Below are 72,089 nucleotides of genomic sequence, written 5' to 3'. Positions count from 1 at the left end.
CCATGATAATTAGATGCATTGGTGATGGGATAACCAAAGTATGCTCCCCATGTGTTTTATTAAATGCCTATGTGAAGGAAAAGTTCCATTATAGTATGATAGTATGAAAACCCCATTTATGTACAAGTTAATGCATACAATGTGTTTGATAAAATACCTAAGAAAACATGAATCATGCTTTAGGACTCATGAAATTCCCCAATTATTGTTGTGCATTGAAATTATTTGATGGATTGTTCATAAGATTAGCCTATGAAATTTTGACATATTTACATGCATTCCTATTCATGTACCAAACCATGATAACAAAGTGCCTCATGAAATTCCCCAATGATTGTTTTATGGATTATTGATTATGGTAGTGAGTCCAGGAAGTGTCATGACTTGTTAGTTTCATGCTATCGAGTCTTGGGGGAACTTGTACCTAATAATTTAGCTATGTGCCTAAAGCCAGCGTCAGTTTTCAAGACACTCTCAGTCAAGCCATGTTTAGTAGAATTCAGTTGGTCTCATGACTCAGGAAAACTCAGTAATCTTAGTAATCTCAGTCAGTTATTAGATCTGAGTAATATTCCATCAGTCAATGGAACTCAGTGAACTCAGTCTAGTCAGTTTAGTTAATCATGTTCAATGTCTATTTAGATAGGAGTAGGATTCAGCACTGAGTGGGCCCAAGGATGGGAACTCACCTGTTATTAGAGGGTGTGATTCTTAGAAGCAATCTTTGCACTCTGGAACTATGTAGCCAGCGTAGGTTGAGACATCAAAACTGCTAGTTGAGGGTAGATGAGGTGGCTTAACCTGTTATATAAGGGTCCCACCATTCTCCTTAGAGTACCTATTAGGTGAGGGATTACTTACAGTTTGTCCTCACCAATGGTATAGTATTGACACCCTTCCAATTGGGGTTACGGATTAGACCCCAACTTATTTATATTATCTCATTTGAGGCATATCGGTTAGATAACTACTTCCAACAATTACAGTCTCAGTCTCAGTAATAGAGCTCACATAGTTCTATAGAATTCAGGACTGTCAGATGCAGTCACCCATTTTAGTACAGAACTCAGCTAGTTTAATCAGAACTAGGACTGTCAGACACAGTCATTCAGATAATAGTATATCAAATATACAAAAATTATGTTATCAATATTCAGATTCAGTGATGTCATAATCTCAGTCACAGTTCACGTATTCATGCATGTATTCTTATATTAATGTTATTCAGTCAGTTAGTATTGTTCATGCATATAAACCCCTTGCATTTAGCCTACCTCACTTACATACCAGTATATTCAATCGTACTAACTCATTTATGCTATGGTGTTTTATATAATAGATTTAGAAGCACGAGTTCCAGAGCACTCTTAGTAGATCAGCCGTTTAGCAGACAGACTAGCAGTGAGTCCTCATCATTCGAGGATGTTATTATTTAACTATTTCATTATTTCAGTACTTAGTTTATTTTAGCAGTTGGAGTTAATTGGGGACATGTCCCATCAACTCCTTATTCAAACAGTTTAGAGGCTTTCAACCTAGCATGTTCAGACAGTTATTTTAGTTTTGGTATGGTGACACCGTATTATTCAGATGTTATGTTTTATCAGATTTTTGAACCTTATGGCCTTTCAACCTTTTATTCTACATTTACACAGTATGTTATACAGTGCTCAGTTATAGATATCAGTCATGGGTTAGCTTGTTGTCCTTCGGGGTCATGAGCACTGTGTGGCATTTTGGGTACCATATTCGGGGCGTTACAGGAAAAAACTCAAGAGAAAAACTCTCTGTACTAAAATCACAAATATTAGTAAGATAAGACTCGTAACATCTCGATATAAGTCTCCAAGACAAAACATAAAAAATAATCCCCTTCGGTGCGCGGTTAATAGATTTTTGCCAGATAATCGAGGGCATGCCGGACATAGATAAGGTAACAGTCTTAGCAAAAAAATCTAAGATCGCTTGATAGGAGGATAACTAGTCCATTCCCAAAATCACATCAAAGTCTACCATATCTAACACAATAAGATCAGTTAGAGTATCAAACTCTCAATCGGTTACAACACATGATTTATAAATCCAATCTACTACTACAAAAATCTCACCCATGAGAGTAGATACACATAATGACACAGGTTAAGAATCCCAAGACAACTCTAACTGCAACGCATAATAAGAAGAAACATATGAATAAATGGATCCTGGATCAAATAAAACAAAAATTGATTGATAGCACAGTTAGTTCGTACTTGTAATAATAGCATCCGAATACCTTACCTCTAGCCTACCAGATAAAGAATATAAATGACCTTAAACATCATCTTGTTAGGCCCTGACCGATCACCTATCCTACTTGCCTGAAGACCTTAAAGCCCAAAAGAGCACCCCAATGACCCTATATACTACATCTAGTTGAGGGTAGAACTACTCTAATCGATGGAACACTCTGTGTTGCAGATATAATTGTCCTATGCTGAGGACACTCTCTAGAATAATAGCCAAAGGCCCTATAATAATAACAAGCCCCTGGAGCTAAACTCCACTAGTAGATTTAGCTAATACAAAATAGCTACCTCGGCTAAGAAAACCCAGAATATATCCCTCCTAAATACTAACTGCTGCTCTAGCCAGTATGACCATCATCACTGGGCTGACCCATATTAGTAATCTGGAGTCCGACATAAACAGGCCTACAAGATAGGCCCTGATACTGATAATACTGATGTAGAGGGTACCTACCTTATGAACCTCTACCTCTAAATCGTGAGTAACTCTGGCTCCTACTAAAACTACCCTGGTAATGTGGTCCCTTGCTACTACCCCTTAGTCCTCATGATCTATCTCCTCCATGGTATGAGCATAATTAGAAACCTCAATAAAAGACTTTCCAATGGAAACCAAACTTTGAGTAGCCATGCAAAGAGGAAGTTTTAGTACTTAAATAAAAATACCAAATCCACTCACACTCAGTTGGTAAAATAGTTGTAGCATACCTGGATAGCTTATGGAACCGAGACTCATACTCTAGGAATGCCATAGAACCTTGCTCCAGTATCAAGAATTAATCTCTTAAATGCACTTTAAGGTTACGAGGTATATGAAAAGTTTGAAAATTGAGTTTCTGTAAAATAAGGAGATCTAGATATCCTGGAATCAAGATAACCTCTCCACTAATGCCTAGCTAACAATTCAAACATAAAAGTGGTGTAGTCAATGTTGCGAGTCTAAATTAGCCCTAAACTACAGATCCTATCCTCAAAAGTAGTCAAGAACTCAAATGCATCTTCTTTTGGTACCCCAAAACACCTGCATAGAGTCAATCTCAGAAATCTTCCCAATACCTTTTTCTCCTCAATAGGCATAGCAAACTACACGACTATGGTTGAGAAACTACTGGTGCTGGAGCGATGGTTGAGAAACTACTGGTGCTGGAGCGATCTCAACTCTTGGGACTACAGCTACAGGATATACCCCTGTTTCTATACCACTCTGATCCGTAGACTGATCACCCTCTAATAGTGCACCACCAACCTAACCCAATAATTGGACTAAATCATCTTTGACAAGCGATGAAGGAATAAACCCCGCTAGAGCTTGGGCTTCCCCCTGACCAACCGCTGGCTGGAATAAAGGAATCTTTAGTGCAGGAGACGGAATAGGATTTTCCAAAGATTTCCCATTTGGACATCTAGATAGGGCTGCAACTCTCTCCTACCCTTGACCTCTAGGTCAGCCCAAACTTCTGACAGGATCCCTAGTAGCGGACTCAAGGTCCTTATCTCTAGTAGCATTAGCTTGTATCCTATCCATCTACGAAAAAGTGAAATGAAATAAGCCTTAGAAACCAACACGGACTCATAACCTAAAATAATTTAAGGAAGTGAAGTTCTTCTAAGCCTATCCTATATCCTCCCAAAGAGAAGAAACAAACGTCATTGTTTTGATATGCAGGACTCTACTAAACACTTGCCCTTGTACAAACCATACCAGTGAACTTAGGCTCTAATACCAATTTGTCATGATGATTCATAATAACACCTACTTTATCCCACTAATAGGTAAACCAAATCATAGCCCAGATGACAAGTAATGGACTAGTAAGTGGAAAGTAAGGTAAACACTGAAATTATACAGGTAATTATATTACAAGCCATAAAATATAGGGATGGTAGCAAAGGTGAAGATAAATAAGGGAAAGTGTAAAATATCCCATGACCTAGTAAGGTCGGTAGAAGATCCTCTAGAAAATGATTGTAGAAAAATATTGAAGAGTACTATAAGTGTCAAATATACAATAGTCTCAAATATAAAGACCATCGAAAATAGAAGAAGGAGAAAAAGTCAGCTCCGGCTCTAAAAGATCACTTTATCTTTGAACTCCAACCAACACTAGTAAAGACGTCAACGATGGAAGCTTGTACTTAGATTTGTATCAAAAAAAAAGATACAGAATTATAGTATGAGTACTAAAACAACAGGTACTCAGTAGTCATCATTGGTCGACTAAGCTAAAATATAATAATGTATAATAAGATGCAATATAGTAAATTAATGTCAAGGAAAGTTGCAAACCTAGAATAATGCTCCAAATACTGAGAATAAGTAACCAAGTACACAATATCAAACCTAAAGCAACTAACTATAGCATAACTAGTCTCGAATAACCCTAGAAGACACAAACAAAAGTAAATAATCCACCCGAGCCAACATAAGTCTGGTGAACGCAATAAAAAAAGTAGCACTAATAGTAATAATCCCAAGTAACCAAACCTCAAAATTGTAATCATGGATTCTCTCATGGCCTAAACACGAGAATCAAACTGGTTCCTTAATCATCAAAAGTAAACTCTCAATGTCGGACTCCTACCAAAATAGTATCTCATATACCAAACTTGAACTAGAATTAGCATCATAATTATCAAACTCAAAACGGTCTTCATATCATAATTGTTAGACTCAAACAGGTCTTAATACCCAAATTACTAAACTCAAAACAATCTTAAAATCATAATTGTCGGACTCAATCTAGTCTTACTATAAATTTATGGAACAAGTCTAATTATAAGCCCGAAATGTCTCAGTACTTACCAATACTTAGAAGTATAAATGAGATAACCAAAAAGGGCCTCTTAGGTTTATGAGGAGTTGATTATGATGTTAACCTAATGGGTCGAAGGATCCCACTTCTAACCCCAAAAGTTTATTCTAAGGTAATTTCTAACCCAAACTAGACAAAGGTTGCAAAGTCTTGGTACAAGGTGATAAATAAGTCTCAATAACTCCTAAGGTAGCCATTCAATTCAAGGAATGAATGGATAGGTCAAATTCACCTAAATACAGCTCACTAATCAGCTACATAACCTAATTCACTAAATATACAATTGAGTCATAATTTTTGAACCCAAAACTAGCAAAATATTACACCAATACGATAATGAAGCGCACTCCATTAGAAGAGTAAACCTATCATACCTGGACACTAAAGAATGCCCATAAAAGTCCTCTAGATTTGAAACTTTCCTTTTCGAGAAGCCTTCACACAGTGCCACGCCATCAAAATAGTAATATACACATTAATACAAAAACAACAATACTCATATTACATTTTAATGCTTTGGGTCAAAAATTGAGTCAAAATCCCAATGGGGCCTGCTTGCGAAAGAACAAATTTAAAACTACCAACACCTCCTTCTATGCTCAAGGATCATTTACCCTCAAGAATGAGCAAATTACGAGCTCAAATGATACTAAAATGAAAACATAAAAAGATAGGGATTTATGACTAAATTGAAGAATTAAATAAGGAAATAGACATAAACTTATAAGTTTTATGATAAAGAAATGACTTTCCCGAGCTCACCAACACCTCACGATCACCCAAGGACAAATATCCTAATTTTCTAAGTTTTCTAAGGTTTTATGGCTCTTTGGACTTGGAGAAAATAGAAGAGAATTAGTTGAAAAGGAGAATTCAATGCCCCTACAATTACTGCTTAAGCGACTGCCACTAAAGTGACACATGGTCGCTTAAGCGACCCTTGCACCTGGCTAACCTCCGCTAAAGCGGACAACACACTGCTTAACTAATGTCTGCTAAAGTGGTCAAGCCACCTCTTAGTAAATAGGAAGAGGACTAGATTCGTTGCTAAAGTGCTTTCTTTGGTCACTTAAGTGATCAAAGGTCCGGTTAAGTGGTTGCACCAGCTAAGTCCATGCACCGGCTGAAACTTGGTTTTTTCTCAAGTTTTTGTCAACCCCTCAAATTCGTGTAGGATCCCTTTAATGCAAATAAACTATTCTACCCTATCAAAATTTTCACTTAGGACTCAACAGAATGATCAAAATTTTTATCCAAAGTCATTTCGATGAAATATGGGCCCCATACCCAAGGGCCATTTTTACCAAAATCCATCTCATAGCTCAAAATTAGTCCAAAAGCCATAAGGACACGAATCAAAGGCCTCCTAGCCTAAAATTGATATTTCAAATATGATAGAACTGTTAGAATTATCATATGAGGTTGTTAACTTGAAGTTAATGTCTGATAGACAATCCTTACCAATGAGGCCTTCAAAATGGGGAATTATCTCTAAAGCCAAATGAACTGCCTATCGAACTATCAGCTCCAATAAGTCAAAGATGACTTGGGTCAGTTATAGAAAAGCTCTTAATGATAAAAAGTTATGTAAATATAGAAAATAACTTAGAGAGTCATTATGAGGGGATAAGTTGAACATGAAATTAGGGAATGTAATCAATACAATGAACAAGTACATAAATGTGTACAAAATAATAATGTGTTATGTAAACTAACTACAAGGTCATGCAATATTTAAGTCTATACTGTCAGAGCTACTATTAACTGACATACCTTAATTTAAGTTAACAAGGGTACAACCTATAACCCCAGCTGGAAAGATGTTATGCACCTTTCCAAGAGTACGAACACTGACAGATGTGGATCATTAAATTAATGTCCAAAAGTAATAAGGTGTAAAGCCTGGCCTAACAGGTGACCCCTTTAGAACCTATGATGGTATCTTAGCTCTGGGACTTAGAGACTTCTACTAAAGGTTTCAAACTAATATTTGGGCGAGATTTCATCCCTACATCCTCTTGGTGCTAAGAACTACTCCCAATAGAATTTATACTGATAAACTAGTAAGCTCATTAATACTAAAGTTTAAGACTAAATGATGTACACTTTATCTATAAGCACACAAATAACATGTGAAACTGAAGGACTGAACATTTAATTAACAATGCATGAAAAATTAAGTCATTGGATGCTAATAACCCACTATCTCTAAAGAATACAACTAGTCATGATAATTTCTATTATCTGAATGAAATATGAAATCACATAATACAAGTCCAAATGCATTGAATATAATCATCCTTAGGGTTCTTGAATATGATACTATTAAGGTACTGAATTTCATAGAGAAATATTTATTTATATTCAACTAGTTATAGGGAACTAAAATACAAGAAGAATCATAACTGTAATGAAAACCCCATTTTCAAAGTTATGAATTAATTGTGAAATTGAATGTATTTTGTGACTCAATGGGTAAAAGTATATCCAATGATGAAATTCCACATACCAAAGAGTGTAAACCTTGCCAAAATCTATGAATTTTATCTTGAAGATGATGACATTATTTCTCGCCTTTGAGAGAAAATAATTGTATGTTTTGCTCTAAATTTTCTAAGTGTCGCTTGATCTTTAAGTGAAAGAGGGATTGGAGTAATTTAGGCTTATTATTCAACCTTATGATAGATTAAACGACATATTTTAGAAGGTTATAATGGATTAGATAACAAATCAATCAATGATCGTTGGTTATGTTCGTTGGTAGTCCTATCTCATTATTTGACAAAGTTTTGGGGTAGTTTTTCGTTAGATGAGGGCAAGGGATGATCATTCTTTTCACCCATAAATCTTTCTTTGGGTAGTCCTATCTCATTATTTGACAATGTTTGATTAAAATAACAAAAACTCTTAGCTCTAAAACTAGATTAATATGAAATTAGATATATTAGAAAGAAAATGCAAAGATCTTTCATTTGATGGGTATTGAGACTCAAAACTCCTCATAATCTAAGAGTTATGCTCATTTGAAGTTGACCCTATAAAGATTCTACACAAGAATTCAATCGGTAAGGAAGGTTTAAACTTCACTATGAGTGAGAATTTACACATGGCCTTAATTCATATATGACATACTTCTCATGCTACCAAATCATTAAGTTTGGTTCTATATGTACTTGAAGTATGGTTCTAATCATAGCTCAAACTTTGGAGTGGTATAATTTACCTACATATTTAGTATAGTTTATATTTGCATATCTCACATATTCAGTGCATTCAAAAAATTAATCTCATACTTTTTTGTATTGTATCATCTTATGATATAGGTCCTAACATACTACATCAGTCCCATGATTAGTGCATTTTAATACGTTTCAAATAATAGTTAATGGTGATTCTTCGGCATCTGAGGATGAGATTTCATTATTACATGTTTTAATATTTCATTTCAGTTTCTGACATTTGGAGTTTGTTGGGGGACAATCCCCAGCAACTCATCAGTGTTTAGAGGATCTTAGACATAGATTCAAACATTTAATTTATTCAACTTTAGTCTTTCCTTGTTGACCGGGATTATGATTAGCAGTATTTGATTATTATATTTTACATTCATGTTTGTTATGTCAGTTTAGCTTCTGCTCAGTTTATATTCATAGAATGCCTAGTTCTATGCCAGACTATGGGTTAGCTTGAGGTCACTTATGCCTCTAAACACTAAATTACATTTAGGGTATAGTCTCGGATTGTGATAGACCTCTTGTTAAAGGATGATCTTCTACCTCCTCATTGATATCCTCTATTACGAACTCTCGTGGCCCTCTTACTCTTTCTCTTTTCATTTTATTTCTAATATTTTAGCTTAAATTTCTTGGTTTGCTAAGCAAATGCCATCAATCATGAGATATCCTTGTATTTTTTCAATAATGTTGTAGAACAATCACCCACCATAATGGGTTCCAATTAAGGCATAAATCTTCATATCTGGCTAACATGGTATCAACTAACTCTAGAGTCAGGCAAATTAAGCATACTTCATGCTGTATTTCTAACATCGTCCTTGATCTCTAAAAATTCTAAGGGCAAAAGGTGATCGACAAATGCTCCTGGAAAATCATCCCAAGTCACAAATAGTATCTTCCCACCATGATAATCATTCCAAGATTCATACCACACAATAACACTATCCTTTATCTGATAGAAAGCATACTTAATGAGACTGAGGTAATTTATTTTTTGCAACACACTACTTGACAGTCATGCCACAATACATAACTTCAGCAACACACAAAAAATACAGTCTAAGTAAATTAGATTAAGTATACAGCAATGTAAAGGACTCACTAATGTACAGGAAACAAGTTCCTAACCTTTATTATTCTCTCAAAATTACAAAAGAAAACATCACAAAAATTTCCTAAGGCATACACAACAGTCAATGCCTTATCCAAATTCTAGCAACACATCTATAAAAACGGCGCATGGAAGTTACAAACAGTTACAATTGCCTCACTTGGAAGCATGTCATTGGACATGGCCTGCATGCCTATCACATGACTTCAACAGAATTTATCTAAAACATTATAATTACATAGCTAAAATTCCCATATGTAAAACATTCAAATTTCAAATTTACAATGTCCCCATGTAACAAGAACATGGGAAGCCTTTACCCCTTAGCTGAATTTGTCATGCTTCACAATTAGAACATTTTTATTTTCCAACACTTAGAATATTTCAGCCTATTCTTGTCATGGCTTTTAGCCACAACATCGTATTACCAGAACTATGCCTTGCTTATGTCATTTCACTGACTATGCCTGTGCCATGCCACTATCTGTACCATGATGCTACCTCAATTGTATCACTACCTAGGCCACACCATTATCTAAACCATCCTAATGTCTTGACCATGCCATTATCTTGGTTATGTCATAGCCTAGAACACGCCAAGGTCTAGACCATGTCATTGCTTATGCCAAGCCTATGTCACTGCCTGCATGCATTCCTGCATGTGTGCCATGCAGTTATCGCTGCACAATGTGACTAAGGCTGCCCTTCTGACACTCCAACCCTTTAGTCATCACCAGTTGCATAATATATCATAGCCAGTATAGTATTATATTTCTTGTCTTAGCCTATGTTAAGTCCAATGTGCTCCTTAGCATGGATTCCCAATCATCACGCCTTAGATTGGGGGTCTAACAATGCACCCCCCACCAAATAAACTCGAACCCCTTATTGAGGTTATTTTAAGGTAGTCCACAATCTGCTTGTTGAATTACCATAAGTTTTGAGCCTTCTCCCAAACTGCATCTTTTCACTTTTTCCTTTCCATTGTATAAGAAATTCTGTCTTCATATTCCCTTTTTTGTTTCCCATAACCCGATGATCAAGTATTTCACCATTTTGGTTTTATACTACTTCGAATTCAAATGAGGAGCCCTTTTTGACTTGTTTGTACCCAGGTTTTCAACATCTTCATGATAACACATCAAAAACTTACATGGAATATGGGATGAATCTTCAACCTTTTCGGCAAATTCAACTAATAAGTGACTTTCCCAATCTTTTCAACAACTTTAAATAGGCCATCATATCTTGGAATTAATCCCCTATGCCTTCTTTTGCACACAATCTATGTCCAAATGTGTGGAGTGAGCTTTCAAAATACTTTGTCCAATGTTTAAATCTACCACATGTCTATGTTTATTAGCATACTTCTTCATGTGTTTTTGGGCCTTTTTCAAGTTGTCTTGTGCCTTAACAATCATTCCATGCTTGTCTTTTGCATACATGTAAGTAGCAGGGAAATTGTTATGACTTTTCAGTATCACAATTTCAAGTGGTTCCATAGGTTGCATGCCTAAGACAAGTTCAAATGGGCTCTTCTCTATAGCCAACGACCTGTGTAGATTACAACATAATTATGTTATATCTAAAATATCTACCCAATTATGTTAGCTTGCTGTCACAAAATGCCTCAAGTATTCTTCTAGAAAGTGATTAATTCTTTTAGTTTGGCTATCAGTTTGAGGATGATTTTTTGTGAAAAATTTCAAGTTAATCCCCATCATGCTGAACAAAGTTTGCCAAAATCGACATGTGAACCACAAATCTCGATCACTCATGATGTCACTTGGCAAATCGATTCACCACATTCGTTTAGAATAAACCTACAGCAACTTCAAACGAGCATATAACTGGTGTAGCAACAAAGATAGCATACTTATAAAACCTGTCCACTACCATTATTATTGAAGTATTCCCATCAAATTTGGGAAATCTAGAAATAAAGTCCATTGAGATAGACAACCATGGCCTTTTAGGAATAGGTAGAGGCTACAACAAACCTGCATCTTTCATACGTTTAGTCTTGTCTCTTTAACAAACTTGACAAGTCTTTAAGTAAGATTAGTGTCTTCTTCCATCTTTGACCAGAATACATACGGGAAAAAAGAGCTAGCAGCTATTCAACACCCGAATGTCTAGCCCAAGGAGCATCAAATGCCTCTTTATTTAAGTCTTTATGCAGTCCACTACTTTGAGGTACTATGATCCCCCCCCCCCCCCCCTCCTTTTAAAATAAAGGAGATTGTCCTCGATATAATACCTTCGGATTGTCCCATATTTCACTTGATCCATCTATTTGACATAGAGTGGATCATTTACAACATAAAATCTGATTCTATCAAAAAAGACAATGTCAAGTCGAGATATAGAGTATACAACAACAAATACCTCTTTTGGACTGAGTGCATCAGCAACTTGGTTATGGTTTCCTACTTTATGCTCCTAAATGAAGCCATGTTTAGCCAAGAATTACTTCTATTATGCCTGCTTTGGACATAGCTTTTTCTACATCTTAAAGAAAGTATTAGTAGCATTGTCAGTCCACACAATAAAATGAGTTCCCCAATAAGTACGCCCTCTAAGTTTGCAAGCAATGCACTACTACCACTATGTCTTTTTTCATGGGTTGAATACCATTGGTCCACATCACTCAGTTTCTAACTCTCAAAGGCCATAGGATGACCTTTTTGTACCAACACCCCCAATAACTTTGTCTAATGCTTCAGTATGCACTTTAAAAGGAAATTCAAAATTAGGCAGCTTCAAAATGGGTTCTAAAGTATTGGCTTCCTTCAAAGTTTGAAATATTGCATCACATTTTTCAGACCACTCGAATTTGACAACTTTCTTCAACAATCTATCAATGCACCCTCTTTCTTTGAGTAACCTACAAAAAACTTGTCGTAATAGTTAGTCAAACCCAAAAACAACCTCAAGTCTTTTACCCGACTAGGCGACTGCCACTCCACAATTGCTTGCACCTTCTTTGGATCCATTCTTATTTGGTTTTGACTAACCAAATGCCCAAGGAATTTCACTTCCTTTTTGACAAATTTGCAATTTTCCATCTTCAAATAATGTTTGTACTCCCTTAAATAAGACAATACAAACTTTAAGTGTTCAAAGTGTTCATCAAGAAAGAAAGTATAAATGACTATGTTATCCAAACATACCAACACAAAATCATCTAGGTAATCAAACAACACATCATTCATCAAGTTGAGGAAAGTTGTCGGGGCTCTTGTTAACCTAAACAACATAATAATAAACTCATATAAACCATACTGATAACACATTTATTTTTGGGTTCATCTTCTTCCACTACTCGAACCTTCCAATAACCCAATCAAAGATCAAGTTTAGTGAACCACCATACCTTGCTTAGCCTATCCATAAGATCTTGCACCAATGGATCAAGATATTTATTCTTGATCATTAATTTGTTCAAGGCCTAATAATTCACACACATCCTCACTGAACCATTCTATATAATTTGAAATAAAATAGAAGTGCCAAAATGATAATTAGAAGGATAAATCAAACCATAATCTAGCAATTCATTCAATTGATTTTGCAGTTCATCCAACTCTTTAGGAGGCATTCTATAAGGATCTTGTGAAGGGGCGACAGAACCTAGATGCAATTTTGTCTTGTTATAAATATCCCTTCTTGGCAATAATTCTTTAGGCAACTTGGGAGGCATCACATTAGCAAATTGTTTCAACACATTTGCAACATAATCTAGCACCTTCACCTTTACATCCAGATTCATTTCTATCATGACAGCAAGGAAAGTTTCATTACTTTTCTTTAATTCTTTCTCAATTGAAAAAGCGGAAATGATAGAGGTCTTGTTCTTTACTTTCTTTACTTTTCCATAAGGATGAACAACCTTAATGAAACTTGGATTAATTTCATTCATGATCATCTCTCCATCCAAGTGATGAAAAGGAAAATATTAATATTTTCTAAGGAAATTAATCCCTGAAAAGACTTCAAAATCACCAAATGTAATTGCCATCAAGTTATGCTTCCCCATCCAATTTCTAGTCACCATTTGCACATCATAAGTCATGCCTACTATGGCTTGTGCCTTGGAACTAACAATTTGGATGTAAGATGGACTTTTCTTTAACTTTAGTCCAAATTTTGCAACAACTTTGACATCTAGAAATGTATGGGTGGCCTTGGTATCTACTATTTCCATCATACAATTGCCATCAACTTTCAACTCAATGTGTATTAGAGCAGCATGAGGATTGAATGCTTTGGAGAATCACCAACAATGTTCAGTAAACTTATTTGGTTAAGTGACAAACCCAAAAGATTTTCCAAAGTAGCAACAACAGCCTGTTTATCCTTACTTTGATTCACATTTCCAGTAAGCATAGCATTCACTCTTTCATGATCAAGACATATCTTCTCCAAATATGGTCCACCATAATTCCAACAGCCTTTAGTATTGCCATATTTTCCCTTATTTTTGTTTTTTACATCATTTATTGGAACTTTACCTTTGTCCTCATTGTCATTTCATCCATATTTCTTCTATTTCCCCTTCTTCTCAGCCTTTTAAGGGAATATCAGAATTAGAAAGAGTTGAGCAAAAATCAACCAATGAGTCGGTGGAAGAAATTGTACTAGGCAAATCTTTAAGATTCTACCTTCGTAATTCTTTTTGTGCCCATGTCTGCATCCCTTAAATGAAGTTAATGACATGACCTAAATCAGGGCCTGGTCGTGTCCAGTATCTCAAGTCCAGAAACGATCGAAGATGACCCCCAATACCCAAAACAATTGACCACCTTATGCCCCATGTTAGACGAATTCCAAATATATAACAAGATAGGAGAATATCAATTTAAAGACATTATGATGGTATATAACCAAAACCAACCACCAACAACCAAACAACTAATCAATAATAATACCCCCATGTCCACAGTAGTTCAACAAATCCTCTAATCAAAACCAAAGAATATGCAGTCAGTACATACCCTCGACCATAGACAAACCAAGACTAAAAAGAATAGTAAAGACATAAGGAAATTCATAGCATGAAATGGGGCCTTCTGAAGTATGGAATCTCACCACTTTATTCTGACCCAAAAGTTATCCCCGAATTACTTAGTTACTGATCATGAGGAGTAGAAGTATGGTCGGTTCCAGCATCGTGTAGGGATACTGCGTTCGAAGAAGATTAGAGGAGTGAACGCTAGCATGTAACTCAGGGATAAAGATAAAGTAATGCCATCAATCCAAAACCAAGTCAAACCAATGCACAGAGCCACATGCAAATACATATATATATATATATATATATTATATATATATAATATATATATATATATATATATATATATATATATATATATATACCATCCTGTGATAGGGAACAAGGCTTAGAATTCACTTTAAAACCTTAACCTGGGCAGTGTAGAATTATCATCATAATTCCACCCACAGGTTATATGGGTCCAGTATTACCCTCATGAGACCCTAGTGTGTGTTAGCCACAAAAATCAGAGATATCATAGATGGCCAAAGATTCCCTTGTACCCTTCGCCCTCTATGATACATATGTACATGTGTAGACTTGGGGGATTCCCTTGTAACACATAAGCATAGGGTCATTAAGACCAACGCTCATATCGGCAAACATGAGTTTCTAGTGTCTATCCTTCGGACACTGTTAATGCTCAAATTACACTCTTGAATGGGCGTAACCGATTGTTATCAATATAATAACCCAACTTAGGTTGGGGTCAAATCCACAAGGAGTGAAAGCACGAAATTTAAAACTCAAGAGTATTAATAGTCTACTAAAAGATGACCCGTAGTGTGAATAAAGCAAGTATAAATGTAAATTGGGGGGATTTAGTTTGAATGTGTTTATAAATGACAACTACTTAAATTTTAGTGCACTAGCTTGACGTTGAAGAATGCTAAGAGTGAATTCAATTGAGAATAAGCCTTGGGGTTATGTAACTATAGGTGTGGGATAATGCATGGGTATTTGGCCATTTATTCAACTTTTAGCTAAAACTCACGGGTAGGCTAGATGTCAATGTATTGATGTCAAGTGTGACAATTTCCTACATGTATTGCCTCAATTAACATCCTTATGTCTAAGAGATATCATTAAATGAAATGAATCAAGTTATTGGTTGCATTTATTCGTCACCCAAGTCCTCTCTTTCAAGAATGACATGGGTTCTAGGGTGGTTGGAGTTTGCAACCCCCAACTCTCAATTAATTCATGAAATAAATGCAACACCCATCACAATTAACTAGTTAGAAAAATAATTCGCTAAAATCCATGCACTACCACTACCTAAGCAAGCATAACCCCAAGATTGAAATTTAGCTACTCATAGATAAAAGGGATAAGAATATACCAAAGTTATCATTAACCTCGTCCATGAGAGATAGAGACAATGTAATTCCACACTTGGGGTTTCAATAATTCTTCAAAGAAAAATCACTACCATGTATTTTTCATTCAAACTTAGTAAAAAATTCTCAAAAGATGAAAAGATAAGTGCTAAAATATAAGAGAGAAACTAAGAGCTAAAAGGGAGGTTATCTTCAAAAGATGAAAACTAGGTCTTGAAAAAAAAAAAGCTAAAAGACTCATTTTAAACTCCATTCTACATTTGATGAAAATTACAAAACTGCCACCTTATTGTTGATCTACTTGAGCGGATCCAAAGCGGATGAAGAGCACACAGAAAGCGGATGACTAGCAGCTCCAAAGCATATGTGAAGTGGATGCAAAACGGATGACTCATTTCCTTCACATTTGGCCTCTTGATGACTTGAATGACTTGCCCAATCTTTTCTTTTTACTTTTACCAACATAAATGGGTATTACGTAAGAGAGTACCATCAAATCAATGGAAAAACATGATAATTTAGGCTCAAAAGGTGCTAGCAAGTCATCAAATTGACGACTAATCAGACACACACCTTCACGGCTAGCTATTACAACCCTCATTATTGTCGAATTAAAATATTTAACACACAATCAAACACAAATTCTAGGAGTCAATTATAAAGGAATTATTAAGTGGTATCGTCATACCGACTATAACTTGTAAGAAATATCATTAGCCAACACTTAAGGGATTCTCATGTACCCCGCAGACTCCATTATTAAAATCATTTAGGGGATTACCATATACCTTACAAGGTTTTCATAAATCACTCACTTACGGGATTTCATTGTACCCCACAAGGTTTTGTTTAAAACCATCCTTATCTATTTAACCATTTATACCACACATTAGTTTCAAGAAACAAGACAAGCCAAGTGATAATGTATAAACCAAAATCAATTATTCAAGTGGGTTGATATTGTTGCCAATTTTCATACCAAACCAATTAATTTGGGGATTCCTTTGTACCTCCACTTCAATCCAACATTCCCATGCACCCCAATGCATTTACCAACCATTAATTTAAGCACAATAGTTTCATAAATATCATGGAAGAAACACTTAAACAATTTATATTAAAACCCTCAACCATAGTTCCAAAACCATCATCAATATCTCATGAACAATACTTTAAATCACATGTCTTTTAAAAATTGACAATGAGGGAAGAGTAACATGCCTAAAATAACAAGATGTACGGAGAAAAATCACTTTTGAAAGCCCTAATTATTTAACCATTTGAAAACCCTAAGTGTTATTGACCTTAAGGATTGGAGAGTGTTTGAGAAGTTATTCGATGTGTTTCTAAGGGCTAATGATACCCTAAAGAGGTTATATGATGTGGCTTTCAAGTTGGGGAAAAAGGGAAATATCCAGGATGCCCTTAACTTAAAAGCTAGAAAAGTGTCACCTTTGACTACGAGTCAACCATTGAATCATAACCCTTCCTTACGACTCGTGACCACGAGTCATAACCAAGAGTGACCAAGATACCAATACACTATCAACCTTACAACTTAACAAGCTTACTCATAACAAGATCCTACGTCTCGTAGGGTCCAATAGTAGGTAACACAGAACTCAAATTAGTTAACACTGGACGTAGTATGATTCCATCCCATGACTCGTAACAAGTCCTTATGATTCGTAGTGATCCACTACTCGAAGAAGAATCATGACACCAGCTTATATCATTTGGTTATGACTCATCCTAACGACTCGTGTCCCCAAGTCATACTGAGGAAGAAACTCAAACACCATTCATGGGACACCTTATGACTAGGGTCACCTGACTCGTCTAGACACCCTACAACTGTGGGGTCAAGTCATAACCAAGGAAGTGAGCTCAAAGCTCAAGAAATTTTCAAGGGCTAAAATCCAAGGTGTTTTAACCCCCCCCCCCACTTGGATAATTCGTCCTAGAACAATAGGTCTAGGCACTCATTAGCACGATTTGAAATAGATACACAACCACACTTCCTTTTAACAAAGACAAAAAACAAAGATGTTAAGAACAATATATACCTTAAGCACGATTTTCTAGAATAAAAAATAGGAATGATACTTGGACTTCATATCCTCTTTGACTTCCCTAGTAGACTCTTCCACCTTATCGTTCCTCTATAGAACCGTTATTGAAGCTACGTCCTTTGTCCACAATCGACGAACTTCTCAATCCAAGATTTCAACCGGGACCTTCTCATAAGACAAGGAATATGAAATACCCACCTTCTTTAAAGGAACAACCATCGAAGGATCACCCACACAATTTCTTTACATCAAAACATGGAACACTGGGTGAATGAAGCTCAAGCTATAAGACAACTCCAACTCATATGCAACTCTACCAACCCTCTTTAAGACCAAGTACAGACTGACATACCAAGGACTGAGCTTTGCATTCTTACCAAATCGTATTATTCCCTTCGTAAGAGACACCTTCAAGAATACCTTATCTCCAATCTTAAACTCTAACTCCCTATGCCTCACATCTGTATAGGACTTTTGGAGATTTTGGATGGCCTTAAGTATATCCTGAATGACCTTTACCTTCTCCATGGATTGGTGAACCAAATTTGGGTCAAACATCTCTGACTCACCAACCTTGAACCACCCATTAGGAGATCTATACCTCCTACTAAATAAAGCCTTAAACAAAGCCATCCCAATACTCTAGTGGTAGCTATTATTATATGCAAACTCTATAAGAGGTAAATAATTAACCCAAATACCACCGTAGTCAATCACACAAGCTCTAAGCATATCCTCAAATGTCAGAATGGTCCTTTCCACGCTTGCCTATCTGGCTGTGCATGGAAAAAAGCACTAAAGCTCACTTTAGTCCCAAACCTCTATGAAATGAATGCCATAAGTGCGATGAAAATTACATACAAAGATTCAAAATGATAGAAATAGGCGCCCCATGCAACTTCACAATCTCTTCAAGGTACAACTTTTCATAATCATCTGCCGGAAACTTAGTCCTCACTGGCAAGAAGAACACACTTTGTCATCCTATCCACGATGACCCAAATCAAATCAACTTGATTCTGAGACTAAGGAATACTGGTGATAAAATCCATATTAATCAATTCCCACTTCCACATAGGCAACTCAATTTCTTAATATAAGCCTTTGGGCCTCAAGTGCTCAGCTTTCACTTTCTGACACACCATGCACTTAGCAAAAAAATTGGCCACATCCCGCTTCATATCATTCCACCAATAAATCTCCTTAAGGTCATGATACATTTTTGTTGAACTAGGATGAATAGTATAATGAGACCTATGAGCCTTAGCTAAGTTCCTCTCTCGCAATCCATTTATGTTGGGAACATATAATCTACCTTGGTACCTTAAGATACCATCGCCACCAATCTCAAAAGCTACTACATTTTGTTGACCTATATCTCCCTTAATCTTTATCAAGATAGGATCCAATGCCTGTTTCTCCTTTATTTTAGTACCAAGAGATGACTGCACCACTTTTTGCACAAATACACCACCATCCTCAGAGTCCAAGAGACGAACTCCAAGGTTATCCAAATAGTGAATATCTCTCACCAATTCCCAATTATCCTCACCTGAGCTAGTCTCCCAATGAATAACCTACTTAGAGCATTAGCAACTACATTAGATTTACCTGGGTGGTAGTGAAGACATATATCATAATCCTTGAGCAACTCAATTTATCTTCTCTGCCTGAGATTAAGCTTTTTTAGGGTAAAAATATATTACAGGCTCTAATAATTTGAAAAGATATCCACATGCACTCCATATGAATAGTGACACTAGGTTTTCAACTCAAACACCATAGCCAACAACTCCAAGCCATTAGTCAGATAATTCTTCTCATCCACCTTCAATTGTCTAAAGGCATAAGCTACCACCTTGTCATGCTACATAAAAATGCAACCAAGTCCCCCATGGGACACATCACATTAGACTACAAAGCTACCATTACCCTCGGTCAGGGTCAAAATTTTAGTAAAAGTCAACTTAACTTTCAGCTTCTCAAAACTACCCTTACAAGCATCGAACCACAAGAACTTCACCTTCTTCTGGGTCAACTTAGTCAACGGGGCAGTTATAGTGGAGAAAATCTCCACAAATCTCCTATAATAATCGGCTAAACACAAGAAGCTCCGAATATAAATTGGAGTCATGCATCTAGGCCACTTCTTAACCACTACAACCTTCTGTGGATCCACCATGATCCCTTCACTAGCTATGACATAGCCCCAAAAAGTAATAGCATTCAACTAGAATTCACATTTCAAAAATTTGGCATATAATTACTGATCTTTTAGGGTCTGTAACACAATACGGAGGTGATCAGCATGATCCTCCTCACTCTTAGAGTACACCAAAATATCTTCTATGAATATAATAACAAACAAATCTTGAAACTGATAGAAAACCCAGTTCGTCAAGTCCATGAATGTCGTTTTGGCATTAGTCAACCCAAAAAACATGACCAAGAACTTGAAATGCCCATATCAGGTATGAAAAATAGTTTTAGGGATATCCACCTCCCTAATCTTTAACTGATGATACCCGAACTGAAGATCAATCTTGGAGAACAACTTAGCACCCTGAATCTAATCAAACAAATCATCTATCCTTGAAAAAGGGTACTTATTATTTACCGTCACCTTATTCAATTACTGGTAATCAATATATATCCGAAGGGAACTATTTTTCTTATGCACGAATAAAATAGGTGCACCCCATGAGGACACACTATGACAAATGAAACCCTTGTCTAAAAGATCCTTTAATTGCTCCTTAATCTCTTTTAACCCAGCTGGAACCATTCTATACTGGGGAATAGAGATAGGACGAGTGTCCAGAATAAGATCAATCCCAAGATAAATATCCTTATCAGGAGGGACACTAGGAAGGTCATCAGGGAAGAATTCAATAAATTCATTCACTACCGGGATGGAATGTAAGGAAGGACTCTCTAAGTTAGAATATGTAACCCAAACTAAATAGTAAAGACAAACTTTGGAAATTAATATCCAGGATGTAAGATATGATATGAACCTTCCCTTAGGCACTAGAGAACCCCATTTCCACACAATAACCAACTCATTAGGGAATTGAAAAATGACCTTACAGGTCCGACGATGTAGGAAACCATAGTATGAGTACAACCAATCCATCCCCAATATGACACCAAAATTGAACATGTCTAATTCAAACATATCCACCAAAGTCTCTCTACCACTCATAGATACCACACAACCCCTGTAGACCCTTTTAACCACCATAGAGTCATCCACCAGGGTAGAAATAGAAAAGGGGTCCAAAATACACTCGGGATCGAAACCAAAACATACAACCACAAATAGGGTCACATAATAAATAGTAGACCCTGAATTAAGTAAACAGTACAAATCATAGGAAAAGAGTTTCAACATACCAGTAATTACTTTTGGAGATGCCTCAGACTCCTGATGGGTAGTGAGAGCATAGAGTCAGTTCCAACCAGGGTCAGAGCTAGATGGGTCACCCTTTTGTGCAGGAGCTAATGAAGAGGCAACTGGAACCTTGTTAGCCCCTTAAGAAACCTTACCCATGGGATAGTTTCTAAGCATATACCCTAGCTGACCACACTTGAAGAACTTATCCCTTATCTCATCACAAAAACCCTAAAATAATCGACCACAAAATCTGCAGGGAGGATATGATGAAGAAAATTGTGCCCTACTAGCCTGATATTAGGAAACTTGTGCCCTAGAACCATCGCCACCCTAAAACCGTCGGTCACCAGATGCCTTTGGATAAGGAGCACTATTCATCAAGTAAGACCCAAAATTGCTCGACTTTTTCGTGGACCACTTTCTACTATCCCTGCCACTCTGTTTCTAGCTCCACCCAGATAAAAAATCTAAACTTCTTACTCTGTCTCTCCCCTATCTCTTCCTACTTCTTCTTCTCATCCTCAACCTGCTTCATATACATAACCAACCTGGAGATATCCATGTCTTTGTTCAACAAGGCATCCTTCCTCTCAAAAATAAAGTCTCAAGACAATTCAAAAGAAAACTTCCTCATCTTAGCGCTCATACTAGACACCAACTCAGGAGCATACCAAGACAACTAATGGAATTTCAAGGCATATTCCTTGACTTCCATTCTTCCTTGATTCAAATTAACAAAGTCCTCCACTTTTTCTTTCCTTAACTCCTGAGCAAAGAAGCAGTCCAAGAAAGCGCTAGATAAATCATTCAACAAGAAAGGCTCCATATCTTCACCCTAGAATGGTCCAACTTCTCATACTACTGATACGCCACATCTTTCAGTTAGTAAGAAGCAAAACCCATGCTCTCCATATTAGTGGCATACATCACATGAAAAATCTTCTCCATCTCATCAAGGAAATTTTAAGGATCCTCCTAAACCGCAACACCAGTAAAGGTGGGAGGACTCAACCACATAAATAGACCGACCGTTATGGCCTCAGAAGATGGATTAAAAGAAGTACTGTGCTCAGACTGAGAAGCTACCAAATAAGCCAACATATGAATAGACTAATAGAACTCAGCATCCGACACAACATCTGACAAATCATCTTAAGGAGCTCGAGAAGGACTAGCGGGGATTGGTGGAACTCCAGAAAGGCAATTAGGAACTAGACCCCTAGACGATTCTGGACCTCATAAGCAGGGTATGTCCCATCAACATTATCCTCGAGTGGGACAGAGGAGTTTTTATAAGCTTTAGATTACCTGAGAAGAATGATCTGGAAAATGAACAAATGGGAATTAAAGGAGATTTCAAGACCTTACACTCTATATCTCAAAAACAAAACACAAGAGAAGAAAAACATTCCTAAATCCCTTGTAGCCTCTCTTTTATGAGTGTGGCACGCTATACACACCTAAAAAATACTCTACTCGACATGGCTTTATGGAATCCTGATTGACCATAAACCTAGCACTCTGATACCATCTTTACATGACCTAAACTAAGGCTTGGCTATGTCGGGTATCTCAAGTCCAAACAGGATCGAAGTCCATCCCCAATACCCAAACCAATGACCGTCATACACCCTATATTAAATAAATTTCAAACATATAACAAGATAAGAAAATATCAATTTAAATACATTATGATAAGTCTATAACCAAAACTAACCACCACAAACAAAACAACCAACCAATACCAATATCGCCTAGGTCCACAGTAGTTTAACAAAGCTTCTAATCAGAACCAAAGAATATCCACTCAGGACATACCCCCTACCATAGCTAAAATAAAGACCAAAAAGAATAATAAAGACATGACACGACCAAAACTAGGGCCTAGTCGTGTCATGTATCTCAAGCCCAACTGGAACCGAAGATCACCCCCAAGACCCAACTATAAGTGCCCTATAACCCAACTCAAATAGATTTCCAAAATTATATATATATATATATATATATATATATATGTATGTATATATATATATGTATATATATATATAACATAATAAAATGGAAAAATCATAAATCAAATAAGTCCAAACGATGTCACCCCCAATACCAATTCCAATGCAAAAGATGAAACCCATACCGACACCATCTCTCCCAACCCATAGTAGTCACACAAAGCCTTTATCCGAAACTAAAATAATATCCAGTTAGGACATGCCCCCGACTATAGCCAAAACCAAAGTCTATGAAATGACAAAAGTATGTAGAAAAATTCATAACACGAAGTGGAGTGATGTTTTGGCTTTTGACAGAATATTTTGCATTTTTTCTTGGGAAAATTGGATGTTTTCAAGCAACCAAGGTTGCATTTGATGTTTGTTTTTAGTGTTCCAGGGAAAGGAGTCTGCTGCAGGAAAAGACTCTGGAAAGTGGCAGAAAAGTGCTTCTGACGATTGAAATGGAGGACCGTCACACCTTAGATGGACCACTAACCTGACCATCAACTCTTAGGCAGAACCCAAGGTTTCAAAACTTTCAGCGATGGAACAAATGGTAGACCGTCAATCTGCGATGGACCACCATCTTGGCCGTCAAAATTATCCAGAGTATTACTTCTTGAAGTACTTAGTGATGGACCAAATGGTGGACTATTAGATCTACGATGGACCACCAATTTGGCCATCATCTTCATCCAGAACATTGCTTCCTGAAGGACTCAGTGATGGACCAAATTGTTGACCGTCAGATCTGTGATGGACCACCAGCTTAGCCATCAGTCTTATCCATAATGTGACTATCCAAGATCTACAGCGATGGACCAAATGGTGGACCGTCAACCCCTCAATGGACCATAAATTTGGCCGTCTATTTGGATGCGGTTTTCTGAATTCAAATTTTAGATTCTTTTTACCTGGGAACATATAAATACCAGTTGTAGGTTTTATTATGGGGACCTATCTTTTTATTTTCATCTTTTTATCATAGTCTCCATATCTAAAAACTCTTTGTAACCTAGTATTTTGGAGAGTTAAGCAAATCTTGTAGATCTAATCTTTCCATCTCTATTAAAGATTCAAGAACAAATTCTTGTAACCTTTGTAAGTAACTCTTGAATTAATTCATGAATAACATAATTATTTCTTCTCTTTTTGTTATAGAGATGTGTGGCTAAGATCCCATAACTAGGGTTATGGGAGCCTTGATATGAAAAGCTGAATTGGATTGTGAATCTAGTAGATTCCCATAATTAATTGATATTGCATAAACCCTTCTTCACTTTAATGATTTTTCTTGGTTGCAAACTTGAAAAGTGAGCCCAAGGACATTACTTGTTCGAATGGAAAAGTGTTTGTTGGGAAAAGAAAGGGTTTACACAAATCTAAAGGATTTAACCTTTGGATAGAGGGTAGATGCCTTAATCAGATCAACCCATGTAAGAATATAGTTGAACAAATAATATGTTCCTTATGTTTGAAAGAATTAAGGGATAAAATTACTCATTTAGGTTGAGAAACTAATGGGTAAACCATAGAATTCACTTACTTTTGCAATTAGAATTGTGCATAGGGAATAAGAAACAGTTCACAACCCTAGTTGCTTGACTATCTTGGTAACCATAACTCTAGTTTGACTAATCTTACTGAATTACTATTTTTAGTGCAATCAACAAGTGGATTACTTTTTGTGACAAGCATTTTTATACAACTGATAAATCAAAAAAACCCTTTTTCTTGAGGAACCTTTGATTAACAGTCTAATAACAACCACAAGACTTAGTGAACACAGTATTCCCTGTGGGATTCAACACCCAACCCAATTGGGTTTTATATTTGACAGCAACCGCTTACACTTTCATAAGAAGGTTGTAATTTGGGTGTATCAAATTTTGGTGCCATTACCAGGGAATACGATTGTCAATTAAGTTTGGGATTGTTAATCGACCCTTTGGTCAAAGTTTCCTAAAGCTTTACTTTTATTTGTTATTTTTGTTTATGTAGGTTGATAATTATATATGCATAATATACGGAGATCAGGTGCACCATTATTACCAATTCATTCAGAGCCTCAATTGAACGGTAGAATGGCTGATCCATAAGAGGAAGAAAGATTAGCCACCTTAGATAATGCTCAAGTAAATCAGCAAAATGATGATAACCCAGGTCGGGTGCCAAATCCTGATGATGAGGACCTAAAAGATGATGACTTATTGGATTCTGTAAACCCAAGGTGTCCTGGGAACGTAGTTGCACCTATGAATCAAAATGTGTATCGAAATTTCCCTTTCAGGTAAAGACAGGACCACAAACCTATTCAGTATGATCTCAATGACGATGACGATGGAATGGATGGAGCAGGAGCGACTGGAGCACCTCTAGCCCCTAGCAAGAAATTCAATTTCACCAGTACGATGATCCAACTCTTTCATCTAAAGGGGTTATTCGGTGATCTACCAGGAGTTGATCCTAACATGCATTTGGTGAATTTTATCACCATTTGCAAATTTTTTGATAATCTTGGAGTAGGTCAGAATGTTATTTGCTTAAGGTTATTTCCATTGTCTCTGTCTATGGAGGCAACATTGTGTCTTAATGAACTGACGCCCGATTCTATAACCAACTGGAGCCAGTTGAAGGAGGCTTTCCTAGAAAGGTTCTTTCTGCCCTCCAGAAGGGTACAGTTGAGGGATAAAATTAGTAATTTTAGACAGCTCCCAACCAAAGCTCTTCACAAAACTTGGGAGAGGTTTAAAAAGAAGTTGATGCAGTGCCCAAACCACAACATGATAGATATTCATCTGATGGAGACTCTTTATCGGTCTTTGAACTCTATTACAAAACTAGTGGTTGATAATGCTGTAGGGAGATCATTTATGGATCTCACCTTTCAAGAGGCCTCGAAGATGCTTAATCAGATGACCAAACAAAGCAGATCTTAGCATACCAAGGATTCTGTAGTAGCAAGCCCTGATGTGGCTATTGGCATGACTATAGAGCAACATAAGAAAAAGAAAGAACGTGATCAAAACATGGCACATTTAAAGACGCAGATGGATCTGTTGCCTAAGTATCTATTATCTGCAAAGACTGAAAAGGTGAATACTATTGCGGCTAAAGGTAGAGATGATTCTAATTTAGAAGAAGACGCTAACTATTTGAATAATCAGGGGGGTTTCTGAGGCAATAGCCAAGGAAATCAAGGTCGGAACTACTACGACAAGGCTAGTTATAAGGATAGGGAGCAAGGAAACTAGAAGACCAAGAATGATAGAAGTAGGTTGTATGTACCTCCAGGAAGCAGAGATAATGTTGCAACTAGCTATGGAAAGATGTCCATGGAGGACATGATGGAGAAACTATTAAAGGGAGTTAAGGATACCAACTCTGGGGTGACTACAATGAAGACTATTTTTTCCTCTGAGTCAGTTAGTAAATTCACACTCTATTTCAATCAAATAGTTGGAACAATAAATGAGCCTACTCTCTGCAGCATTGAATCATATAAAGAGTGGAATGCTATCAAGTTATACAATTTAGAACCCTCAAAATGATAGTTTATCCATGGCTATTACCACATGGTGTTTTAAAGTTTTATCAAGCCCTTTTTTGGGCAAAGCTGTAAACAATGAGGTGATCGAAGAAGATGTTGAGCTTGAAGAAGGTAATCTAGTAGAGTCTGGAAAGCTGGATGACATTGATATCCCTTCAAATTATTAGCAGGTTGATGAGTTGGAAAAAAGGAAAGAGAAGGAAGAGGAAGTAGTGGTTAATACTCTCCCAAAACCACCACTTCCTTTTCCTCAGAGATTGAAAAGGAAGGCCGATGATACAAGTTAAGTAAATTCACAAAAATGTTGAAGCAGCTGACTGTGGATGTTTCTTTAGTAGAAGCACTTGAACAAATGCCAGGATATGCTAAATTTATGAAGGATCTTATGATGAAGAAAAGAGCGATGAGTTACGAACCGATGGATAATCTCTATTACTGCAGTGATAGTTCCACAAGATCTTTGGTGGAGAAGAAGGATAATCCGGGAGCATTTAGTATCCCATGTACTATTGGACCTCTTGACTTTTCAAAAGCCTTATGTGATCGGGGAGCGATCATTAATCTGATGCCGCTAGCTGTTTGAAAAAAGTTGGGTTTATGAAACCCCACACCCACCAACATGCGACTTGTGATGGTAGACAGATAGGTAAAATGACTTGTTGGTATTTTGTATGATATACTGATAAAGGTGGCTAGCTTTATATTTTTGGCAGATTTCATCATTCTGGATTGTGAGGTGGACTTTGAGGTACCCATAATCTTGGGTAGACCTTTCCTCACAACTGGAAGTGTGTTGATTGATCTATGAGCTAATGAGCTTTTATTTAGGCTGAATGATAAAGTGGTATGAATTGATGTATTCCAATCAATGAAGCAGCATAAAGAAATAAGTGTGATCTCAATTGTTGATGTATATTATTAGGATGAGCAGGAGGTGCCAATAGAGGAGAAATTCTTTGTAAAGCCTCTAGCTACAGTGCTGATAAATTTTGATCGTGAAGGCATTAAGGAGTACCAAAAGACTTTTTGCACTTAGACAGGAATGGGTTCATACTCTTATGCTCCTAAGAAATTAGATCTTGATCTTGCTAATTGATTAACACCATCGACTAAGCCATCTGTTGAAGATCCACCGGTGTTAGAATTAAAAGAACTACCAGGGCATCTTAGGTACGTGTTTCTAGGCAATGGAAACACGCTGCTCATTATTATTGTAGCTGATTTGGGTGAGCAGCAGGTGGAAGCACTTATTTAGTACTTCAAAGGTACAAGAGAGCAATAGGGTGGACTATTGCAAATATTATTGGCATTCCCCCTGGCATCTGCACTCAAAAGATACAACTTAAAGAATATTATACTCCGACCATCGAGCACCAATACCGTATTAACACACCAATAAAAAAGGTGGTTAAGAAGGAAATTATTAAGTGGTTGGATGTAGGGGTGGTTTATCCTATTTTCGACAGTAAATGGGTGAGCCCAGTTTAATGTGTGCCTAAGAAAGGGGACACGACTGTTGTTGCAAATGAACGGAATGAGTTGATTCCACTAAGGCCTGTGAATGGGTGGAGAGTTTGCATGGACTATCGCAAACTAAAATCATGGACCTTCAAGGACCACTTCCCTATGCCTTTCATGGATCAAATGCTTGATCGATTTGCAGAAAGGGGGTGGTATTGCATCTTGGATGGATATTCTGGCTATAACCAGATCTGTATTACTCCTGAAGATCAGAAGAAGATGATATTTACATGCCTGTATGGCACCTTTGCTTTCAAGAGGATGCCATTTAGGTTATGTAATGCACCAGCCACCTTTCAAAGGTGTATGATATCTATTTTCTTAGACATAGTGGATGACATCCTGGAGGTGTTCATGGATGGTTTTTCCTTAGTTGGAGATTTGTTTGAGCTGTGTTTGGAGAATTTAAGTAGAGCTCTGCAACGGTGCATGAAATTTAATTTGGTGGTTAATTGGGAAAAATACCACTTCCTGGTGAAGGAAGGCATTGTTCTCGGGTACAAAATTTTAGAAAAAGGGATAGAGGTTGACAGGGCTAAGGTTGAAGTTATAGAGAAACTATCACCTCCCATCTTAGTAAAGGGCGTGCTTAGTTTCCTTGGGCATGCTAGTTTTTACCTGAGATTTATAAAGGACTTCTCAAAGGTTGCAAATCCACTTTCCAAACTTTTGGAGAAGGAAGCTAAGTTCTCCTTTGATACTAATTGCTTGAAGGCATTTGAAAGCCTTAAAAAGAAGCTGGTTGAGGCCCCTATAATTGTTGCACCAGACTGGTCAAAACCATTTAAGATCATATATGATACAAGCAGTGTTTCGCTTGGAGCAGTGTTAGGATAGAAAAAGGAAAAATTGTTTCACCCGATTTATTATGCCAGAAACGCACTGAATGGAGATCAAAAGAATAACACCATCACCAAAAAGGAACTCCTTTCTATAGTCTATGCTTTTAAGAAATTCTGAGCTTATCTGCTTGGGACCAAGGTGGTAGTCCACACTGACCACATAGCCTTGAGGTATTTTATGGCTAAGAAGGATGCAAAACCAAGGTTAATTAGATGGGTGTTTCTACTCCAAGAATTTGACTTTGAAGTCAAAGATAGGAAGGGTTGTTTCATATCATCTATCTAGGATGGAAGGTGAGCAAGTAGTAGGTGAGGAAGTTGAGATAAATGATGCATTTCCTGATGAGGAGATCTTAGCTGCTGCTATGGACAAAGTGCCTTGGTATGCTGATTTTGCAAACTATATGGTGAGCGAGGTCATTCTGGAAAATCTTTCTTTCCATCAAAGAAAGAAATTCCTTCATGATATGACACACTACTTCTGGGATGAGCTGTATCTTTTTCGGTGATGTACTAACAACATTAAAAGAAGATGTGTGCCAGAAGTGGATGTATTGTGCATATTGGAAGTATGTTATGCTTCCCCAGTTGGAGGTCACCATGCAGGTGATCGAACAGCTAGAAAGGTGTTGCAGAGTGGCTACTATTAGCCAACGTTATTCAAGGATGCTCATGGGTTTATGATAAAGTATGACCAATGTCAGAGGCATGGGTCAACTCCAAGAGCCATGAGATGCCTTTGACTAAGATGCTTGAAGTAGAATTATTTGACGTTTGGGGCATCAATTTCATGGACCCTTTTGTAAGCTCGTATGGAATGAAGTACATTTTAGTTGTTGTGTATTATGTGTCGAAATGGGTCGAAGCCATTGCCTTGTCTGATAATGAAGGGAAGAGATTTGTGGCATTTCTCAAGAAGAACATCTTCTCCCGCTTTGGACTACCATATACTATTATAAGTGATGGAGGATCTCATTTCTATAACAAAGTATTTTGGGCTGCTTTGGTGAAATATGGGGTGAAACAACATAGAGTAGCAACTCCATATCACCCACAAACTAGTGGGCAAGTGGAGGTGTCAATTCGGGAGATCAAAACCTTCCTAACCAAAACAGTGAACGCTAATAGGCAAGATTGGTCTCGAAAGCTAGATGACGCTTTGTGGGTGTATCAAACTGCTTTTAAAACACTAATTGGTATGTTACCGTATCAGTTAGTATATGAAAAAGCATGTCATTTACCGATCGAGCTAGAACATAAGGCTTTGTAGGCTCTCAAAAGGTTAAATCTGAATTAGAAGGAGGCAGTAGAGCTAAGATTGGGGCAATTGAATGAGATAGATGAATTCCAACTCGGGGCGTATGAAAGGGCATATCTTTACAAAGAGAAGATAAAGAAGTACCATGATCAAAGGATTGAAAGTAGAGATTTTTGGAAAGGCGATTTAGTGCTTCTATTCAACTCCAGAATCAAATTTTTTCCAGGTAAACTCAAGTTAAAGTGGTCATGACAATTTAAAGTCAGTCAAGCCTACTCATCTGGGGTAGTGGAACTTAAAAATAAAGACGAAAGCATCTTCAAAGTTAACGGGAAATGAATCAAACTTTATATCGGTCTAAAAGACTCGATAAGAAGTATTGATACCTTCTATCTCGATGAAGTCTGAGTAATCGAGATATCTGAGTCGTGCCACAATGATAAATCAGGTGCTAGTGGGAAGCAACCCATAAATTGTTGTTGTAACCATAGTTAGAGTTCATGTTATGTGTTTGTGCATTTTTTATGTGGCTGTGAAGTGTGCAGGACCAAAAATACAGTAAAAAAGAAGGAATGAGGGATACAGTTGAAGATAGGACACAAATCTGAGCTATTGGAACAAAATTGACGGTTGATTTGGCAGACCACCAGTCATCTGACGAGCTACCATTTCAACCATCGAAAAAAGGCAAGAAAGTTCATTCACTGGATCAAATTGACGGTTAAAGTGGTAAACCATCCCAAAGTAGGTGAACCATCTAATCGGCCATCAAAATCAACCAATATAGCCTGGGTTCTGATAAGATGTGATGGTAACTTTGGTGGACCATCAAAAATTTGGTGGGCTATCCCATTGACCGTCGCAATGAAAAAGAAGTGCTTAGGTCTTGGTTAGCTTCGATGGTCATCCTAGTGGACCGTTGAAAGTCTGACGAACCGTTAGGTCTGGCATCGTTTTAACCCTAAGCCTGGGTCGGGTCGGGTTGACTCTGAAGCCTTGTTAAATGGACCATATTTGACCCAAAAGATTTTAAAATGATTAAATAAGGTGGTTACATACGTTGTAACCTCTTCACATCCTTAAATTGTTCAACTTTATTTGGGTTCAAAAAATCCGCAGGAACTTATTGTAGGACCCTACATCTTCTCCCTTCTTTCCTATTTAAAAACAATAAATTGAGATCGCCATTGAAGAGTTGTTCTAATTAGCCTTATTCTCTAAAATTACAATCTTGTCTCTCTGCAGAACTAAGGTATGCGCATAATTCAATTTTTCTTAGTCTAAATGATGCATTCAGTTGTGGGTTGTCTTTGGCAAGTTGTTTTGTAAAGGAATTAGCATCTTGTTATAGTTCTGTTACTTTGAATTACTGAAGGTTTTCAAATAGGAGTTTGAGAATAATCTATTTAGGTGAAGTCTGAGTAACCTACATGATTAAACATGAAAAGTTGTGCTTGACTGTGTTATGGTTGTCAAATGTTGCTAAATAAACAATGTTGCTAAATAAATGCTCAAAATTATGCCCAGTTGAAAGCTGAACTCAAAGAAAGAGGTACGACGATTGAAATGATGGACCGTCAAATTTGTGATGGACCACCAAACTGACCATCATAGGGCTAATGAAAATTCCAGGACACTGGATAAGGCTTGAAGGCCAAAGTGGTGGACCGTCCCACAAATGGTTAACTGCCATTTTGACCGTCAAGTCACGAAATGCACTGATTTGATAGATTTTTGTTGTGGACTAATTTCTTACCTCTTTCTCAAGTTTTATAGCTTCCAAAATACCAGTAAACAAGGAGGAACATCTCAAATGGGTGGTGATGGACCCTCATATAAATGAATACAACACCAGACAACATGGAAGAGAAAATCCCCCACTCTCCCAGTCTAAAGAGGAGAGTGAGGATAGTATTAGCAGTACCAGTTCGAGCATAGACAAGGCCATAGTTGATATCACTCTATCTGAGCCTATCGATGTTGAAATTGAGGATGCCAATATAAAAGGGCAAGCTGAAGTAGAGAACTTAGAAACTGAACCTGAAGATGCTAATGTTATTAGACAAAAGGATCCTCAAGTTTGGAAGGATATTAGATAGCAGATAGAAAGAGCATGTGAGAAGTTCTATGATGGGTTAACACCCACTGTGAGAGGGATCAAAAGGTCATTTGTGGAAGAGCATCAGATTGTGATGAAGGACTTACATGAATATCCTGAGTTGGAACGCCGTTTCAACGAGTATGAAATAGCAAGGATGAGCCAACCACCAGGAGCCTATCAACCAAATTGGGTAAGATAATTCTTTGCAAATTATCTTGCACTGGTAGAACAGGATTGCCCAAAGGGTACATCAATTACAAATTTTTCGAACAAAGAGCCTGTACCTATCCGAGGAGTTACTATTGATATTTCAGCCCAAACAATCAATAGGATGTTATTTGGACCAGAGTACGAGACCCCGCTTGCTGTGCCTGATCTTGAGTACAGATTGAGAAATGCTTCCGCTCAAAGGCAGTGGGTGGCTTCATTTTTTACTAAAGATGGTAACCCCTCTAGGTTGACGAACTCACGAGAGCGTATTGCAAACTATCCCTTAGTTTTAAGGCTAAATTTTGGTGGGTTGTTGTTTGTTAGAGGTTAATGACAACAAAAGGGGATGGAAATTTGGATAAATACAGAGCCGTGTTGGTGGCGAGCTTGATCTCAGGGCTTCAAGTTAACTTTGGACAGATAATTATAGATGAGATATTCATAAGGGCCCATAAAATTTCTAGTACATTGCCATTTTCGTGCTTGATCACAGCTTTATGCAGACAGGCTAGTGTGCCCTTGATTCACGGAGTAGATAATGAAATCTACGTTGTACACAAACAAGACCTTGAGAAGTCAAAAGATGACTCAAAATTCAAGATGTGTGTCAGAAAGCCTCCAGCCTACCAGACTTAATCTGCACTAGCTCCTGATACTACAGAGATTCCCACAGATATGCCTTTTCCCATAACCACTTATGTTCCACCTGAGTTTGTACGCCAAGGTACATACGTAGGGTTAGGTTCTGCACAATCTATGGGTGGAGCAGATTTTGCTGAGTATAGGTTCACACCATAAAACTTTGCTAAGTCTATTAAGATACAAAAGAGGTTTCAGAGACAGCTAGATAAGTGGGCTGCAGACTTCAAACCTTTTGTTGATGAAATTATGGCTAATGAAATTCATCCATACCAAACCATTTATGCTAGTATGGACACCATGGAACATCGTATCAACAAAAGGCTTGATTTACTGTCCCTCCCCGGCCTTGCCAAGCTGATGGCTGAATTTGAACAAGCGAAGGCGGACATTGTAAAGCTGAAGAATAAGCAGCCACAGTAGCCTATTTTTTGACCCAACCTTGGTGGAAAGTGATGTTGATGAAGGTATTTGGACTTGATGGGCAGACCAGTGAAGACTAAAGGGAAGGAGCAAATGGATGAAAAAGTTGTAAGGAAAGAAGTAAAGAGGAGAAAAGGAGCAGAAATGACACCAGAACAATGAGAACGGCATTATATTAAGAGGGCGCAGAAGAAGTAACTGAAAGATGAAGAAAATAGGAGAAATAAAGAAGAAGACAAAGCCGCAGAGGTATCCACTAGCGCTGTCCCAGCAAGGGGGCACAGTGCAGGATCTGTTTGAGAGACGTTCCTCCAATCTTGGAGGGTAAGGTTGTGAGCGCCCCTACCACCATAGAGGATAACATTGCACCAGGTGAAGACGCAGGAGCCTCGCCATACTTCACAGATACCTCAGATGAATAAGAGGCAAAACAAGTAAGACCATTTCCTTGTACTTTAAATCAATGCTTTGAAGACAATGCATCTATTTTTTGTGGGGATGGTGTACCTGTACCATGGTGGGTTTTGTTGTTTATATCTTTTCCCTTCATGTGCTATCTAGTAGAATTAGCATATCTAGGGTGTTCTTATTTTTGCATCTTTAATTTCCTGTCTAGGGTGTTTTTATTACTGTGTTTAATGTTATTTATAAAAATTTTCCCTGTTTTAGTATCCCTTTGTAGATATGAATAATGAATGATGTTGGTAAAAGCCTATGAGCATGAATGTGTAATTAGTTACTCTAATCACGTAGTATGCGTGCATAACCTTCAGTGAGTCTGCATTTGGCATTAACATGAAAGAGGTGCATGAATTATGTGATGAAAATCCTAAGAGCAGCAGAAGAAGTTTAACTCAGTTGCCACTGTGCGTGTGAGGATTTGTATTGAGTCTTGCATAGTGTAGTGCCTAAAACTTTCCCAAGTCATTGATACCGTTCTCTAACTGATTCAGCTAGGATTACAGGTCTCCTTGTATTTTTAGTCCACCTAGCCTAAATAATTAACCCCTCTAAGATTTTTCTTTTACTCAAACCCGTTTTGAGATTTTTAGTAGTTTTCTTCACTTACTATATTTCTAATTAACTTTTCGTAGGGCATTAGCATTCAGCTCTAGCCCTGTCCTAATATCAGGCATTGGTACCTCAACTTAGGCAAAACACATAGGTTGAGGGTGGCTATTATAAAAATGTAAGCACCCAGTGGAAAGTTAGTTTCGAATATAGTTTAAAGGCATTTGGCCCTAATCTATCCAAATATATTATGCACCTCGACTTACTGCATCAGCATAAGTTGAGGGTGGCTGATGCTCTAAAAAAAATTTGATTAAGGGTGATTGTAAGCAAGTTGATTAAATTAGCAGCGTGGGAGCTGAAAAGTTGCGAGGGTAAGGAGAAATAAACCCGATTGAATCACTTTACCCAAAAGAGTACCCTCACCTAGCCTGAAGCCTCATTACAAGCCTAGAAAAGACCTGTTTGATCCTAACGAATCAGCTTTGAGGGTGAATCGTATGGCAAGGGCAAGCCTATGGGCACATGGACTATGCTTGTAACTTCTTTGTAAATGCGAGAGCTTAGACTGTGTCCACATAATATAATGAGTGGTGGACTTCTTTGTTGTGAGGGCAACTGGAGTTCTACTTCGATTTGTTTTTCTCTGTGGGATATAACATCCATGTGTGTGTGCTGAATTATAATCAATGTTGGGTGTAGAGCCTAGTGTGTTAAATTCATATGAGTGAATGATTGCGACAAAATGATTCATTAGTTAGTTGCAAGTCATGATATTGTTCATGTTCACAATTAGGTGCTAAGTTTCATGAGGACAATCAATGATCTTAAGTTGAGGGTGTTGATGTTCCGACTTTTGACGGAATATTTTGCATCTTTTCTTGGTAAAATTGGATGTTTTCAATCAACCAAGGTTGCATTTGATGCTGTTTTTTAGTGTTCCAGGGCAAGGAGTCTGCTGAAGGAAAAGACTCTGTAAAGTGGCAGAAAAGTGCTTATGATGGTTGAAATAGTAGACCGTTACACCTTGGAAGGACCACCAACCTTATCGTCAAGCCTTAGGCAGAACCCAAGGTTTCAGAACTTTCAGCGATAGACCAAATGGTGGACCGTTAGATCTGCGATGGACCACCATCTTGGCTGTTAGCATTATCCAGAACATTGCTTCCTGAAGGACTCAGCGACGGACCAAATGGTGGACCGTCAGATCTGCGACGGACCACCAGTTTGGCCGTCAGCCTTATCCAGAACATTACTTCCTGAAGGACTCAATGACGGACCAAATAGTGGATCGTCAGATCTATGACGGACCACCAGGTTGGACGTCAGTCTTATCCATAATGTGACTATCCAGGATCAAAAGCGACGGACCAAATAATGGACCGTCAACCCCTTGACGGACCACTAATTTGGCCGTCAGTTTAGATACGGTTTTCTAAATTCAAATTTTAGATTCCTTTTACCTGGAAACGTATAAATACCAGATTTAGGTTTTATTATGGGAACCTATCTTTTTATTTTCATCTTTTTATCATGGTCTCCATATCTAGAAACTCTTTGTAACCTAGTATTTTGGAGAGTTAAGCAAATCTTATGGATCTAATCATTCTATCTCTATTGAAGATTCAAGAACAAATTCTTGTAACCTTTGTAAGTAACTCTTGAATTAATTCATGAATAAAACAATGATTTTTTCTCTTTATATTATAGAGATGTATGGCTAAGCTCGCATAACTAGGGTTATAGGAGCCTTGATTTGAAAAGCTGAATTGGGTTGTGAATCTAGTAGATTCCCATAATTAATTGATATTGTATAAACCCTTATTCACTTTAATGACTTTTCTTGGTTGCAAACTTGAAAAGTGAGCCTAAGGACATCACTTGTTCAAAGGAAAAGTGTTTGTTGGGAAAATAAAGGGTTTAAACAAATCTAAAGGCTTTAACCTTTGGATAGAAGATAGATGCCTTAACCGGATCAATCCATGTGAGAATATAGTTGAAAAATAATATGTTCCTTATGTTTGAAAGAATTAAGGTATAAAATTACTCATTTAGGTTGAGAAACTAATGGGTAAACCATAGAATTCACTTACTCTTGCAATTAGAATTGTGCATAGGGAATTCAAAACAGTTCATAACCCTAGCTGCTTGACTATCTTGGTAACCATAACTCTAGTTTGACTACTCTTACTGAATTACTATTTTTAATACAATCAACAAGTGGATTACTTTCTGTGACAAGCATCTTTATACAACTGATAAATCAAAAAAACCCTTTTTGCTCAGGAACCTTCGATCAACAGCCTAATAACAACCACAAGACTTAGTGAACACAGTATTCCCTGTGGGATTTGACTCCCAACCCAATTGGGTTCTATATTTGATAGCGACTGCTTACACTTTCATAAGAAGGTTGTAATTTGAGCGTATCATGGAGCCTTTTGGAGTATAGAAGCTCACCACTTTAATCCAACACAAGTTATCCCCGAATCCAATCACCGAGCAAGAGGATTAGTATGGCCTATTCCTGCATCGTGTAGGGATACATCCCTGAAGATGGGTTAGCGGGTGAACGCTAACATGTACTCAAGAGTAAGTATAAAATAATTTCAGTATTTAAAACCAAGTAAATATCCAAATGCAATCACATTCATATATATATATATATATATATATATATATATGCCGGGAAAGGTAATCGGGTTTAGTATGCATTTAAAACCCTTAACCTTGGATTGTGTAGCTTACCTATCCTAAAACCACCCATGGGCTAATGGGTTCAACTCCCTCTGCTGAAAGGGATCTGGCATGTGTTAGCCTGAGATTACTATTACATCTCCCAAAATATAAGTGTGTCATAATGCACATGGTCACCAAGACCACCTCACATTGGCAAATGTGAGTTTCCCATTTTGGTCCCTCCGAGACTACCACCTTCCACGACTTTGCTAATACTTCCCTCTTTAATCCCATTAAAATTATTCACACATAACCAACCAATTACCAAGGAGTCTTCTTTATTAGACATTAATCGTCGGTATCGTCATACCAACACTAGAGCTTGCAAGTCTAACCATTTATGCCATACCAAAACCATTAAACCAATTTGACTCCAAAGTTTCCGTTTAAACCAATACCATGGCCACTAAGGCCTTTCCAATCCATTTAAACCAATTTAGGTTCCATTACTTTTTTATGCAATGCAATAAGTTCAATAATTGTCAAACTATGTGATAAAACATTCTCATAGGCATTTTAACTAGTATGTTGAGGGCATAAGATTTCCAAAACCAAAATCAAGTAACAATTGACCATTCCCATGAAACCACAAGTTCAAACCATGAATATAAGATGAAAAACCATAAATAAACCATGGAAAAACGTTAAGCAACCATTTATAACCAACCCCCCAACATATAGTTCAAAACCCAAAATAATATCATAATATTTATCAAGAAATCCATCAATTAAACATGACTTTAGTTGGAACTAAAAATGAGGGAGGAGTAACATGCCTTAGATAATGAAGAAGACAGAGAGAAACCACACCTTAGAGCCTTAATTGACCACCTTAAAGGAAACCCTAACCTTTGCTTAACCCAAGAGCTTGAGAGAGATTTGAGAGTGTTTCTAGTATTTTTGATTTAGAATAATAGGATAAATGATATCCCAAAAATGTTTTAAGTCGTGGGGCCATAAGGGTTTAAGAGGAAAAATGTCCAGAATACCCTCAGCTTAAAAGCTGAAAAATGAACACAGGTGGATACGATTTGGCCACCCCACTCATACCCCATCATACGAGTGGTACCCCTAACTCGTACCCTAGACAACACCTCAAGGGCTTGACACTGGACAACATACGACTCCATGATACGACTCGTACCCTATCTTTATGGCTCTTAGTAAGCCACTCGTTCTCAGAGCCAAGCCAAGTTACTAAGTCTCAGATTAAGCAAAGGACCAACCCGACCCAATGACCCAGCACCAACCATACGAATCTTACCCACCAAGTCGTACCCATACCATAAACTCAACCACCCAATACTGGACAACATACGATTGGATCACCTGACCCGTATCCACACCATACGACTATTACGGTGAGTCGTATGACGTCCAAAAAGTTCAAAACCCAAGAAATTTCTAAGGATAAAAAACTTGGGTGTTTCAAGACATAAAAAAATCCATAACATGAAATGGGGCCTTCCGAAGTATGGAAGCTCACTACTTCAGTCTGACATAAAAGTTGTTCCCAAATCACCTAGTCACTGAGCAGGAGGAGTGGAAGTATGGCTGGTACTGCACTGCGTGGAGATATAACATTCAAAGATTATTAGTTGGGAAAACGCTAGCATGTAACTCAGGGATAAATATAAAGTAATGCCATCAATCAAAACCAAGTCAAATCAATGCACTTAACTATATGCAAATACATACATACATACATATATACACACACGCACACATACACACACACACACACACACATATATATATATATATCATAGAGGGCAAAGAGTACAAAGGGATCCCCGGCTATCTATGATATCTCTAATTCATGCGACTAACATGCACTAGGGCCTGTTCAGGGTGTAACGCTAGACTCGTATAGCCCGTGGGTGAAATTATGACAGTAATGCTACACTGCCCAGGTTTTGGTATTTATATATATATATACTATGTCGGGATAGGCAACAAGGCTTAACATTCACTTTAAAACCATAACCTAGGCAATGTAGCATTACCGTCATAATTCCACCCACGGGCTATACGGATCTAGTGTTACCCCCTAAACAGGTGCCAGTGCGTGTTAGTCGCATGAATTAGAGATATCATATATAGCCGGGGATCCCCTTGTACCCTTCGCGCTCTATGATAGATATGTATGTGTGTAGACTTGGGGTATTCCCTTGTAATCCACAAGCATATGGTCATCAACACCAACCCTCATTTCGGCAAATATGAGTTTCCAGTGTCCGTCCTTCGAACTCACACCTTCACAGCTAGCATAACAACCCCTATTATTGCTTAATTAAAATATTTAACACATAACCAAACCGCCAATTAAAAGATTCAATTATTAACGCATTATTAAGTGGTATTATCATACTGAATATAGCTTGCAAGCAATGTCATTAGCTGACACTTAAGGGATTCCCATGTACTCCGCAGACTCCATTATTAAAATCACTTGGAGAATTCCCGTGTACCCCAGAAGGTTTTCATAAATCATTCACTTAGGGGATTCCATTGTACCCCAAAAGGTTTTCATAAATCATTCACTCAAGGGATTCCATTGTACCCCATAAAATATTGTTTAAAACCATCCTTAGCCATTTAACCATGTATACCATGCATTAGTTTCAAGAAATAAGTCAAGCGAAGTGATAATGCTTAAACCAAAATCAACTGTGCAAGTGGGTTGAGGTTGTGATAAATTTCCATACCAAACTAATTAATTTAGGGATCCTTTGTACCCTTACTTCCATCCACCATTCCCATGCACCCCAATGCATTTACCAACCATCAATTTAAGCACAATAGTTCCACAAATATCATGAAACAAACACTTACAATTTATATTAAAACCCTCAACCCATAGTTTCAAAACCAATATAAATATCTCATGAGCAATACATTAAATCATATGCTTTTAAAAATTTGACAACGAGGGAAGAGTAACATGCCTGAAATAACAAGATGTACAGAGAGATATTACTCTTGAAAGCCCTAATTGCTTAACCTCTTAAAAACCCTAAGTGTTCTTGACCTTGAGGATTGGATAGTGTTTGAGAAGTTATTTGATGTGTTTTTGAAGGCCAATAATACCCTAAAGAGATTATAAGACATAGCTTTCAAGTTGGGCAAAAGGAGAAATATCTTAAATGCCCTATTCGAGCTGGAAAACTGTAGCCTTTGACTACAAGTCAACCATTGACTCGTAAACCCTGGGGTGTTTCAGTTACGTAACTTGTCTTGATCAGACATGTTTTGGATGTCCAACATCAATGAAGAAAATTTCTTAATATAGTCACAAACCGATCCATTTTGCCTTAGCCTTTTTAAGTAGTCTCTAGCAATCCACGAGGCCTTGCTAGGAAGGCATTGGTCCCTCATTTCCTTCTTCAACTTTTCCCAAGTATCAATTCTGGATCGACCAGTACTCTTATCATCTATGTTCTGATACGTCCACCAAAATTTTGTATCACCCGCCAAGTACATCTTAGTGATGTTTAACTTGTATATTTCAACAACTCGGGTAGTAGAGAAGTAATACTCCATGTCCCGTAGGAAATTCTCCAACTCCTTGGCACTTCTAGCACCATCGAAAGATTTAGGCTCCAAAATTTTAACTTTGAAACGACCTTCATGGTATTGCCCAGAAGTAGCCACTACATGTCGTAGCACCAAAATTTTTGTCTGCATATTTTCTGTCACCTTGCCTTGGTCCTGCACCAACAATGTTAAGGCTTCGCGTGTATTCATAAATTCTACATTTTTCTCTTGAATGTGGGCATGCAACTATGCCAGTTTATCACCCAATCTATTGATCTGAGTGATCAAATCGACCAAGGCTACATCTTGTTCGAGTTAATCCATAATGCCAATGAAATTTCGAACCCATGTAACATACTCATTCAGTTGAGCATTTGTCACCATTTTCAAATAGCAAAGCTCTGATACCATTTAATACGAAGGCGACTTATATTTCACAGCACCACCTCTTGTCAGTCATGCCATGCTGCACAACTTCAGCCACACACACAGAGCACAGTCTAAGTAAATTAGACTAAGTATAAAGCAACGTACAACACTCAATGATGTACAGGAAACAAGTTTCCAACCTATATTATTCTCTTAGAATTACAAACGAAAATGTCACACAAATTTTCTAAGGCATACAGAACACTTAATGCCTTAGACAAATTCCAACAACAAAAATATAAAGACTGCACATGGAAGTTACAGGCAGTTACAACTGTCACATTTGGCAGCATGATTAGACATGGCCTGCATGCCTATCACATGACTTCAACATACTTTATCTAAAACATTCTAATTACATATCTGAAAATCTCACATGTAGAACATTCAAATTTCAAATTTACAACTGCCCCATGGAACAAGCACATGAGCAGTTTTTGCCCCTTAGCCGAATTTGTCATGCTTCACACTTGGAATATTTTTAACTTCCAACACTTAGAATATTTCAACCTATTCTTGTCATGTATTTCATCCACAGAATCGTCTTGCCAGCACCATGCCTTTCTTGTGTCATGTCACTGCCTGCGCCACGTTGTTGCCTTGACCTTGTCACTGCCTAGACCATTCCAATGTCTTGACCATGCCATCATCTTGGCAATGCCATAGCCTAGACTAAGCCAATGCCTAGACCATGTCATCGCTTATGCCAAACCTATACCACTACCTGCACGCATGCCCGCACTGGTGCCATGCACCTATCGCCGCACAATGTGCCCAAGGTTGCCTTGCCGACACTCCATCCCCTTGGTCATTACCAGTTGCGTGCTATCTCATAGCCAACGCAGCATCACATTGCTTGTCTTATCCCATGTCAAGGCCAATGTGCACCTTGACATGGCTTGCCGATCATCACGCCTTAGACTGAGGGTCTAACACTTAACTACCTCAGCATCAGGGAATGCGTGACACAAGTTGCAAAACGTGCCTCATGCCCATGTTATTTCGTTTTCTCAGCTTACGGCATTGACCATGTATTACTTATATCTTTTTCAAATATCCAACTAACAATTTTGTTACTTCTTCAAATGAAATTCAATACCTATATTGACATTGTTATATATATATATATATATATATATATATATATATATATATATATATTTTATCAATCTTCGTATGTATATAGGAAAATTTTAGTAGTTCAATTGATTGACTAGTGCCGGTTTTATTCCCCAAATGTAAACCCCCCCCCCCCCCCAAATTTCCCATCTCCTACCAAAATATAAAAATAAAAAAGGACCTTCGTATATAATAATTTCGCCACATTTTCCAGAAATTCTCATGTTCTCTGATGACCTATTTAAGAAGTTGTCATAGTACTTCCGTTTTTTTAAAAAGAAAAACTCTTTTATATTCATGTAGAAGAAAAAGGAATTACGGTTATAATTATTGAGGTAGGAGAAAGATGATTCTTTCTTGAGACACCACTCATTATTGGAAGAAGTATTACAAATTGAAAAAGAGATCGTCCACAATTTAATGAGGGATAAAAGAATCAGAGGATCGAGGATTCTCTGTATGGTAAATGGAAGTTAAAAACATACTAAATCATACAATCATGATGAATACATGGTATTGGTGTCTTCAATAAATATTTTTCCTGGAGTTTTATGTTCTTTAGCCTGTTAATTTTATATTGTACAACTTGTCAAATTTATTATAAGGAAATTAATTAGGTAGCATATCAAAACCCTACTCAGTTTTTAGTTTATTTAAATGTCCCTATCAACTCATTAAATAAGCGGATTTTCTTCTCTAATTTTGATGCTTATCTTAGTTAACAGTTATCTAATTAGACAAGTGCCGCCTTCTTTTTCACTTTTTCTACAACAATTATATTATTTTACACAAACGTGCACAAAATAATTTGACATACAAGTCAAGCAACTAGGCATGTTGTATGCATACAACTACCCAATGTGCTGAATAGGAAACACTTAAATGGCTTTCCCCAACATACGTTGTCACATTATTAGCCATAAGGCTATCGCACAAAACATTCCGAGGTGTGACAAATAAAAAACTCGTCCATGGCTCTCTATAATATAGACTAGACATAGTATATCATGCCAACTTCAATGAGACTAATGTGAGGAATATTAAGCGCCACAGCAGGACCCCTACAGTTCTTGCGCAGAAATGAATATCCAATGTCGATAACAAGCTTCTTCAGGTAAGAAGATGATCTCCTCGCCTTCACGTATGAGTGCCCCATTATATATGCAACCCCTGCCTCTTTTGCCTCAATTAAATCTGAGAGCTCATTCCTAACAGCTGGATCCATCCCAGGGTTTTCTGGCAAGCGAAACCTTACTCGCCGCCTCCTCATCTGTGGGTTCTCATCATCACAAGCAGATCTTAGACTCTGGAGGGTTAAAGATTTGCTACTTTGAATGGAACTACAAGTACCAAAATTCTCCTCTGAGACGAGTAACGTTGAGCTTGACTGTACACTTCTCGTGCTTATAACTGCCATCCTCCCATCAAATGATGGACTCTCGGAGCTTGACAATTGTGGTTCTACAGCTTCCATTTGGATGAATTCTGCTATACTCTGGATGAGAAGATCCTCAAAGTTCCCATCATCTCGCTGTATATCCTTGTAACCATATCTGACAATGCAACGGTACATGCGGTAGGGTCTTGGGCAAATGCGACCAATCAGAAAGCGCTCCTCAGGTGAGACAAATGGTACTGGCACAGATTTGACGCATACAAACACCATCACACTGTGAAATGCAGGGAGATTTGTAACAAAGTGAGAGAACATGGCTGGAATTCCTGTTGCCAATTCAGAGTATATCAGCCCTATCCCTGACACACGAACGATGCCGAGGCTGGGGCCCAAGCCAAGGAGCCATTTTAATGGAACTTTATTGTGCAGATCAAAATTGTACTTCTTGCGAGTTCCATAGTGCCAGATAAACATGATAGTCAAGAAGGCAAAAGAGAGCACAAGGGACACCCATCCTCCTTGTGGAATCTTAATGAATGCAGAAGACAGGTAGACGCCTTCGATGAGCCAGAACAAAAGGAGAAAGGAAGTTGCAAATGCTACACTTATTTGCCAGACAAAGATTATGACAAGCGCCATGAGAAATGTTGTGATAAACATAACTGTCATGCAAGCTAGCCCTGAAAGACAAATAAATTCATAAGAGAGGACCAAATGGAAAATTCTGAAACTGAATCAAAAGAAATCTTGAACATAAAGAGCATCATGAATTATTTGCAAATCTGCTGTAACGCAGAAAAGGAAATCAGTGCCATGTTGGGATACAGTAATCTCCCCACCCACCCACCCCAAAAAAAAAAGGAAAACTAAATTTGAGCACAACAGTTGCTTTGTCATTTTATTCCCTTCGTCACTTGGAACCCCCAAAACCTCATACGATTGGAGGTGGTTGGCTATGTTGCTTGGACTCTCCAAAAATATTGTTGCACCTGTGTCGGATCCTCCAAAAATGCGCTACTATTGGAGGATCCGACACACACCCATCAGCATTTTTAAATAGTCTGAGCAACATAGGTGGTTGGTATGCTCTATTTTGTTAATACATCATGAAATCTGAGATTCCTTCATGTCCACAATTCATCATCTCGATTTCATGTGTTTTTGTTTTCACGAGGGTTAAAAAGAAAGACTTAATGCAGCGCAAAAGGCACAAGGAGATCCCTAGCAGCATGTTTGAGGAAACAAATTCACAATCATGAAAACAGAAATATTTGGCAAATAGAATTACTTTTGAACAGTTCAGCTCGGGCACAATGGACAGCTTAATGTTGGATTTCTCAGTCCCATTTTTACATTTGCATACTAATAAATATAATACTACCACAGATATGACAGATGCATAAGAAAAATCCTACTACTTTGAAGGTGATACAATTGGGATAGTTGCAGAGATCAAATAATGGGGTTTACTCTACTTTCTATGGGAATGGAATGTAAGAAAGGATGCCATACAATGAAATTTGAAGAATTAGAGCATAGATAGTCAAAAGACTAGTAGGCTTACCATACGCATTGCCAATTAAAGTGGTGTCCTGAAACCCAACAGCCACAGCAAGGGTCAAAATCATTAGGATCCAATTTATTTCTGGGACATAGATCTGCCCTTTAATATGCTTTGACGTGTGGACAATTTTGACTCGTGGAAAGCATCCCAGTGCATTACATTGCTTCACAATGGAGAATGTAGCAGTGATTACAGCCTGACTGCCAACAATGGCTGAAAGGGTAGCAATAACAAAGACAGGCCAATATACACTGTCTGCAGGCGAAGCAAAGAGCAGCAGTTTAGTAGGATTGAATTGAACTTTATCAACGATCTTGAAAATAATCAGACTAATAACTGAAAAGATAACCAACCGGGTACTGAATTATAGAAACTATTTGGAATTGAATCAATGTTTTTGGACAGAAAAGCAGCCTGACCCATGTACTGTACCACCAAACAAGGGTATACAAAAAATGGAAATGCAATCTGCACAAAGAAAATAAATGCCAGTCAACATGTGTTCCTCGAATGCAAGCACTAGATAGATATTTAAGGAATATGCAATATAATCTGCCAACCACTAGGACCAGTTTACTCGTTCTGTGGATTAACAACCATTTGGCTCCAATGTCCATGTTGCTCTGTATGTTTCCACTCTCGATGGATTCCAAATATTGTATTTTTTAGTAATTAATATAATTTCCGAATTTCTGAATCCATATCGTCAAAGCTACTTCAGATGGATTTCAAATTTTCTTAAACATCATTGTTTAAGATCCTAGATGCTTAAAAAATGTAATTTAACAAAATTAGAATCTCAATGGTTGTAATTTTATTTAATACAAAATGTATTTTGGAAGCTCATATTCCCAATGTCGTGATGACTTATAACCTGCTGTACAGATGCACATAAAAGATGTTCCTATCTGCTGCTTCATAATCCAACTAGTTTTATCTGCATTCAGGATCTTCCAGGAAAAAAATTATATTTGCTAGGCTAATAGAGAATTAGAACAGAACAGTCTTCCTGAAGGATAATTTTATGTGTTTGTTACTGTGAAATGCTGGACTTACCCTCATTGAGGTGGCAGTGAAATGTCCAAGATCTGCAAACATGGCTTCAGTACCTGATGGTAGAAATATGAATTACAAACTGGATTCTAACTCTAGGAGATTTTAACATCATCTCCTTCATCAAATAGTAAGAGGTTACACGAAAAGGCTTCAATGAGGCATACTTGAATAAAGAATTACTGAATTGGAGTCAATATATGTATCATACCTGCAATTGAGAGGAGGACACCTCCTAGGGAAACCCAACCATCTTTCCCAGTTTCCTTAAAGAACTTGATGATATAATATGGAGAAAGAGCAGACACAATTTTGGGATTCCAAAATATAGTATTATACAGCCCAATGAGAAAAATAGATATCAACCAAATAGTCACTATAGGAGCAAACAAGAATCCAACCCTGTGGGTTCCAGAATGCTGCAAGGCAAACAGGCCAACCAATATTATGCAAGAGAGAATAAGCACTCCACCTACGAGGAAAGATGCACGAATGGTCAATGTCTCAGACTGAAGTAAGATGTTTTGACTACTTTAAAAAGTCATCAATTTTTGCAAAGGGGCATATCAAAGTATACCCACCATGAGATAGGTGTTCAGTAGCGGCCTGGATCCCTGACATTGATGACATAACTGCCAAAGTAAAGCATTTCATAGTTAAATGATTAAATTAAAATCTACTGCGAGTTCTATGATTTCATGCATCCACTTTGTGGGAAATATTCTTATAGAATATCTGATGGCACCATATGCATTATCAGGCACCACTTATTATATAACAAAAGTTGAAACTTGAAAGTCTTCTATCAAACATTTGACAGAGGCAACTTTAGAACAAATTCTTGTTTGCAAATTCAAAAGGCAACCGGCTAAATACCATATAATGAGGCATCTAGTGTTAGATACCTGACATTGCAGGAGTCAGAACACCATCTCCTATGACCATACAAGCACCTAACAATACAATAACAAGCAGTACTGTACGTGACTTCTTATGCTTCTCAAGAAATCTCTTCAACGGCAAACATGATGTCGACTGCCCGGAGAAGCCATATTTGTAAGCAGATAGCTCCTCATCTGCTGCCTGTTGGTTGGGAAGTAGACTAAACTTTGCATGTCTACACAACAGAGAGTAAAGAGCGAATGTACCACCTAAGATATTTGGTCAAACATCATCACGTATTAGCATTGTCCATAAGTATTGATCAATTAAGAGTCCCTTTTAAACATACCTTCACCATTATCATCTGCACTTAATACAACGAATACATATTTGAGCAAAGGAATGAGCGTTATTGTCCAGAAGATGAGTGAAAATGCACCAAATATTGCTTCTGAAGTCTGATAATTTTGCAACTTTCCCACAAAGATGCTCCTATAGACGTAAAGCGGAGAAGTGCCCAGATCTCCATAAACCACCCCAAGACTTTGGTAAGCCAATAGTAGATTACTGGAAATATTCACCAGCATAAACTGCAAGGTCAAAAGATCCAAGGCATGAGCTTGTCTCCTACATAATCAGGAGCTATGAAAAGGCACAAATCCAATGGAACTCCCTCCCAACAGACTCACTTCCCCCAGAAAGAATCTAACTCCCAACAGACTCACTTCCCCCAGAAAGAATCTAAGTCCAGAATGTATCTGTTCATGGAGATATAGAGGCAGACTAAATCAGATGGAAACACTAGAAACGTCTTCAACCATACAGTATATTTTACTAATAGATCTAATAGCTCATTAATCTCATGGCCTGAAAATTCTGGAGAAGGGAAACAAGGCAGTGTTCAGTTGAGGGAAATATTTTCAGCTTTTTTTCTATAGTAGGATAGCCAAGACTCAGATTGACTTTTTGTTGCTTAGGAAGGGGGGTAGAGCTTTGTGTAAGGATTGTAAGGTAATTCCGAGCGAGAATCTTGGGACTCAACATAGACTCCTGGTATGGACTTAGTTATCAAGAAGGGTAAGATGCGTCGGGGTAGGAAGGGTAGACCTAGTGTTAGGTGGGGCAGTCTGACTCCGGTTAGTGCTTTGGAGATAGGGGCAAAGTTGGAGGGGGTGGGGGTGTGGGAGTGTAGAGGGGACGTGGATAGTATGTGGGATTGGGCCGTTGGTTGCATCGGGGAGTCGGCCAGAGAGGTGTTGGATGTTTCGAGGGGCTGGTCTGGCGGGTATCGGGGGGATTGGTGGTGGAATGAAGATGTTAAGAAAAAGGTGGAGTCGAAGAAGGCGGATTACGCTAAGTTGGTTTTGAGTGTAAGGATGAAGAAGAGATCTGGGTGAGCAGGGAGGAGTACAAGGTAGCTAAAAAGGAGGCTAAGTTATCTGTTACGGCTGCTAAAACAACAGCTTTTGAGAGTTTGTATAAGGGGTTAAAGGAGAAAGGCGGGGAGAAGAGGTTGTTTAGGCTTGCCAAGATTAGGGAGCGGAAGGGTCGTGATCTGGATCAGTTGAAATGCATTAAGGGGAAGGATGGCAGAGTTTTGGTTGACAACGCCCTCATTAAGGGAAGATGACAGTCGTATTTCCATAGGCTCTTCAATGATGAGGGGGACAGAGGTGTTGTGTTAGGAGAGTTGGAGCATGCCGGGGAGTGTCGCGATTTTGGTTTATGTCGTCGATTTAGGGTAGAGGAGGTCAGTGAGGTTGTTCGCAAGATGCGAAGGGGCTGGGTGACGGGGCCCGACGGGGCCGGTGGATTTTTGAAAGTTCTCTGGCGGGTCAGGATTGAGGTGGCTGACCAACTTGTTTAACAATATTTTCAAGCCAGCAAAGATGCCCGAGGCGTGGAGATGGAACACGATGATTCTTCTATATAAGAACAAGGGTGACATTCAGAGTTGCAACAACTACCGGGGTATTAAGTTGTTGAGTCACACGATGAAGATTTGGGAGAGGGTGGTGGAGCGGAGGTTGAGGAAGATTGTGTCTATTTCGGAGAACCAATTTGGTTTTATACCTGGTCGCTCCACGACTGAGGCAATTCACCTTCGGCGGAGACTAGTAGAGCAGTATAGAGAGAGGAAAAGGAATCTGCACATAGTGCTTATAGACCTGGAAAAGGTGTATAACAAGGTCTCTAGGGAGGTTCTTTGGAGATGCCTGGAGGCGAGGGGGGTTCCGGTGGTGTACATCAGAGCGATTAAGGACATATATGAGGGGGCGAAGACTCGAGTAAGGACAGTAGGAGGGGATTCTGAGAATTTCCCAGTCTTGACAAGGTTGCACCAAGGGATCAACTCTTAGTCCGTTTTTATTCGCTTTGGTGATGGATGTGCTGACGCGGAATATACAAGGCGAGGTGCCTTGGTGTATGCTTTTCGCGGATAATATAGCTTTGATTGATGAATCGCGACAAGGGGTTAATGATAAGCTGGAGATTTGGAGAGAAAGCCTGGAGTCTAAAGGTTTCCGGTTGAGTAGGACCAAAACGGAGTACTTAGAGTGCAAATTTAACGACTCGAGAGATGAGGAGGATGTGGTAGTAAAGTTGGATTCTCAGGCGATTTGCAAGAGAGATAGTTTTAAGTATCTCGGGTCTACGATTTAGGGGAATGGAGAGATAGATGAAGATGTCTCTCACCGTATTGGGGAAGGTTTGATGAAATGGAGGCTCGCTTTGGGAATTTTATGCGATAAGAAGATGCCCCCAAGCTTAAAGGAAAATTTTATAGAGTTGCAGTTCGGCCTGCTATGTTGTATGGAGCAGAGTGTTGGCTGATTATGAATTCTCATGTCCAAAAGTTGAAGGTGGCGGAAATGAGAATGTTGCGTTGGATGTGTGGATTCACAACGGCAGACAAGATTAGGAATGAAATTATTCGGGAGAAGGTAGGAGTGATATCAGTGGAGGATAAAATGCGGGAAGTGAAGTTGAGATGTTTTGGTCATGTGATAAGGAGAGGCACGGATGCTCCAGTTCGTAGGTGTGAGAGGTTGGCCTTGGAAGGTTTCAAGCGGGGTAGGGGTAGACCGAAGAAATACTGGAGAGAAGTGATTAGACGTGACATGGACCAGTTACAGCTGACTGAGAACATGACCCTGGATAGGAAGATATAGAGGAAAAACATAGAAGGCTAAGGGTGTGGTTGAGTTGTAGTCAGTAGGTAGGGGAATTGTGGTGTCCTTTGTTTGGCAATGTACTTTTTGTGGATGCCGTATCTATGTTATTTTATCATGTTCTATGCTTTTGATGTTTTTGTATACTACCTTTTATCTTGAGCCGGGGGTCTATCGGAAACAGCTCCTCTACCTCGTTAGCGATAGTGGGATGGACTGCGTACACTCTACCCTCCCCAGACCCCACTATGTGGGAATATACTGGGTTTGTTGTTGTTGTTGTTATTTTCTAAAGAGCTTTTCAATTTTAAGGTTCCCTTCTCACCTTCATTTTCCATTAAGTGTATCAGTTCCAAGTTTTCTCATCGTAGGTTGTTTAATTATCATCCTAAGGGGCACCTACGAGCAAAAAGAATAAACGATGGTCTAACTGCTGAAGCTTCACTTTTGTGACAAAAGGCACTTATAGAGAGATCAATGCCACCTGATTGTATTTGTAAAGGCAATAGTGCAAGTTCAGCTTGCTGACTAGTGTTGCTTGCCTGTGGTTTATCATATTTTTGAAGTTTTTGTACAAAGGCATGGATAGTAATGAGGCCAGCAACAAATTCTTTTTTTGGATACAGATTCATGATCACAGAAGAAGGAATATAGACTGTGAAAAATGGAATCTATTCTTGGATGTATGCCAATTTTTCCTTCTTTTAAAAAGATGAATAACGGAAAATTGGAGAATCCTTACTCCTTTTAGGAAGTCAGTTTAGCAAAGAATTCAACAAGAAAGCTCAAAATAAGTAAATGAAGTTCATTCCGCTATAGGCATACTCTTCATTGCTGCTTTCTGGATCATATCAAACTATTTCATGTGGAAGGAAAAGGAATATCCGTAGTGCAAACTGAGTAAAGTTTTAGAAGCTTGATTTGATGGTTTAAGTTTTAGACTCAGGAACCTTTATTATCTAATGTGAGGGAAATAGACAAATGCCATGATATACTAATTAAAAAAATCAAGACATATGAATACAGCTATTTAGGGTATTGGAAAGACCTTATTTGTTCCAACCTACTTCTCCTCCTCTTTTCTTCAAGTACAAGAGCTACAGAAACTGAATTATCTTTCATAAAAGTTATCAACATTAAATGGAAGGAGAAAGAAAAGCGAAAATCTATCTGAAAAAGACTTTAAGTCGATCTTGCGGTAGTCATTTTAATGGATAAAGGCACTTATGCTGTGAAGACTTCAATTTTTTCCTTTAAAGGCAAAGGTTCTTCAGTTGATGCAGGATAAATTGATAGGAAATGTACTACTCAAGGAAAATTTGGTGGGAAGGAAGAGCAGAGCCAGAAACTAAAGGCAGAAAGGACCAAGTGGAAAATATTCATAGAATTGATCACCTGTGGATCCTTCAGTAGAAGGTGTTTCAATAACAACAACAACACCAACAAAATACCCAGTGTATTCACACTAAAGTGTGCGCAATCCATACCACTACCACAGATGAAGTAAAGAGGTTGTTTCTGTTAGAGCCTCGGCTCAGGACAAATAACAGTTAACAAACATAAAAAATAAAAACATAAAAACAAACAACATAATGGTTCAGTAAAAGGTGTTTCAAACCTTAATTTTGTTCAATTGAAAAGAATTTATGCAGTGGTTGAAGAGAATACTTCTTCCTTATGCAAGTATCAAAACAGAGATGTGTCAGGACTGCAAGTTCCAATTATTCTACAGCATTTTAGGTTCAGGAGTTCACCAGAATACAAGCTGGAAATATGCAGGACATTCAGAAGGAAAAGGTAAACATCTAAGATTTCATTCCACTCAATAAAGATTGAAACTTAGCTTGTTTTGACTCTTCAATGTTCAGATTTTAGGTGCTATTTATTTTAGTTAAAATCCACTTGAAAATCCACAACAGCGTCTTTAGCCTAGTATAGAACCTAAATGCAACCTACAAACATTAATCTAATTATTTATTTATTACATTAGTCAAAGTAAAACATCAATGTCCATGGAAGAAAGCATGCTATAAATAGTATTCCAGACATGCTAGACTTTTTTTAATCCAAGTTTCTTTGAAACCACCATTTCACGCAACCTTAGCTTTTCATGAAAACAGTTTTTCTTCATGCTAGTTCCATTTTTTACTAACCAATAAACAACTAAATAGTGCAAAAGAATTTTATCTGCAGCTTAGAATATTATTAACTTCCTTCAATAGATATGGCAATGGTGCGGTGCAGTGCGGGTTTTTTCTAAACCCGCAAGTTTTAAAACCGCACCGCACCGCATCACCTTTAAACCCGCATAAACCCGCCCCACATTCATACCCACGCATAACCGCACCGCACCGCCCCATGTTTTTATTTTTTCCTTTTTTTTGAAAAAATCGTAACTCCATTGAAAAACATAATATTTTTAAATCTACAACTAGAAAATAATAACTAATTTCTATTATATCACTTTTCACTAAAAATTATCAAAAAGTATAACGTGTACAAGTAATGATCAAATAGCATATTTTTATTAAAATGAATAGAGATGTTAAAAAAGCTATTATAAAATTATTTATTTATAGTGTTATACATGTCATTTTAAGTAAAGAATACATATAATTTTAGGTATATTCACGAGAACAATACTGATTTTTAGTTTTTTTTAATTTAAACCCGCATATACCCGCAACCCGCACCGCACCATTTAAAAAAAAAACTTACTTTAACCCGCACTGCACCCGCACCACATAACTTAAAACTCGCACCGCCCCGCATAGCTTAAAGCCCGCACCGCACCCTCCCCACCCCATTGCCATCCCTATCCTTCAACAACAAGGCTCAATGTTTTTCACATTTATAAGCTTTAAACAGTTTATTGAATTTCAGAAGAGAGTGCAGGCACATACTTATACCATACACTATCAACAACAACATACCCAATATAATCACACAAGTAGAGTCTGGGTAGGGTAGGATGTACGCTTACCCTGCCTGCCTTTGTGGGGGTAGACAGACTGTTTCCGAAAAATCCTAGGCTCAAAAAAGAGCAGACATACACTATGAAAGGCATTAAATATGTAAGCCTAGTGAAAGTATAAAACCATTTCCCACCTTGGAAGCCAATCTCCCTTTTCTCCTCTCGAACAGGGTTTGTTCTGCAGCAGGGGAAGGCGGTTGCTCCATAGTGTCTCGCTCATTATCAATATCGACTCGATGCATCTAACTGCCATTTTTGTAAAACATTCTCGATTACAAACTTGAATTGGACCAACCAAAAAAAAAATAAATAACAGACACAATAGGAAAAATAAGCTGGCTCAGATTGATGCAAAGAAATAAGAGTAGAAGGTCAGCAACATCAAAATGATCAGATCCCTGGCTGGACAACAATTACAGCTGAAGATGGAAAATATTATTTGGAGTTGAAGTCCGCGACTTAGCAGACACGATAATAGTTTTTTTTTTTCCGTTAAAAAAAAAAGAAGTTTAAGGGCATGTTTGACCATAAAAAATTTTTCCTGTTTCCCGGAAAATTTTTTCACTTTTTTTAAAATTGTAGTGTTTGATCATGAAAATTATTCTGGAGTTAGATTTCAAAAAGTGAAAATAATTTCTTGTTGTTTTCACAATTTTTCACTCTTATTTTCAACTTTCATTATTATTACATGTAATCTCAATCTTTAAATTTTTACTCAAACACCTCTTATAACTACAACCAACCACTAAAAAAAATATTCTTTATTTTCTTTGGTACGACATCATTTTTAATTGCTACAGATATTCTAATCTCCTTTTCTTCTTTTAACCAAAATTTACTAACGTAAAGTAAAAAATAATAAATGGCAATCTATGGCGGGAATATATCAATTTTGTTTTGAATGAACTATATTATAGAAATATAATGCCTAGTACATTATGTTATTTAAAAGTGAGAAATTAATATTTTTTTCTTGCCATTCTAATATTTTGTATATGTCATTGTGGGACAATAAAATTTTCGAGATCGAAAAATAATAAATAATCGAGACAAGAAAAATATTGCAATAATCAATTTATTGATTTCAATGCGAGTGTTACAATCTCTATGAATCCTCTAATTCACTTTTTCAAATATAAATTCAAGGGCCTAAAGCTTGATCTTGAATTTGAACTTGATTTGAAGATTTGATGGATTTGATTTTGACTTGTGCTTGAATTCAAGGGATTTTGAGTTTGTTCTTGAATATTGCGGTTTTGATTTTGAATCTCGATGAACTTGATTTGAATGCTTGAGTTTTTTAGAGAAATTGCAGCGTTTAATCCACAAGCTTTCTCTTGCTACTTGTTAGAGTTCTGGGGTCCTTTTTTCTGAATTATGAGGTCCCTATTTATAGTTGTAGGAAAAGAAGAGTCATGATGAATATGGACTTCCTTTGACCAATCAGATTTAAGTGATATGACGCCTTTTATGGGTTTTTATTTCATGGGTCTGCTGCATCAATTTGACATGTGGTACGGTCCTATTGGCTCTGTCACTTGACTTGGCATGCCACGTCATTTGACACGTGGTGCTTATTTGGGCCTCTAGAATATGACAATATTTTTGGCTTTGTAAAGTGGGTTCATTTGTAGCCCAAATTAATGGACTAACCCAATAAATATTGGGTCTTATTTAAATCCATACCTATTTGGACTTAAATAATTAATTCAATTATATTAATCCGTAATATTTATTCGGGACTAATATATTTTGAATTTCATATAATCCGAATTTTGTACGGATTTAAATTTAATAAAATTGTATCGCTCACAAATGCCCCCTACTTCAAGACTTGTCGAGACATTTAATATTTTGGAGACTAGCCTTGAAGTATGATTATTTAAACAAGACCCTTCTCAATCTCCGCTCAAGCACCATCTCCCAAATCTTCATAGTGTGACTCAACAACTTAATACTCCTATAGTTGTTGTAACTCTGAATGTCACCCTTGATTTTATATAACGGAATCAACGTACTCTATCTCTAAACCTCAGGCATTTTTGCAGTCTTAAAAATGTCATTAAATAAATTGGTCAACCACCTTAAACCTGCTCCGCCAATAAACTTCCAAAAATCCACCGGAATCTCGTCAGGCCCCATCGCCCTGCCCATCCACATCCTACGAATAGCCTTTCTGACCTTCTTAACCTTAAAACGCCTACAGTAACTGAAATTTTGATTTTCCTTCGAGTGTTCCAACTTCCCTAACTCAATGTTTCTGTCCCCCTCCTTGTTCAACAGTCCATGAAAATACTTCTGACATCTCTTCTTGATATGAACATCCCTCCACCAAAACTCTGTCATCATCCCCTTTAATGCACTTCACTTGATCCAGGCCGCGACCCTTCTGCTCCCTAGCTTTATCCAGCCTATACAATCTCTTTTCCCCACCTTTCTCATCTAAGCACGCATACAGGCTCTCAAATGCTGATGTCTTAGCAGCTATAACTGCTAACTTAGCCTCCTTCCTGGTCACTTTATACGCCTCTCTATTCACCTGTTTCTCCTCTTCATCTGTACTGTCAATCAACTTAAGATACGCCCCCTCTTAATCCCCACTTTCTCCTTACCTTCTTCATTCCACCACCAGTCCCCCTTCTGCCGTCCTACCTGACCCCTGGACACACCCAACACTTCTCTTGCAGTCTCCATGATGTAGCTGGCCACTTTATCCTATATAACATCCACATCCCCCTGCACTCCCACACCCCCATTCTCACCACCCTCTCTCCTATCTCCAACGCACTAACTGGCGTCAAGCCTCCATACTTAATTCTAGGTCGACCCTTTTCTTTTTGATCTTCTTGATTATCAAGTCCATCTCTAGAAACCAATGATGGGTCGAAAGATACTCACTCGGAATGACTTTACAATCCTTACAGAAAGCCCTATCCCCTTTCCTAAGCAGCAGAAAGTCAATCTGAGTTTTAGCTATAGCGCTTCGAAAGATAATCTAGTGATCTCCTTCTTCGCAAAGCTCGAGTTCACTACTAGTAGCCCAAAAGCTCTTGCAAAATCCAACAGAGCTTCTCCCTCACCATTTCTAACATCGAAACCAAAACATCTATGCACATTATCATAGCCTTTCGGAAAAACCTTGATGTGCCCATCGAAGTCCCCTGCTATGACAATTTTCTCCGAGCTAGGCACACTTCTCACCAACTCGTCCAATTTCTCCCAAAATCTCGCTTTCACCTCCTCGTCCAAGCCCTCCTATGGTGCATAAACACTACACGCATACAGTGTGAACCCCTAATGACCAGCTTAATCATCATCAGTCTATCACTGACCCTCTTAACCTCCACCACCTGCCCTCTAAGATCCTCATCCACTAAGATGCCAACTCCATTCGATGCCTCTCATGCCCTGAGTACCATAACTTGTACCCATCCATATCCCTAGCCTTAAACCCTACCCACTTAGTCTCCTGAACACACACAATATTAATCCTCCTCTTCTTAAGAATCTTCACCATCTTTACAGACTTACCTTGAAGGGTCCCAATGTTCTAAGACCCAACCCTCAACCTATCCTCTCTCACATCTCTCCTACCTCTACCACCCCTCACTGAACCAGCCCTAACACCCAACCTAAAACCCACACCCATCCCTACCTTCCTCCTTACACCCCCTCCCAAAATGATCCTAGCCCCAGCCCCCTCGGACATGACCCTATTCCATCAACAACCCCCAAAGCCACTACTTAAATATCGAAACACATCCCCAACAAACAAGCAAACAAATAAGAAAACAGTAGGAAAAATAATAAGAAAATAGTAGTCAAGCACAAAACCCCTGCCAGACTATCAGCTAAAACCACGTAACAATATCCACCAATAAATAAAAAATAGCCAATCACAACTATAGTCAGATGAAATAGAATAACACCACACAACTAAATTGTAGGAAGTAACTAAAAGTCCAAGTTTAGATGTCACTGAGTATTCCTGCATGCTGCTGGTTCTGGCAATGTTGTTCTCGAAATCGGTTTCCGAAAATGAGTCGTTGGATTAGGCTGCGTCGCCGAAATATCGTCGGAGTGTTCTCTGGAACTTGCCGGACGCTGGACGTTTGCTAGTCTTTGTACCAACCTGCTCTGATTAGTGTTGTACCCTTCCCATCACCGGAGTCTAGTCGAGCTGGCGAGAATCCTAAACCTACCAGCGATAATAGTATCTAGGGGAGACAAGGGGAAGAGAGAGAGAAGAGGGGTAGATACGAGAATAGAGAGAACTGAGTGGAAAGAGAAAAACAAGGAAGAGAGAGTAACCTTACCTATTACTGCATTATCTACGCCGTTGCCGGCATCAACGCCAGCCGTTAACGGTCAGTAGCGAGGGTGGCCAGTGAACGTTAGGTAGAAGAGGAAAATTAGAGAGAGAAAATTTTTTATCCATAATATTTATCGAGTTGTAAAATAAATCACAGACTTCTCAAAAATTTCTTCTGGTGGAAGTTGTTGATGGTCTACATTAAGTCAAACTTTATAGTGTCCCAGCAAGCTTTGAAAAAACTCATAGTAAAGCAGTTAGGTCCGAGGGCCTTGTCCCCATCATGATTTTTTATGATGTGCAGTACCTCTGATTCTGAGAAGGGTCTTTGAAGCCATTCTTTTTCTTCATCAATGATTCCAGTGCAGCCTTATGGATTGAAAGGAGGTCACTAGGGTTCTAATTCTGAGTTTAGATTTTTATAGAAGTCTATTATGACTTCTTTTATAGCTGCAGGTTCCCAAATCTCCTCATCATTTACTATCAATCTATCAATGGTGTTGAATCTCATGTGTGATGTTGCCATTCTTTGGGAGAATTTTGAGTTGTTGTCCCCTTCTTTTTGCCACAAAACTCTTAATTTTTTGTTTCAATCTGGATTGCTCATGTCCAACCAGCTCTTTCAATTCAACCATTATAATTTCTATAATCATCATTTCATCTTCTGTCAGAATTCTACTCTCCCGAATTAAGTCGATGTAAGCCAGTTCTTCAAAAAGGTTGTTCTTCTTGTTAATTAATTCATCAAAAGTAGTTCTGCTCCATTCTTTGAGTTTCAATTTCAACATCTTTAACTTGCTGTTGAACCTGAAATTAGGGCTACCCTTGACGTCAAAATCATTCCACCAGTTGTTTACCAGTTCATTAAAGCTCACCACCTTAAACCATCAATTTTTGAACTTAAAACTTGATCTCCTTTTCTCCCAGTTTCCATATTCTAACATGATGGGATTATTGTCAGAAGCAACTCTAGGTAGGATTCTTTGTTTGATGCTTTTGAATGTCTCTTCCTATTTCAAGGAGAAATGAAACTCATCTAGCCTAGTTGCACTAGGGTGGTTGATGCCTTTATCCGGGTATATTCCCCCATATATTTGAGGGTTATGAAGTTCCATGTCCTCAATTTATCTAGAAAAATCAGACATCACATTAGTGATTCTAGAGTTCCTCCTTCTTTCTGACATGAATCTGTTTATGTTGAAGTTTTCACAAGCGACCCAAGGTCCTTTACAAAGCTCTCTGTAGGCTGCAATTTCCTCCCAACATAGTAATTTTTCACTTCTAGTGTGTGGAGCATATATTCTAGTGAGGTACTAGGTAAAAGAGTTGTAGGAATAGATAAAACCATAAGTGATAGAGTGTTGTCCTATTTCCACCGAATTCCCAGACCAAACTCTGTTGTCCCATATAGGTGGGATCCCTCTACGGCTTCCCACATCCTTGATAAAGCCATATTTCATCCATCTACAATGTTTTAACTACTTGTCTACCTCCTCAACTTTTTTGCTTATCTTTGTTTCTTGAAGGTAGTAAGCTGCTTTCCATTTTTATAATACTCTTAACAAGATTCTTGATTTCTATCTTGTTAAGTCCTTTTACATTCCATGTGACCAGGTTCACATTTATTTATAAGAGTGACTAAAAACTTTCCCTGTATTTCTGACCCCTTTAATATCTTCATTAAGGCTGGATTGTAGGTTTTTCCATTAATTTTTGCCAATTCCCCTGCCCTTAGTTGTGGTAACTATCTTCTCCGGTAAACTTTTCCTTTTATGACATGAACCAAACTGGGGCCTTGTCGTAATGGGCATCTCAAGTCCAACCGAGACCGGAGACTACCCCCAATACCTAATCCAACCAACCAACATAATACCCCGTGTTGGATGAATTCCAAACATACAACAAGATAACACATTTAACAATGTGATGACTTTGGGATAAGTCTATATCCGAGACCAACCCAAACAAGCTAGTCCATCCCATAAACAACCAACCAAACCAAAAACGATAATCCAATAGATATATATGAGTATATCATGATCATTCCATACCCAAGACCATAGTTGTCCATACTAAGCCTCTAAACCAACACAAGAATACCTAGTCGGGACATGCCCCCGACCAAAGCCAAAAACCAAAGCCTAAGAAAAAACCATAAAATGTAAAATAATCCATGACATAAAATGGATGTCTTCTGAAATATGGAAGTTCACCACTTAAATCCAACACTGACTATTTTCAAATTCAATCAATGAGCAGGAGGAGTAGTACGGCCGGTTCCTGCATCGCGTAATGTTATAGCCGCCCGAAGATGGGTTAGCGAGTGAATGCTAGCAAGTAATCAGGATAAAGATAAAATAGTGCCAACCTTTATAATCAAGTAAACCAACCATATATATTCACAACCATACATACATGTATTTAACTATGTTGGGAAAGGGAACCTACTTTAGCATGCCTTTAAAACCATTAACGTTGGTATGTGTAGCTTAACCGTCATAATCTACCCATGGGCTATATGGGTCCAGTATCACTCCCTGGAGGAGCCCTAGTCACACGAACCGGAGATACCATAGAAGTAGGAGATTCCTGTGTACGTTTCATTCTCCATGATACAAGTATTAGGGGATTCCTATGTACCCCTCAAGTATATGGTAGTCATGACCCATCCTCATGTCGGCAAACATGAGTTTTCAGTGTCCATCCTTTGGACTTGTACCTTCACGGTTATCTATCATACCCCACAATTATTTCCTATAAAACCATTACCATATTTCCAATTCACCAATTCCATTCATTACTAACCAAGGCTAGAAGTAGTGGTAGCGTCATACCAACTATAAATTAGAAGTAATGTCCTTAGCCAACTTTTTAGAGAAGAAAGAGATTCCTATATACCCATAGATTAATTATTTAGTTTACTTGGGGGATTCCCATGTACCCTGCAAGGTTGCATTCTAATCAATTTCATAGCCACCAAGGCCTTACCATTTAATCGATACAAACTATGCATACCGTTCAAAACCATTTTAACCATTCAAACCATTTTAGTCATTCAAAACAATTTGAACCAATACAATACTATTTAAACCCATAAAAATACCATCCAAACCATTTTAGGGTTCCATTACCAAACCATACCACATAATAGTTTCAATGAAAGTTTAATAATATAGTAAAAACATTCTCATAGTCATTCTATCAAACACATTGAGGGCGTACCCTTACCAAGACCAAAACCAAAGCAAAAACCATTAATTTTAGGGTTACTCATGACCCATTTGTTAAAACATAACCAACAAGAACCCACACATGCAAACCACCACCCAAAAACATGTGAAAATATAATTTAAACCAAGAGTAAACAACACCCATCAATATGCATCAAAACCCTCAACATTTATTTTTAAAACCACTATTTATGATTCATAATCAATGTTTAAAACACAATAAAACATGCCTTTAGTTAGAAAAAACAATGAAGGAGGATTACCTGCCTTATACAAAAAGATTCACATAAGAAAACTTGACTCTTGAGCCCTTTGAAGAACACTTGTAGAAACCTTAGTCTCCAATCTTAAAGAGCAAGTTTGAGAGAGTATTAGGAATGTTTGATCCACTAAATAAGTGTTATGAAGGGCCACAAAATGTTATATTGTGTGGGGAATTAAGGGTTTTGGGGTCGGAAATATTCAAAAAGCCCTCATCTTAAATGTTAAAAACATGCACGCAAGAGGGTACAAGTAACCTCCTTAGTCGTACCCTAGGGTACAAGTGGTACCCTAACTCATACCTTAGACCCCTCCAAGGACCTTAACATTGGTCATCATACGGCCACACATGCCCAACTCATACCTTAAGGTACGAGCGGTACCCTAGAATCATACCTTGGACAGATTCTACAAGGCTAATCAATAAATATCATACGTCTTGGCATCATACACCTCGTATCCTACCATACAACTAGTATGATATTGAGTTGTATCTTGGAAAGAAACTAACCTAAAGTATACTTCCTAGCAGATAAGAGAGGGACACCAAACTGTATTCTAGGGTACGACTATTACGCATGAGTTATACCTTGCCCAGTGTCTCAAACTTAGGAATTTTTTTCTAAGAGTTCAAGTTTAGGGTGTTTCATTCTCCCCCAGTTAGGATCATTCATCCTCGAATGATGGGTAAAGGCAAGAATAATCACGAGCTAATGCATTAACACACATCAAACCCCCCTAATCAAATTAGGAGACAAATACATAACACAGGAATAGAAGATTACCACACTCCCCAAGCACGATTTACGCCCCAACACCTTCATTCCGACCTTTAACTAAGAAAACAAAGACATAATGAAATCCACCCTTCCTTAACTAAGTTATGATGAAGAACACATATCTTACACATGAGTTTTTGGAATGAAGAACCTACATGGATACTTTCACTCCATGTCCTTTTTTGCATTCCAAATGGCTTCTTCAGACTTTTGGTTCCGCCATAGAACCTTCACCAAAGCCGCACTATTTTGTTCGCAATCGGCGAACTTACCAACCCTAGATCCTTATCGGGACCTCATTAAAGAACGAAGAGTCTGAGATACCAATACAACCAAAAGAAAAAAAATGGAAGACCATCCATACCTTATCTCAACACAGACACATGGAATACCAAATAAATATAATTCATGCTAGAAAGCAAGTCTAATTTCAACTTAGAATTTCCTAGAGACACATTACCATGAGATCATGCGTCTAGCTATACACCATCTCCATGTTCAAGCCTATCCAAGGCTAAGAGAAGTTAGCTTAGGCCATGGGACTATATCCACCCAAAACATTATTCCATCTCCACCAAGACTTTAAGTACCTAACACAACAATTGGTATATCTACCAACCACGAAGTTCAAGCCTAACCTTTCCTCACCCATAATATGATCTATCCTTCCAAAGGCCTAACAACCTCTGTCATTATTCATAAGGATTTTTCACCACCTATTCCTCTTCTAACCATTTTCCATGACAACACCCTTACCTTACCCTCCAAAACCTTAGCTCTATTAGTCACCCTAGACTCTCTCCCACTTAGAAACTTCTGCTTTTTCTCCATTTCAAAACATCACTACACTTCCCCAGCCACTACCATCCTAACATATGAAGGGTCATTAAGGAACTAATGTACACGAATTACATACGCCACTTAAACCAAGACTTTCAAAATGAGACACAGTATAATAAGCATAAGATACTTCATAGCAACCTCCTAGGTCAAAAATGAAGAACCATCCCAATGAAACCATACCATAGTAGGAGTCCTTAGGATTGGACACCAAAAGACACACAACTACAAATATCATAGGTAGTCCAATATAGGATCAAGATTCATATCCAGGAAATAAGGTGAATACAGAATGCAAGCCTTAAGGGAAAGTACTATTAGAATGCATGCAACACAAATATAATACTATCTTAACTGTGATAGAAGAGAATCGCTAGAATATATGCCTCGACCTTTCCTTAGAGTCCACTGCTAAAAAAGAGTATTCAAGATTAACCCCCGACCTTTATCCTATTAAACTTATAAGAATAACACTCCTCTCCAATGGGTATCACCAAAGATGGTCACTAGGGATGCTTGATTCTCCTATACCCAAGACCTTATTCATCCAAATGCTACCTAAAACCTAGCATAGTCATCTAAACTCTATGCTCTAGCCCAACCAATGACCTAACCATGAATCCACTAGTCTAATGTGAAACCCCAACCTATACATCATAATTTTCTCACTATTGCATTCCCAAGTCACCAACCTCACCCTTTCCGTACACCTCATCCAACCTACCAATCTACCTCCAGAATTCTCACATTGCTATCCCCAAGCTAACACACTTCCTTCATCAAAATCTACACCTAGGATCAATCCTAGCATTTGTTAACCACCATGTACTACCTAAGAAAGCACCTTATAGAGAAATATACATATATGGTCCACCCCACAAGGAGGACACCCTAAATTACTTATTCACCCACCAACAACCTATGCATTTTTAAGAAAAACCATCCCTATTATGCATGAAAGAAGGAAGCGCCCACGGAGAAACACTAGGACGGATGAAACCTCAAAGAGATCTTAGTATTATGACTGGTTGGTCAAGTTTCATAGGGACATATTTGAGGCTTTAGCTAAAAGGTATGTTGAGTTTTTTTTTTTTGTTTTCTGGTATGACCCTGAAGGCCTAAAATTATTATAACCTATATAACAATATTTTTTTGACTTGTAGCCTTTTAGTTTGTACAACAACATGATATAGTGTCAATCAACATTACTCTATTCCCTACTTAATGGCCTAGAAAATCACATTATGATGGTATTGAGTTTGAAGGTAATCACTTGCTATGGTCGTAGTATTTTAAATATTTGTTTACCACTTATGAGCTTGTTTTGGTCACAGTAGACATTGACACTATATGTGTTTTGTAGATAAAAGGATGAATAACACATCAAGCCTATGATCCAGATAACTACACTAAACCTATAGGCTAGGCAGCTATACTGGGCCTACAGCTTAGGCCAGTTGAGCATACAGGCTTGGTGGCTACACTGAGCCAATAGGTAGGGCAGGCTATACCTACTAGTCAATAATTATAATGAACCACAAAGCTTAAGATCTATATTGATCTATGCCACTGATAATTTAGAAAGTTCAATTTAAATAATCTCTAGGTCCAAGTAAGGGGGCAACAATGGTATTTAACTACCATTTCTAAGGCTATATGGTGTTGTTTATTATGATTACTGCTAATATTATGGGGTCCAACTCAGGTTATTATTTGATACATGTTTATAGATTGTCTTCTTATAGGAAGGGAAGGTGTTTTACTTTTGTTTTACTCCTACCTTTTTCATTCAATCATTGTACTTCAGTTTTAATTTTAAATTTTAATCTCCTTACATGCTTGGTACATTATTTTGTACTGATACCTCATTTCCTAATACTTTTGCATTCATGCCTATAGGTCCTGATAAATGGACTAAATAGACTTACAGATAACACAATTAAGTTTTCAGCAAATTGGTTGACTTCTTTTCTTCCAGGAACTACTAAAGACTTAAAGGTTTGTCTATTTTGTTGTTTATAGTGTTTGGGTAAGTTAGGACCCTGTCCTCCAAGTATCATATTCATAAAGGCTTGCAAAATAGTCTATTGGGTTGTATAGATATGTTTGTGACTTTTTTAGCCTTGTTTATTTGTAGCTTGTTAGCCAATTGGGCCTTGTTGTTATTATTGATAGTTTACTGATATAGTAGCCTAGCTTATACTGTATATACCTTTTTAGTTTCTATACAAATATCATGGTAACCTTAATAACCCATATAACATTATGCTCTCCTATATATCATGATGACCTCAATGGACCAAACAGGACTTGTGTGCTATCAGTTTATTGCTTTATATGAATTATTGGGAGTACATAACTATATTCTTTGTAGAGTTGTTGACATAGGCCTTACCAATTGAGGGATTATTTTTAAATGAGATATACTTGTCTATTTTTCTTGATTATGTATGGCTGTTATGCGCCATTTACAAATAGTTTAACAATGTCGCTTATGCCTATGTTTTAGCGTTAGGTGCTAATTGCACTTTTTAAGTTTGGGATATGACAGACTTGGTATCAAAGAGATATTATATCCTAGGGAGTCTACAAGAAGTGTCTAGTAGAGTCTTGTTTATAAATGTGTTGTGCAACACATTCTATAAATAAGAAGCTACAAATATTTTTCAAGAAAGTCGCCCCTTCTTTGGTTCAAATCATGATATAGAGCTAAGTCATAAGGGTCTGAGTTCTTCAGCTTATGATTGTAATCATAATTGTTTGGAGAAATATAGTGACTTATCAAAAAATAGCCGACCAGAATCCAAATGCACCTATAGGTATGGGTACCAATAGGGTACCACTCATTGGGGCCATTCAATCAAAGGCAGTAGGGAAACATCTTCAATACCTTCTCAGCTTCATCATCCTATCAGGATATCTAGGAGATCTAGTAGTACCTCCAGATCCTCCTATCCCTATAAGTCATTAGTTTAGAAGTACAATTTATATGCAAGATTAGTAGGGTGCCACTCAGTGCTAGTCAGATATAGTCAGACCTTATGAAAAGCCCAAAAGTTTGAGGATTTGAGAGTTATTTATTGTAATACCTCAGAATACTGACCTATGAATAGTCAGGGTTTAGTACAAAGACTCAAAGTTTAATACTCGAGGTCCCAGACCAATCAAACCATTATATAAGTTGTGTCACATTATATGATTAGTACTTGACTCGTTGACTCTAATCAAGGGCTTGACAAAGTCCTTTTGAAACCACTAGTCATTGAATGCATCATACTTTAAATATATGGGTACTATTCATAAGCCTACGAGTCATAATGTTGGAATAAGATAAGTGATTTAGGAGTTAAAACTCTCAATAATCAAAACTCTACCACTACTCGTGGTATGTCTTGTTAAGGGTAAATTTTAATTTTTCTTATTCTTTTACCCTTTCCTACAATGTTTTTGTCACCAATATTGTAAAACCCTATATATTTTCCCTTAAAAGTTTCTAAGTTTTGAGCTCACTATCCAGGGTATGACTTAGGTGATGAGTCATATGGTGTCAATCATAGCCTGACAATTAAGTTGGCCAAAGTTTTTGTTGACATCATGACTGACACCTCATAATTATAAGGTGTGGTCATGGATTTTAGGGAAGGACTCATGACCAAACATGTGGAGTAGCCAAATATTTCTATCCTGAGTACGACTAGGACCCTAAGAGTCATAATATCAAATTACAAGTTGTATGGTATGACTCGTAGGGTCAAAAATAAGAGTGACCTGATTCACTGCCCAAAAAGTGAGTCCATGCAATGAATCGTACCCAGTCATCACAAGTCATGAAGTGACCCATAATGACTGGGTAATTTTAATCAAGGGTACTTTGGTCATTTTTTTCTTTCACCAATTGTAACACATGACTTAAAAACACTTTGGGGTCTTATTATTACCCATAATAAATCAAATACACTCTCTCTACTCTCTAGAATTCCCAAGTCAAAAATAGCTAAGGTTTCTCAAGGTTGATCATCTAGGTCTCTGAGATTGGTTTCTTCTCCATAACTCTTGATGTTTCAAGCATGTATCTCTTCCCTAAAATTTATTTTGCTAAAAGTATGTGTTTGATTGTTACCCATGTGAATTTAATTGCTGATTTTGAAATTAGGTTGAGGACTTTTGGATGTCATTTTGTTAAATTATTTTTTCCATGGTTTTATGGATTATTCATGCTTTGAATTGATGGTTTTTAAACTAATTGGGTGCATGGGTATGGAAGTCGAATTAAGGTGATGGATTCTCCTGAATAAATAGATTTGGAATTGAAATTGGTAATAGTCTTAATCCAACCTTATGAAATTGGATTTGAAACATGAGTATATACATATTGTAATCACTTTTGGAACTATCACACTATATAAAAGGCTAATGAAATGTATATGGTTTTAAAATTAACCTTGGGGGTTGTGGATTCCCCCAGTTATTTGATATTAACATTGAACCTCGGGGGTTGTGGATTCCCCTCATATAGATGAATAATTGGAGCTTATGGGGTTGTGGATTCCCCCAAGTGATAATAATTGGAATGGAATGGATAGTATCTTGCAAGCCTAGTTGGTATGCAGACACTAATGGTTTATGCCTTAATAGATGATTATTGGTTCAATGAATGAGAATGTGTAAACATTTTGAGTGGGCTTAAATGGGGTTATGTAGCTGATCCATAAAAGTGGAGGTCCCGAGAGAATTCCAAAACTGTATTCCTTGATAATGACGCTAAAACTTGATAGAACCTAAAGTGCACCTCCAATTAAAGGATGAAGCTGTAGCTGTTAAATATAGAACCCAACTTGGTTCGGGTCGATCCCACAGGGAATAGGCCAGAAATCCTTCTCACACTTATTGAAATCAATGGGAAAAATTGGAAAGTAAAAGGGGTGATTTTTTGAAATAAAAAAAATAAAAAGAATTGCTTGCTCTTAGTTGTAAGCAATCAAGACGAACACTAGGCATGTGTTCCCTTAGCTTCTCAACTCAGTAGACTTATCGTACACTGCCAAACTATTCCAATGCCTTGCATGCAGGATCTGATAAGTTATGTACCATCAATCATCTTTTAGACTAGTTGATGGATTTCATGCTTTACCTTTTGAGTCTTAAGATGCTGCCTTACTAACTCTTATCTTGGATCCTTGTTAATTATTACCTTTTGAATCTCTAGTTATTAGATGATAGATAACCATCTTATGTAGATAATACCTATTAGCATTTAATCTTCAAATTACTGTTGTGATCTTCTTTTCCTAGTCACTACTCCTCTTTTTGAGTAAGTAGTAATAATCTAGGTGGGATCTTAACGTTGGCCACCACTAAAAAATTAATAAGAACCAAGAAAACCCAAATCATGCAAGAATGTTTATCTAGAGCGACTTGGCACTTCCTCTACTTAATTAATCTACCAAGGTTTCCACAATCCCAACTAAGGTAATTAGCCACTCATAGTTATGAGATCAATCAGGAAATCCACAGACAAAATTACAAAATCAATCTCACAATAATAAGAGAAGAAATGTTTAAGTCTTAAATTGAATAACAAACCAAGAACAACAAGATATTTGCGAACTTGGTCTTAAAGGGACTTTTTCTGAATTGCCTCAATATATGAATTAATGAATGTATGATTGAAATAAACTAAACAAAGCCTAAAGGGTATTTATAGGTTAAAAAAATCCTATAATTCAAATCCTAAATAATATATGAAAACTTAACTAAACGTACATAATAAGACTTAAAAACATCATGGAGTGTAATTCGAATGCATATAAACCCTAGGAAATAATTTTGAAAAGTTGAGGTCGGTGGCCACTTACCTGTGTCTACATGTATCCCAACCTTGGGTGCATGTGCTGCTTACGGCCTGAGGTTGGGCACATATAGACATAGGTAAGTTCCAGAAGATTTTCCTGCACCTTTTGCTCTTGGAATTTTAGACTTCTGGCACTTACCTTACCCACATGTGGTCTTCATGTTGACATAGGTAAGTGCCAAAAGTTTTTTTTTAGCTCTTTCACTATCAGGATCTTCAATTTTGGTACTTACCTTAGTCTCATAAAGACCACATGAGCTATATATGGTCCATATATGGACATAGGTAAGTTCCAGGCCTTCCAATACTTGCAAAGAAGCTTCTAAATTTTAAATTCCACCACATTCTTCAGTCACATACATCCGATAAGTGCCACAAATGCCCAAAAATGACTAAGTAAGTGGCCAAAAACATCACTTTTAATCCTTTCTTGAATTTAGCATCTGAAATCTAATTTCTTGCAAAACACTTTAAAAACACATCAAATCTAACAAAATAAGACTTAAGTACATACATATTCTCTATTTTTAAGCATCATAAGTGCTATATTTCTATAGCACATCAGGATTGATTTTGGAAACTCATATTTATTGAAGTAAGGGTTGATCTTGATGATTGTGTGCTTGTTAAACAATATAGATATATGTATAATTGATGGTGTAGGGTCATAGATTCCCCAACCTTCTATGATATCTCTAGTTTATAATGCTAACATGCACTGGGGCCCATTCAACAGGAGGGGCTGGACCCATATAGCCTATAGGTGTAGATGACGGTTTGATCTACATAGTCCAGGCTTATATTTTAACTCTCATGCTAAACCTTGTTCCTTATACTGACATATATATATATATGCATATATATGTGTGTGTGTGTATATGTGTATATATATATGATTGTGTGCATCGGTTTGAATGGTTTTGGACTGATTTGATCATGGCATTACTTTGTCTCTTCTCTAAGTAATATGCTAGCTCTTACCCTGCTAATCATCTCCAAATGTTGTATTCCCATGCGGTGCAATATTTGGAGACACTTCTACTTTTTTTATGCAGTGATAGGTAATTTTTGGATTGTTCATGAATCAGTTTGAGGTGGTGAGCTTCCATTCTATGGAAGACCCTTATTTCATGGTCTTATCTTTACTTATGTCTTAGATTATTTTGGTGTGTTTTCATTACGGTTGGGGGCATGTACCAACCTTAGTTGTTCTCGATTATTAGAGGCTTTATGGATTACTGTAGATTAGGATGGTTGTTGAAATTCTTAGATTCCTCTTTGAGTTAGTTGAATTCTCTATCTTTTTATATGTTTGGAACTCAACTCTATCTTGTTATATATTTGGAACTCATCTGCTTCCAGTTGTAATATGTTTTGGTTGGCTAGGTTAATAAAAGTGGTCTCTGTTCCTTAGCAGACTTTAGATACTTGTCATGAATAGGCCTTGGTTTAAGTCATGATAAGCTTGGTATTAGAGCCCAGGTTCATGGTCATTCAGTGTCAACAAAGCCGTGTCAAGTATAGTTTCTTTTATGGATGTGTAGTGCACCATACTTATAGGTAGAGGCTACGAGGCATTTAGGAATATTTTCCTTTCTTATGATCTATTTTTCTGGCTACAGAGTATAAGATTTTTAAATATCCTTTAATCCATTTGTTCGTAATTCAGATCATGCCTCCCTTAAGATTTAATGCTTGTGGAAACTCCTCTATCCCACCTGAGGATAATGTGGATGGAACTTGTTCTACTTATGGAGTAAAGACCCGGTCTAGGGTCCTTATTCCTGACTGCACACGTGGATTTCCACCGATATCTACCAGTCCTCTTCATTCTTCTTGGGATGATAATGTTCATGCCCCATTTCCCAAGGAGACATTTTAATGCCAAATTTCGTTAATCTATTCATCTGCTGACTCAATTTGTGACTTCTCAATCTTATCAACCTACACTTGTTGGTTTTGTTACTATATCTTCTGAGGTCACTAGAGTTGGACATTTATTGAGGTCGGATCCTCCAATCTTTACTAGCTCCAAGGTTGAGAGGATCCTGAAGAGTTTGTTGATAAAATGAAGAAGATATGCAGAGTGATAATTTTTATCGATATGAAGGGTGTAGAGTTTATTGTGTATCAATTAAAGGATGTGACATATCAGTAGTATGAGGAGTGGGAGTAGTTGAGGGGTGATAATGCGGAGCAGGTTATGTGGGAGAAATTTTTTGGTGCTTTTCTTGATTATTTCTTTCCTCAGGAATTGAGGAAGGCTAAAGATGAAGATTTTATTAACTTTAAGCAGGGAAAGATGACTATGAAAAAGTATGCTTTGAAGTTCCACCAAATGTCTCGTTATGCCTCATAGATTATGTCTAGTGTGAGGTCAAGAATGAGGAGGTTTGCTTTGGGTTTGTCTCAAAACTTGGTACTAAAGTGTAAAGTGGCAATGTTGAATAATAACATGAATAACTCTAGGTTGGTGGTGTATCTACAACAGGTTGATGATGAAAAGAAGAAATAAGCAGAAATAAGAGAGAGGCAGAATAAGAAGTTTAGGTATTCAGAGCAGGGTAGAGCTTAGAAACATGGTGGTATAGATGGTGGGTAGTGGGGTAAGAAGAGGACTTAGGGAAATTCTTGTTTTTATTCTATGGCTAGTGCTCCGTACCCTAAGCCGTCTGGTGCTCGTCGCAGGATGATAGTGGGTTTAAGGATCAGGGTTCCTAGACTCATGTAGAGCTCAACAGCTCTATCAAATCCTTCTTTTAGATTCTATGGATAGTTGCATCATGGTTAGTGTGATAAGTGGAGAAATTAGTGGTATAATTATGGTTAGCTGGGGCATCTGCAGTGACACTATCCAACTAAGGTTGTTTCTAGAGATAATTAGGTTTTGGTTGCTATTTCATCAGCTGCTACACCAAAGAGTGATACTTTTTGTATTGATAATGGTCGAAACCTTCTTTATGCTCTCGCTACCTGCCAGGAATCTAAGGCATCTCTTGATATTATTACTGGCATGTTACAACTTTTCTCCCGAGATGTATATTGTCTGCTTAACTTGGGTTCTACCCTTTTTTATGTGACCCCTTAT

The 72,089-nt window shown here is 37.7% G+C and overlaps 1 protein-coding gene across 3 annotated transcripts; it reads right to left on the bottom strand.

The window, feature by feature from the left end:
• Positions 1–43,435: 43,435 nt before the first annotated feature.
• Positions 43,436–54,273, bottom strand: LOC107857587 (potassium transporter 4). Of its 3 annotated transcripts, none has more exons than XM_016702406.2 (10): positions 54,109–54,257; positions 53,863–53,974; positions 47,931–48,171; positions 47,605–47,850; positions 47,281–47,331; positions 46,911–47,171; positions 46,703–46,755; positions 46,000–46,114; positions 45,647–45,901; positions 43,436–44,762 (listed from the first exon to the last, which is right to left on the bottom strand). In XM_016702406.2, exons 2-10 carry the CDS (start codon positions 53,968–53,970, stop codon positions 43,678–43,680), a joined length of 2,415 nt encoding a protein of 804 aa, XP_016557892.2. In that variant the 5' UTR covers positions 53,971–53,974; positions 54,109–54,257; the 3' UTR covers positions 43,436–43,677. The 3 variants fall into 3 exon arrangements, with proteins under 3 accessions (XP_016557892.2, XP_016557891.2, XP_016557890.2); XM_016702405.2 differs by having other exon boundaries at positions 54,047–54,202; XM_016702404.2 differs by having other exon boundaries at positions 53,863–54,273.
• Positions 54,274–72,089: the final 17,816 nt, after the last annotated feature.

This window comes from Capsicum annuum, chromosome 2 (genome assembly GCF_002878395.1).
Source record: "Capsicum annuum cultivar UCD-10X-F1 chromosome 2, UCD10Xv1.1, whole genome shotgun sequence".
NCBI lineage: Eukaryota > Viridiplantae > Streptophyta > Magnoliopsida > Solanales > Solanaceae > Capsicum > Capsicum annuum.
Note: the sequence above shows the minus strand (reverse complement) of the source record. Positions and strands in the feature narration are given on the sequence as shown.

What these genes read in the sequence shown, in the direction of transcription:
- LOC107857587 (XM_016702404.2), bottom strand. Translation starts at nt 53,970, where the DNA reads ATGCATCGAGTCGATATTGATAATGAGCGAGACACTATGGAGCAACCG. An exon ending in TGTCCTCCTCTCAATTGCAG is followed by an intron (nt 46,756 to 46,910) that starts GTATGATACATA and finishes TTCTACCATCAG; the next exon opens with GTACTGAAGCCATGTTTGCA. An exon ending in TTTCTATAATTCAGTACCCG is followed by an intron (nt 45,902 to 45,999) that starts GTTGGTTATCTT and finishes CTTCGCCTGCAG; the next exon opens with ACAGTGTATATTGGCCTGTC.